This window comes from Drosophila nasuta, chromosome 3 (assembly GCF_023558535.2).
Source record: "Drosophila nasuta strain 15112-1781.00 chromosome 3, ASM2355853v1, whole genome shotgun sequence".
Classification (NCBI taxonomy): domain Eukaryota; kingdom Metazoa; phylum Arthropoda; class Insecta; order Diptera; family Drosophilidae; genus Drosophila; species Drosophila nasuta.
The window spans coordinates 2,002,055-2,074,143 of record NC_083457.1 but is presented as its reverse complement, the minus strand read 5'-3'; the positions used below and the strand labels follow the sequence as shown (position 1 = coordinate 2,074,143).

Genomic DNA, 72,089 nt, shown 5'->3' with positions numbered 1-72,089 from the left:
CATGCCCAGATATTGGCATACGAGTTAGCTATATGGAACAATGCCTAACTCTGATTACAATATGCACTTTGTGCACGCAAATATGTTAGCTAAGAGTTCTTAGGGAATCTCTGGTTTACACGAGGAAAGTATATTGAAATAAATTGTAACTTGTTCAGTTTATAATATATATAATATAACAAAGTTATATAATAATAGTATCTTAAGATTTTCAATAAGTAAAACATTTCAATTTGTAAAACTTATTTGACTAACTTTTTTCCAATCCCAGAATTTATCGAATTACTTAGATTTTTGCATTTATTTATAATTAATTTTCCTGTTAATATACTACAAATTTTGTATTTTTAGCATTTTATATTTTCATGTTTCTTTTATAATTTATTTTATTTTATAATATTCTGTAAATTTGTGTCATTTTTTAAATTGCAATCCATTAAACGGAGTTATGTTAGACGTGTAATCCGCTGGTTATATTTTCATATGTCCATATATTTATACAGCTCGTATTTGCCTTTTGACAAAGTGCCAATAATTTGTGGCTAAAATCGTCGGTGGTTGTCCCACAACCTGCTGCTAACGGAACAAAAGAATGAAGAGTAGAAAAACAACGAAATTTGCATGGCTGGGCCATAAGTTATGCCATGTTAGCAGTTGATTTTGAGGCGGACCATGAGAGGTGCACGACAGGCCCCATTTCATAGAGAGAGAGGGAGAGAGAGAGGGAGAGACAGAGAGAGAGCGAGAGGACCAGCGACGAAGTTGCCAAGTTGCGTGTCAAAAGCGTTCAGGGCAAGGAAAATGCGCTGCCTCAGGGCAGCACAACAAGGAGGTTGAGCAAATCCGAGGCATGAAAAGTTGTTGAAAGATTACACAAAAAAAAACGAAAAAAATAGAAGTAAAAAAGAAAACTTGCGACAGCTTGTTAAGTTGGTCATGTTGTCCCCAACTAACGGCATTATTGATATAAATTGTGAGCACTTCCTGTGGTCTCATAATTTCATAACTGCCATTCATATGACTTTCTAAAGGCCCGCTTCGAAAATGATATTTTCCACGCCGTGAGAGACCTTTTAGGCTCCATAAATATTAATGAGCTGAGGACAAATGGCCATCCAAGTGCACACTTTTATGGCGGCTTCCTTTTTGGGCAGCTGAGATTTGCATTTGAAAATTGGATTAGTTATCAACGTTTTATCAAAGAGGCCACCCGGACTTGAGACATTTCAAAGGAAGCCCCGTCTAGAGTTACCCCGACCGAAAACACACTGTGCTATCAACTTCCGATAGGCTTCTGGACATTTCATGGCTAGTTGAAGCGACCTACAAAGCATAACAAACAAAAATCAAATGCCTCAGTTGACTCAGTTTCCTCAGCTGCAAGGCAAGGCGGCTGCGATTTTCTGCATCATTTACAAAAAAAAGATGAACAGGTAATTGAGTGAAGTAGTCGACGAGGAAATACCCTGTTAGATGACTTGCAGCAAGAAAATTTACAAGAAATAAATAAGTATAAAAATATTTTAACATTTTAGCACTAAGAGTTAAAAAAAAATTTATTATTTAAATCTACGCAGAACATAATTGAGATATGATCGTTATGGAGAATACTTATATGGTTTATAAACAATCATAAAAATGGAATAAATTAACAGAACAGAAACAATCCTGTTTTTAATAAATTTGTTTATAATGAAATAATATATTGAAAGTCAAAAAGCTATTTATATTATCATAATGGTGGAAATTTATGTTTTCTTTCTCTCTAATTTCTTTGATTTGAATAGTTGAAAGATTAAGTATCGTTTTTTTATATCTTCGTTCTCTCTAATTTCATTGATTTGAATATTTGTACTCTCTTAAAACTTCAAAGATATGTGAACAAATGAAATTATATAAATTTATATACAAACTGCCAAGAAATGATTAAGATACATTAACAATTTTTTATTTATTTATTAGATTTATAAGTCGATCCGCATTATATTTTTATTACATTTTGTTTCTCTCACTTTTTTTATATTCGAATAGTTGTACTCACTTAACATCTAAGAGATAAAGATATAATAATGTTTGTATTAAACTAAACTTGAACAGAATAAAAATAAATGTTGGGTAATAATAATAATGTAAAGTAAATAAAATAGCACAACTTTTTTAAATGTACCTTATCTCCCATTTCTCTACTAGTTGTGCTCATCCAACACACTTTGCTACAGGGTATGCGAATCTCAAGTGCCCAACAGGATGCGCGTGTATTTGCTCTGACGGCGCCTGGCGAGAGATCTTAGCAACAGGCCGGATACACGTATGTATTGTATGTTGTGCTGTGTCCCAGGGAAATTCAAACAAGTGCAGCTGCAACAACTGAAGTGGCGTCTCGGTTGCCGCTGCTGCACCACTCAAGTGGCAACGATAGACGCGACAAATTAAGATATCAGCAACGCTTTACGTTCGCTAGTAAGTAGTAGAAGAAAAAGAACCCATTCAATATTGCTCATTCATTTCTATTCGGAAAACCCTGCACAGTGGCACCTTTTGTCGGCAAAGGCACAAGAAAAAAAAAAGAGAGAAGAGAAGGAAAAAAACAACTGAATAAAAAATATATATAAAAGGGAAAAGCAATTCTCCAGCAGCCAACATAAAAGGCATCATCTAATCGCTACTTTCTGTCACATTGATGATAAAATTTGGGTCAACTTTTTAGTGGTAGCACCTTCCCTTGGCTTCCCTATCCCAGTGGCTGCCTCTGTCTGTGTCTTTTATCCTTGGCATGCCAAGATAGTCGATTGCACTTACCGTCCCCGTCTTGTCTAATGGCCTAGGCCAGCAGTTTGCTATATTCGTATGTATTCTACATAAGCGTATTCCCATTGTTGTTGTTGCTGTTGGCTTCTTCTTGTCGGTTTTATGTGCCGTCCCTTAAGTTGAGCGCCTCGCCGACTTAGCTGGCGATAATAAAAACGGGGCGTGGAATAGAACTACAAAGTTTTAAAGCAGAAGGCAACGGTAGCCACGGCATATCCTTTTTTATGTTGTGGTTATTGTAATGGCCACCAATGCTACACTGCACACAAAATGGTCTGAAGCCTAGAAACAAACACACTCACTTACTCAATAAGCAAATGCATCTAAATTCAGATATGCAAATTATACTCAGAGTGCACTTTAATGCCTCAAATGCACAGCTAATGAGTTAAATTGTGTGCATTTTGCTTATCAACGAGCTCCCTTTTACTTCCAAGTAAATTAACATTATTTACAAGTTATTATTAGATTCGCTAGATTACTTTAATTAAATTAAATTATTAAATAAAATATATTATAAATTAAGTACTTAATTTAAAGAAACAACAATCATTTTTTATTTGTAATAATATTTTTAAATTGTACCCAAATATAACGAGATGTGGGTTATAGAAGCAAATCTATTTAAGACTGCAAATTAATATATTTAAAAGCATAAAGGTCTTAGTCGATCTCATTGTAATAAGAAATGGTATTCGTTATTTTACTAAAATAATAATATTAATATAATTCATTAACTAAAATCTATTTTTTTATTTCATATTTAGTAATTCAATATCTTATTATTTATTGTTGTTATTTATAATAGAAATTATATTTACTACTCTAAGTTTAAATCCTCTGTAAAATTATTATTTCTTCATTTTTGTGCTTAAATAAAACATTTGAGAAACTATCATATATCTATTAATGAACATTACTTTTCAATGCTTCATTTTATGTCTATGACAAATTTTACTTTTATTTCAATGACATCTAAATTTTATTTTCAATTATTTGATAGTAAAATGTTTAATATTTTAAATGTCTTCATTTGGAGTCTAAGTATTTAAAATGTTATTTCAAGAAATAAAATTCAAAATGGTATTTTAATTGTTTGACTTCATAATTATTACACTTCATAATAAATACAGTTATTCAACATATTTTATATTTACCATATAAAAAGAAAATTAAAAACTAGAAACTTGTGATTTGAGTGTCTCTGTGTCTTAAAAGTTTTCCATCAAAGCCGTATTAAAAATTGTATTTGAAATTATTTTTTTGCTCTGCAATAATTGTATGTTATATGAAAAGCAAGTCGAAAATTATAAATTCTTTGTTACTAAAGTGCCGCCCTTTAACCAATAAAATGTGCATCAAAGTGAAATGAGTTAATGAAACTTATCATGAGAATAATAATTGACTCAACCCATGAACTCATTATAAGTATCATAGATAGTTGTTGTCCCTCATCCTTTATCTATGTAAAGTAGCCTATAATTTTCTTACAGTGCTCGCCGGCTGTCTCCAGCATATCCTCGAGTAGTCGACGGTTTGTGTAACAGATAAATGCTACACTTTCTGCTCGACGATGCATAAAAAAGGTCCAACAACAACAACAACAACAACAGCAACAACAAGAGTAACAGCAACAATATCAAACCACACAAAACTCTTTCACAAAGTGTTTTTTATGACAATAGCCAATTGCATTTGGCCTCAGCTGTAGCTGTGGCAACTCCAACTGCAGCAAGCTGCAAGAAGAGGGGAGAAGAAGAGGCGTTGACGCAGCGCCGTGGCAAGTAAATGGTTAAACTCACACGCGAGTTGCAGCTGTAAAATAAAATTTCATATCAATTGACATTTGTTGGATCGTAAAAGGCCAAAATTAAGCACTCCGCTGCCGCTGCTCATTTTTACGGCTTTCCAATGGCTACTAGAACCCATTGATAAACCCCAAAGAACCAAAAATACAGCCACCAAATTCGGCACTTTGAAGTGGAACTTTTTTTTCTTAGTTTTCAGATAGTCGCAACTGAAGAAAGGCTTCTCTAACGACACAAATTAGGCGCATGGCGATAAAACGAAGAATATGTAAATTTCAATTTCCTTCAACTTGTTATCAACAAGTTCGGGAGAAAAGAGTATTTCTAAAATAGGAGATCTATTTATAACCCGAGTATCATTTATTTGCGTCGTGAATTGTTTTGCCTTGCCCATGAAGTACACTTGAAAATAGCAAAAGCAAACTCGTGATTGGCATCATTTTAAGTGGTTTCAAGTTGAGGTGTGAAAATATGAGACGAGCCAGCGAAATGATTGCTGAAACTCAAGGCTAAGTTTAATGAAACACCTACAGGCTAAACAAAAAACATAAAAAAACTACGAATCGGGGTACAAAAAAAAAGAGTTTATTATGCCTCGTCCGGCAACTGTTGAAATTAATTGCAATTTATGATGACGTTTCAACAAGCAACGAAACAAAAAGTGTAAGTTCAACAAAAACAAAAGCTAAAAGTTGTAAAAACAGTCCACAACAGAAAAAAACAAAATCCAATGAAAAACAAAACTACGCAGGTAAGCACAATAAACGTGCGTCTCTTAATTAAGTCATGGCCTGGTCCGCTGAATTTCTGTAGTGGGCTTCAAGTGTCTACAGTGGCTCCATTGGCCACCATCAACACAGTCGCAATCATCATCGCCATCATCGTGATGATCATCATCAGCCCAGTTAACGAAAAATAATAAATAAATAAGAAACAAAAAATTCGTTGAGGAATAATATTTATTATACAATATATGAAGTGCTGAGGATGCTTCCAAGCGGTAGCAATTGCTGATGATGCCGATGATGATGCTGCCTCCAATGATGTCGACCTCAAGTGTAACGAAAATATTGAAACGAATTTGTCAAGTGAGTAAAAGAGTTGAGAGGGCGCAACGGGAGAAAGCCCTGTGTGGGATGAACAACAAAGTTGTGACAATTCATCAGCCTAGAAATAAACGTAAAATAGTATTTATGTGAGCTCTAAAGCAAATAGATTGAGATATGAATATCTGAAGTGAAATCAATTACTATATTTTAGTAAGAACCGAATTGCAAAATAATTTGTTATATTAATATAATTCCACATTCTTAAATTAAATGATTATTATCGTCACAGAACATTATTACCCAAAGTAAAGGAAAAACCTAACAAGTAAGAGAGCTACAGTCGAGTGTGCTTTATTTTTAAAATATACCTAATTAATGCACCACAATTATACTAAAAATATATCAAACGCTCAATATATACCATAGAGTGCAAAAAATATAAGAAAAAAACAATCATTTGTAATCAAATTTAATAAAAATATAAAAATGAATAATAAATAATGATCTACTCCATTAACAATATTAATTTTTATATAGAACATTTCTACCTAAAGTAAAAAAACTTTCTAAACATTCAATAATTGATTTGCTTGCAAATAAGCGGAAAATAGTATTTCTAATAGTAAGCACTAGAACACTTTGTGAAGTGAAATCGAATTCAAAACTTTATTTCGAACTTAAATTAAGAACAAAACTGTAATATAAAAATATTTTCGAATAAATGTTTTTAAATAATATAATTTCCATTATCATATAACATTATTACTTCAAGTAAAGAAAATCATTAAAAAATCTTTTTAATATTTAATTTTAAAATACTTATTTACTGGTGAAGAACATTATTACTTCAAGTAAAGAAAATAATTAAAACTCATCAGATATTCAATCAATGCACGCAGAATACTTTTCATACTAAACTTTTAACATGTCGTAAAAAAACTCGAACTGACGAATTTCATTACTGGAGTTAATTTGCTGATTTCTTCAGCCCACATATGAAGTTGCCACCAAACACTTCTTTCCTGCCCCTGCCTCTTCTCTGCTCTCTTTGTCTACACATTAAAAAATCAATCAGCGTTGAAAAAGCTGCACGAAGTTGTTGTTGTTGTTGTTATTGTTGTTTTTGCAGTTTTGTGGCGTCTACGCTTTTGCAGACTTCCTCCAGACTTCCTCCTCATGCCTCATGCAAGTGTGAAATTTGCTGTAAACCACAAGAGGCATAAAAAATATGTATGTATAAGCAGCAACAACAACAGCAGCGACAGCAGAGAGAGCGAGAAAGAGAGAGGAACAAGAGCTTGAAGAAACGAAAATACCGCAAAGAGGTGCCGGCCATAACGGACAAACGACGCTTGGAACACAACTTGATTACTGGCTCATTTAGTTTCATTTAAGCCAGGCCAACAACGCCAGCCAACAACAACACCAACAAGTACATTGTAAAATGGCAAAAAAGCAACGCAGAGTTGGCCAAATGAGAGCATTTTGTGTGTGGTAAAACAAGTTAAGCAGAACGGCGACAAAAGGCGACAAAGGTAACAAAATTCGCTATGACGCCAAGCTAAAAGCCAGGGATAGAGTCGAGGAGGGGGGCGTGATTGGGGACCTGGAGTTGGTGTCCGACCTCAGCGTGTCCATTCAGCGATCGAATTTCACATGCGTCGATTTTTTACGATATTGTCTCAATCAGCTACGGGATTTTGAACACAACACAAAAAAGGTTAAAGCATTTTTTTGTTATTTTGATTTTGTTTTTTTTTTGCTTTTTTCTGTTTTGGTCTTTTGAATACATTTTGTGAATATTTTCGCTTTTATTCGGGGATTGTGTTTCGGGTATTCATTGAATATGCGCAGGCGCAACTGTGAAAACAAATGCGAAAATGCTGTGAAAAATAAAATTGCAAGTGATAGCGTAAAATGTCAGGCATTTGAAGCTGGCCACAGTTTCAGTCTCAGTCTCAGTTCCAGCTACAGATTCAGATACACAGAGATACCTCAACAGATACATTTGCCGTAGCGCGTTACAGATACAAGATACATAATTGCCTGGCAGCGCTGCCAACAAACCTGCTGCTGAGCGTGTCAATGACAGCGGAAAGAGCGAGCAGCCAAACGAGTTGAGAGAGCGTCGACTGCAGAGAGAGCAACCACTTTGGCTTTCAATGTGTGCGTGAGAGCGACACCAACACAAGCAAAGCAACGATCGCAGCAGAAATCGTGCAAGCGGGAAGCAAGATACGAAAACCGGTAGCAAGACAAGTTAAGCAACACATTCAGAGAGCGGGAGAGTGGCGTTTGTGAGTGTATTAGTGAGAGAGCGGAGCTGCACTTGTGTGCGTAAGACATTTCCCCTCCAAGAGAGAGGAAACGAGAGAGAGCGAGCAGCCGAGAGATCTCAGCTACCTGCAAAATGTATTAGACACAGGCCTCCTCAGAAATTTGTGGGCTTAGACAGGGCAGGGACAGGCAGGGACTTAAACTGTTTACTGAAATAACAAGACGAGCAGACGACGAAGAAGAAGTAAAGAAGTAAAAATATTATTTATTATTTTTCCGATTTACTGCAAGTAATTTTCACTCATTTTTGGCAATTAGTTGGCGGCTGCAAAAATATTCGTCTGGTGGCTTTGGTTTTGGTGGCACTTTTTAGGGCTAACTGAGGCTGTACAAATAGGGCCTTTGGCCAAAAAGAAAATACGATCGACAATAATAATAATAATAATAAATGTACGTAGAGTTAAGCTGTATAAATATAAATTATAGACCAATTTATAAACATGAGTCGTCGGTTCTTCAGCTCGTTTTCATTTCGCTCCGTTTCGTTTCGTTTCGTTTCGTGTGTTTAATGAAGGGTTCCAATAAATATGCCGTCTTTGAATATCTGTAGTTTTTTTTTGCTCCAAAGTCGACTCTTCGCTTTTGCCCAAGTGGGTATTAGCAAAATGCTGAAAAATTGCGATCGAATAAACTAAACTGAAATGAAATCGTCGACGCGTCGAGTTGCCGGCAAAAAAAAATGCGAGCTGACAATTAGAATTGTCTGGTTGGGTTTTTGTGCTTAGCCATGATTATGGGTTATGCTCAGCATTTTATTCCTCTTCGACTTGCATTTTTTTTGGGTTGCCAAATATTTAAACAATTATGAAAATATGTAAATTATAGGAAATGAATTATTATAAACGAAGAAGCCAGCACATGCAAATCGCTGGCTGCTTGATTTTTTTGGTGTATTTAATAGATAGAGTTCAGTGAGCAGCAATAAGAAATAGTTGGAATAGTTGAAAGATCGCTCAGCGGGTTCTAAAGTTTTATTCGCACTTGTATCGCCCGCTGAGTTAATGTCTCGAGCAATCAAGTACAATCCTTGTTGGAAGCTAAACATCAAAGAACTAATCAATTTTAATAGCGTACAAAACATTTGAATGAATTCCAATAATTGCTAATAGAAATTTATATAGGAATACATGCTGAGGAAGAAATACATTTTTAATTCTTAAATTAAATATCTAATACATAAATTCACATACAAAATTCTCAAGATGAGCTTGCAGTAAGTACTCTGAATAAAACAGACATTAAGTAACTTTTAGGTTTATATCGCGACTCATGTCACACTAAAAATATATGAAATATAATTATTAATTTAATTTTTCCCACTAAAATTAAGAAAATTTCTTCATTTTAACTGCTTTGATCTTGTGAAAAATTGTTAATGTATTCCTTTAATTTTATTTTTACTTATACCTACTAAGAAAAAACAAATAAGAAAGCTGCAGTCGAGTGTGATCGACTCTTAGATACTCACTACTCAAGTTCAATAAAAGCAAAACAATGCGGTATTATCCTTTAAATATGTAAATTAATATGAAAATATACCAACGATTATATTTGGTATATCAATATACTATTATTTTCAAAATATACCTTATAGTGCAGATTGTCAACTTCTACAATTTTTATCTCATCACAACAAAATGTTCAAGAACTTTTATGATGCACAAAAAATATTCATCACTATAATTCTAGCAAAATATTGTTCAACTCCATTTGATTTGCTCATCTTAAAGAAATGGTAATAATTAAGTGGTTATCAAGTGGGGCTTTTAGAGCTTATAATCATTAACTACCGATGGCTAGCATTCAGAAAATGATGCATTGCATTCCAGGGGGAAAAGAAAGAAAGTATCTCTTGGTCTACTCTGATATTGGTTAGTCACAGTCGCCACTAATCTGAGTGTGCTTGCCACACATGTTCCGCTCTTTAGTCACAGCAGGTAGCCCAAAAGGCTATTCGAAGATAAGTTTTTGGCCACTAGATTGAGAGAGAGAGAGAGAGAGAGAGAGAGAGAGACCAAAATGGGTGGGGGCATGAAGTACATAAATCAGAAAGCGGCCAATAAATATTTTTGCGGCTGCTTGTCTGCTTCTCTGTCTGGCCAAGATGCTCGGAGAGCGGCATAAACGCGTAATTAACCTCATTCTGCGACGAGGCAAAGCTGGTTAGAGCTGGATAGACCAAATTGGTTGGTTAGTTGCTTGGTTCGCCACGTCGATGTGGCACAAGAGTTAATGCACATTAAAGCTCATATATCAACCCCTATATATATGCCATGTAGGAGTTATGCTCCTCCGACATCGCACAATAGGCAACCACTTTCGATGCACTCCACGCTGCCACACACTCAACTTGCAGCTAAGCAGCAACAGCAGCAGCAACAGCAACAGCAGCCGCAACCCACCGAACAATGCCGCAAACGAAAAAAAAAATGAGCGAAAAGTATCTTTAAGATGCACTTGAACGGTCGATGGCATCGCTCTCGCGCTCGTTACTCACTCAATATGCATGTTTCATCATGTCGCATAGCCGCATAGTTCCTCCTCCTATATATACTAACATATAGAAAATAAAGGGAATATACGTACATATAAGTATGTATTTATATAAAAAATGCCTCGCATTGTTTCAGCGTCTTCGTGTGGGCGCATTGCTGAGCCCGCATATCAAATGAGCCTGATATAACCACAGCAATAACAACAGCAACAGCAACAGCTACAGCGACAGCGACAACAGCAATGCAGCTCAATATCAATATACACTGAGCTGCAAAAGGATTTGCCCGATAAGAATTGAGAAAGGATGAACAAAATAAGGAAATTTAAGATTTTTCATGAATTTGGAAAAATATATATATTAAATGTGAGATGAGCACATATTGTCAAAAAAACAAACTATATATAACAATATTAGAAACATTTTATAAAACAATAAGAATCTTAGAACTTTAAGAACATTAAAGAACGAATGTTATGCGAAAAATCTTAAGATAACAACACAAAAATTAAATATAATACTTTTGTTTGTTATTAGTTTGTTTTAATATCTCCAAATGGGGGAATTAGGACATAACAAAGAAAGAGAACAAAACAAAACTATAGTTTTACTAGATAAAGCAATTTTACTAATTGTGAAATAAATAATTCAAAAAATGTTTACATTTTTAAAAGTATTTTTAAACTACAAGTTAATATTTGAAATTAATTTTTGTTTGTTTGGAATGTGTCAAAATACGGAGAAATAATGAAATAGCAGTTATTTCTAGAATATCTGAAAGTAACTCACCTAGAGAAATAATTTTCAAATATAAATTGATAATAGTGTTTATTTACAATTATTCCGTTAACATTAAAAGAAAGTCAAATAATTTGAGCATGTTAGAAGTGCCATTTTATTTTGGGCATATTTTGAAATCAATATTTTATAAACATTTCTTTATATATCCATAAATGTATCTATGTAAAATTGATTATTTAATATACGAATAATATGTGTAAAACTGTTTGATTATCTTAAATAATACAACTTATTGTTGGCTTCTGATTTCTTCACGACTGACGACTGATGCTGCTTCTGTTCAACTTCTGACGATTGTCGACTGATGATATCGATAGCTTCGTGTCTATAGACTAGGCAAATGCCAACCTTTACCGAAAGGATCTATCTTATTAATATAATAAAATAAATGCTAAGCCTTGTAGGACAGTGTAGATAGCAAGTAATGCAAGTCCTCGTGCGTTTGACAGCTGCCAGGGACTTGCCAAGGAGTTGCTCCTGTCACACGCACTTCGGCTGCTGCTTCTTTCCATTTTTGCATGTCGAGCGAATAAAACTACAGCAACAGCAACAGCAGCAGTAACAACAACAACGGCGACAGCAACAACAACAACAACAATGCAAACAATTCCCATATTAATTTGGATAGGCCACGCTCATATTCCATATCCATAAACCAAATCAAATGTGAATTGTCCTCGATGCTGTTGCTGTTGCTGTTGCTGTTGATGTTGATGTTGCTGTTGTCTCTGGCATTGGCAGCATTTTCACTAGCTGCGGCCTCATTCATTAAAATCCATGCAATGATATTCATAATTTGTGCACGCCGTCAATGCAATTCTCCAGATTGCCAAAAGATTATGAAAATTTTGGCCTCGAAATTTTTTTTCGGAGGACAAAAATGACAAAAAGAAAAACGATGAAAACTTTTGTTGTTGTTGTTGTTGTTGCTGGAGTTGAAATCAGTTTTTAGTCTGAGATGGCAAGAAAGAAAAACTTGAACTCGACATAGACTAAGAGTTAGACATCGGCAGATACAAATTCAAATAAATTATGCATTACAAACGTGCTTCTGACCCGTTGCCATTTTCTAATTCAATTAAAAAATGTTTGTTTTGCGCATTTGAATACAATTTCCCAAGCAGCAAAACGAAATGAAACCAAACGAAACCAAACGAAACGAAGTGGGAAAGTTTTGGACGCGACTGTAGCCTAAATACACCACTGGGAAAGCGCAACAGTGCCACAGTGCCACACTCTGTTGCATGCCACCAGTGCCAGTGCCACTAGCTCATCCATTTTGGAGGCAGTTGCAGCTTGCAGCGCATCCGCGCTCACAGAGTCAGACACTAATTTGACATAGTTATGCGCAACGAAACGAAAGCTGTGACTTGTGACTTGCAACTTGCAACAAAGTAGCCTCCAACTGGGATTGTGGCCGTGGAAAACGCGGCGTATGAATAATATTTAAGCTTTTGCCTCGTTTCTGTTATCTGCAGCAAAACACATTTTTCCCCCACATTTTTCGCTGTCGTCTTCGCTGCATTTGTTTTTGTTTTTCTTGCCTTGAATCCCTCCAATGGGGCGAAAACTGCCAACTTCAGCTTCAACCTGATTTGTGTTTGAATTGTGTGTGAAAGCTCTAAGGAAATGAGTAGCTTTTGCATATATTTCAGTGATAACGTTTCCCTTATATATTTATAGAGATGATCTAATGGAGCATAAACATAACAAAATGATAAGAAGTATCTAAGATTTTAAATAAGTTTATTTTTTAAGAGAATAGTATATCACAAATATAAAAATGCTGACAGGGATAAGTTAAAGTTCTTAAAACATCCTTTAATTCTGATATGATCTTTAAGTTTGCACTCAATGACTGACCGACACAATTTAAGCCGTAAGAGCGATGATGCTGAAATTTGTTAGAAATTAAATAAATTTAAAATTAATACAATTTGTCTACATTTTCTCACTCCAAAAATCTCCTACAACTTTGCTGACTCTACAACCAAGTTTTCGACACTTGATTTACTGTCAATCACGCATAGTATAAAAAGCAAAGAATATAAACCAAGAATATTATACAATTGAAGTATGTAAAATTATAATTATATTCGATTATTCTACATATATATAAGGTCACTATTCCTTACTGAATGATTGAATGAATGAGTACACAGAGAGAAAAAAATTAAGATTGAAAAGTGCAAAGTATACCACCAAGCAACCATGGCGGTAAAAGCTAGGAGGCTCCCATTTTTTACAGACAATAACCAAGCTTTGTTATTATACCCGCTACCCATAGGGTAGAAGAGTATTATAACTTTGTGCCGGCAGGAAATGTATGTAACAGGTAGAACGAGGCATCTCCGACCCTATAAAGTATATATATTCTTCATCAGCGTCAACAGCCGAGACGATATAGCCATGTCCGTCTGTCCGTCTGTGTGTCTGTGTGTCTGTCCGTCTGTCCGTATGAACACCTAGATCTCCGAGACTATAAGGGATAGAGCTATAATTTTTTTCGACAGCATTTATTATGTTTGCACGCAAATCAAGATTGTTTCAAATTTTTACCACGCCCACTTCCGCCCCCGCAAATCAAAAAAAATCGAGTAACAAGCGTAATTTTAAAGCTAGAGTTACGAATTCTGGTGTGTACTAATATTGCTATAGTAGTTATGATTCCTGACAATTTGGTTGCGATCAGATAAAAATGCATGAATAAAATGAAGTTATTAAAGAAATAGTTTTGTATGGGCAAAAACGCCCACTTACTAAGGCTCTTAGTACTAGCTTTGGCCGACAATCTGGTACGTTTTCCCGTCTATGGTATTTTTTGAATGGTGTACTATATCGATATAGCAAACATACATTTTGGTATATTTTTAGTATTTTTTAGTATTTTTGGTATATTTTGAAAATAATACCGCAATATTTTGCCTTTATTGAAAATGGGTAGCGGGTATCTCACAGTCGAGCACACTCGACTGTAACTTTCTTACTTGTTTTATTAATATATATATGATATAACATAATTTTTCAAAGAATTCACAACAATAAAGATGTATTAAAATTCAAAAATATTGAAATGTTTTGGATTAATCTATATATGATATTCCCAAACTATCTAAAATTTTTCATAAAAAGTAATAAGAAAAGAACAAAATATCAAGTAAATGTACAAATATTAAATCATATTTAAATTTAAATAAAATTTGAATTATATTCTGTTAATAATGATATGTAATCAAGCAACTTAACCAAAATAATATCTGCAAATATCGCTATGAAAATGAATGATTGAATCTGCAATCTTCGTGATTTCATATATTAAATATTTAATATAATTATATGGTGAACTCATTTAACTTCGTTTAACAATTGAAGCTTGCAACTTGCAATTTCATGCTTTATTTTTTTTTTTTTTTTGCATTTTCGTCAGCGCCGCAATTTTGTGCCTCGAACTTTAGCTCGAGTGCAGAATTTTAGATTTCTTGAGCCAAGTGTTGTGTTTGTAAAGTGTGTATGTGTGTGTGTGTGTGTGTGTGTGTTTGTTGTGTGCTTTGTTCGTAATAGTCAAACAGCTTGACTGCAGGGGGGTCGACGACTTCCAACAACAACAACAACAACGACAGCAACGACAGCAATTGCAGTGGCAACAGTGACAATATTGTCGGCATACTCGTATGCCACAATAATGAAATTTAAAAATTCATAAAATATTCGCACCACTAAACAAACAACAAGTAACAACAACAACAACAACAGCAACTGCAGCGCAAGTGTAACTCAATTAATTAATAACAATATAGTAGGAACAACAGAAGCAACAGCAGTAGCACAAACAACAACAACAACTCCAACAACATTAACAAGAACAACAAACAAAATAATTAAGTAACAAAAGTTTCATATTTGCAACACCGCAAAACAAAACGACGGAAATACGAAAAAAAGTGGAATTAAACAACAACAATGAAGGAAGAAGAAGAGGAAGAGTAAGTTCCAACGGGCCAACAGAGTTGGCAGGGTGTCAGAGGCAGCGCCAAAGTCCCAAAAGCTGTGCAAAGTTTACACTAACAGTGAGCAGGGCAACACTGGCAAAAAGTGTGACAGAGAGAGAGAGAGAGAGCAGCAAGGAGAAGGAGTGGGAGAGCAAAGAGCAAAGAGCGTGTGGGCGATGGGCGTGCAGTTGTTGTTGCTGTAACTGTAACTGTCGCTGTTGCTGTTGTTGTTGTTGTTGCTATAGCTGTTGCTGTTCGCCTAGCAGAGTACTGAAGTTTTTTAATGTAATTTTAAGTGGCATAAGTCGACAGCCAAAAAATATAAGCACACATAGTACATATGTTTGTGTGCCTGTGTGTACGTATGTGTGACAGGTGGGCGAATTGGGGCGTGGCACAGGCAGCAGCAACAACATCGCAATGTGCCAAATGAAGTTTGATATTTTACTATGCAACATGTTTAATACTGTACGGTATTTAGTATGTGTGCAAATTTTCCTACTTCTCGCTGTTATTGTTGTTAAAAGCTGCTTACAAATACCACGATGTGAAGGGAGCAAATTAGTGCAGATAATGTAACTGGAATTGACATTAAATAGTTACTAAATAAATTTGAACAAAATTTGAAACTGAAAACTGCTCGACTAGCAGATACTCTGTATATAATATTTACTATTAATAATTTACAATTTTCACATGCCACTACATAAACATTAACTAAATAGAAGATAATTTTAAATAAAACCTTTATTTGGGGAAATCAAATTTCCTTTTCAGATAATAACCAAGTAAGTAAGATTGTTAAATAATATGTTATTTGATACAATAATATCAGTATTTTTATTTTAAGTTTAGGCAACTTATTTTTTGTAAACTTTTATAGATTGTAGAATGTTTTCTTTTTATGGTTAAACTTTTGCTTAATATTAAATTTTTCGTTTTCGGACATTTTCAAATAATCTCATGTTTCATTTTAAGATATTAAATAATGCATTTCACAAATTATTTTTTTATTAAGTTCAAGTTTAACTTTTTTACCAAAATATGAAAATAATATAATAATTACGTAAGAATATAATTATTTGGTATGCGTGAAATTGTTTACTTTGTCTATTGTAAAACATTTGAAGTTTATATATTTTTACAATTTTTCTTAAATTTTAAAAATAGGAACTCAAATTTTAAATTTGATAGCAATTTACATGGATTATACATGGTTATATGGATAATAGTAAAACGTAAATGATTTTGTTTAAAATAATTATATCAAGATATAATTAAATTATAGAATTTTCATATTCAAAACTTTTTATATTTGAACTTTTATTATTTACTACAAAATTACTTAAATTTTACATACCCTCTACTTTTACTAAGTTGGAGGGTATCCAAAAATATTTGCTAAGCGAAGCAGAGCATAAAAACGTGGCACACGAAGCAGAGTTGCAGCAGAGACGCCGCGCCGTGCAGCATGGCGACGACGACGACGACGGCGACGTCAACGTCAACGCTTGCCGCTTGTTGCGCGTGAATGTAAAAGGCATTAAAAATGGCATAATAATAGCATTCAAACTGTAATGTTGCCGGCGACGATGTTGCTGCTGCCTGCTGCTGCTGCAGTTGCTGCTGTTGCTGTGGCTCGTTAATGTTTGTTGCTGGCGTCGCATGCAACATTCATATGCAATATTTTAAGCTTTGCAGTTATGGTAAGAGTGGAGAATCAAATGAGAGTAAGCGGGGACGAAACGTGTATCTAAGAGATGCTTGTTGTTGTTGTTTTAGTTGTTGCTGCTGTTGGGGCACGCGGTAGTTGCAAGTTTGACATAAATGGGCACGGTAGCAACTCGTAAATTTTCTGACTACCACAAAGTGAACATATTTCTATAATTCTCGCGCTTGCTCTAACACCACAAATGATGGCCACATTGCTAATGCCTAATGCTACATGAATATTAGCCGATAGCTGTTGCCCGACTACCAAATATGAAAGTAACCACGAGAGCCAACAAATATTGTAAACTTGCAGATTAAAGAGAAGTGCTAAAGAATTCCGTTGCAATTTGTAATCGCATTAAGCTGAGTTAAGGGCAAGGAAAGTTAAGATATCTCTATAAATAGTGTACTTGAGTTCTTAAAGTTTCTTAAGGTTAAGCTGGTGAACTTTGCTAATAACTAAATTAAACTCACTTAAATATGTTGCACTTTAAATATATCAATTCTTAAGTTGAAATTGGGAGCATAATCTTCGATGGATTTTAAAAAGATTCTTTGAGAATTCATACAATACTTTAATCTATTATTACCATCTATTATAAGTATATTTAGAAATATATTTAATTAAATATTATAAAGTAACCACAAGAGCCAACAAATATTGTAAACTTGCAGATTAAAGAGAAGTGCTAGAGAATTCCGTTGCAATTTGTAATCGCATTAAGCTGAGTTAAGGGCAACGAAAGTTAAGATATCTCTATAAATAGTGTACTTGAATTCTTAAGGTTAAGCTGGTGAACTTTGCTAATAACTAAATTATAGTACAACTCACTTAAATATGTTGCATTCTTAATAAATCAATTTCTAAGATGAAATTGGGTGACTTGGGTGAGAAATCATACAATACATTAATCAATTATTATCATCTATTATAAGAATATTTAACTCTTTTAATATTTCAATTTCAAAGATGAAATTTGGAGACATAATCTTCAATGGAATCTAAATTCATTTTTTGAGAACCCATATTATTAATAGATAATATATATATTATAAGTATCTTTTTAAATATATTTATTTAAATATTACAATGCAATGAAAATATATCTTGACCCCAATTGAAATTTATATCTGAAGCTGTGAATACTTTGTATTTAACAGTATTAATCAATAAATATCTGCACATCATATTATTATATTTATTTCAAATTATCGAATTACTTTTTCTGATTTATTATACACTTTTACATTCGTATTTCTAAGCTCTTTGATCCTTTTTTCCCGCTACCCCTTTCGCATTATACTTCTTATCAAAGCATATCCGCTTTCAATTACCCTGTGCAATTTGCCAAATTGCTGTTAAAGTATACAATATATATATGTATATAGTATACAGATGGTCTTATGTAGAGTATAGAGCGTTGCTTGGCTGCCACAAAGAGAAGCAAAAAGAAAAGACGAAGTTTGGGGCACAAAGTATATAAGAATATTTGACATACGACAATAGATTTCGAATTTTATGACTCGAACTCCTGCACAACTCCACTCGAGTGCTGCGAAAAGTGCCGTGTGGCATGCAACATGGCAATAGCAACATACTCATTGTGGCACACACAGTTCGTATGCAACACGAAGTGCAACGAGCTATTGCCAAAAGGATGTGCGTCCAACTAACATACGAAATGTTGCAAGACAGCCTGTTGACTGCCACCAGTTAGTGTGTGTTGCAAGTATAACTCTGTGTGTACGTGTGTGTGTGTGTGCAGCTTAACCCTTGATAGAATGAAAGGGGTGAGTTGTCAAGTGTTTTGTTGCAGTTGAATAATTTTGTAAGTAGTTATCATCCAATTTCGCGTCAATAAGTTTTGAAGTGCAACATTTTTGAGGGCAAACATGCATTCATTAAAATATTTCATATTTAGAAAATAAAATTATTTGCTATGCAAGGTCATTAAGGGCGATTGATATAAAAGACCAAATCTACTTTGATAATATACATAAATTTTCTCATTTATGTATATATGTATAAATGGCTTTAAATATTTGATCTTTTTACGTCTCCAGATATAGTAAACATTCGCATATAACTCCTTTGTTTTTATTTTATTTCGATCTTTTTTCTACACAATTTTAGTTTTTATATGCGTTTACTTTAAAACATAAAAATGAAAAAAATAAATATTACTTCAATACTATTCACTATTTAATGATAAAAAAGAACTTTACATTAAAAACTTTATAAGATTTCTTATACAACCAAAATCAAGAATTAAATGGGTTAAGCTCATAAAAATAATATAATAATAAAAAACGACCGCACTGTTATCGCACTTCTGTTAATTTGTAATACGTAAAGTATAATTTTTTATAATTCTTTTAACGAGTTGTTAAAGTTTGACACATTTGGCGCCCTCATTAACAATTCGTTTAAAGATTAGCGATCTATAAAAATATAAATATTCGTCTCATACTTTAAAGTAACAACAATTTCCAAGAGACAGATAAGAACAGAGTATCAACTATGAAGAAGAAAACATCTCGCTAATCTCAGCTTAATACTTTTTATAGCTCAACTAATTAATGTCAATCGCTTCGAAAAGAGCAGCAAAAAAATAAATTTGTTTTCGTGACGATCGTTTTGCAGTTGAATCTCATCGAGCAGCACAAACAGTATGAAAGAAAAAATACACTGTGAACAGAGATTGAGGGTTAAGCAACAAGAGCAGTGTATGTGAGAGTCTAAGCATGTGTGCAACATTTCCCCTACTTTTTTGGTGAGAGCGAGAGCCAGTTTGCTCTCAGCTGTGCAGCGTGTGTGTGACTAAAATGCATGTGTGTGTGCGAGTATGTGTGATAGAGAGAAAGAGAGTGAGAGAGCGCACATGCATGTTGCTGAACTGCATATGCTTTGCCTATGCGGACAACATGCAGGAAATGCACTCCGACGACAATGTCGCGACGTCGACGCTAGCTGCGGCAGTGCAGTGGCGTCGCTGCCTGTGTGTGGGAGCGCAAAGAGCGCGAGTATGTAAGAGAGCGAATGCATGTGCATGTGAGTGCTGTGTGAGTGCAATAGCGAGCACGAACTGACACGCACACACACAAGCATATTGTCTGTCTGCTAGCCGTGTCGATGTCTGTGTCTGTGCCTGTGTCGCTGTTTGTGTCGGTGTCGGTGTCGGTGTCTGTGTCTATGAGAGTGTCGGTGTGCGGCGTCGTTGCTGTGCTGCCGTCGTCGGTCGTAAAAACATTTTCAACGAGCCAACGGAGTCGCCTGCGTGCAACTTCAGCAATCAGTTTGAGTTGAAACGCGAGGCGGTTAACATGTTTTAAGAAAACGAGCTCCGGCAAAAAACAAGAAACGCAAATCGCAACGCAAACGATTTTAAAGTGCCAACGAAAAATAGTATAAGCAAAAAGCAAAGAAATTACTACCAAGTGCTTGACCATTTAAATCGCTGAGTGCACGCAACAAAATACACGCAACAATTACAACACAACTACAACTTTAAGGATTACGGTTTACGCGACAAAGCAAAAGCAAAAAAGCGATCAAATATGAAAACCAGAAAGTGAAATACGTTTGAACAAAACAAAAATTCCCCCTCTCTTCAAAAAAGTCCTCCACATAGCAGTGTAAACGCTAGCAAAAAAAAAGTCCAAGCAAAAGTTCCACTTTCGCGACTTGACGAAACAAAACGAAACATGTCGACGACAACAACAAGAACAACAACAACAACTACAGTTACAAAAGCACGCCTGTTGCTGCTGCTGCTACTGCTGGCAGCAACGGCGACAGCGACGCATGCGCAGCAGTGCGCCTGGGAATTTGTGCGCACCACAATGGACATCAAGTGCAATGTGCGAGCCTTGGACATGGGCGCTGCGCTCGATCTCCAAAAGTGGCGGAGACAGCGAATCGCTTCGAGCTGCAGTGCAGCGCCGATTTGCTGCACGCCAGCGAACTGAGCAACGGTCTGTTCAAGAAGCTGCAGAAGCTCGCCGAGCTGCGTGTGGATGCCTGCAAGTTGCAACGCGTGCCCCCAAATGCCTTCGAGGGTCTCATGTCGCTCAAGAAGCTGCAGCTGGAGACGCACAATGCGCTCTGGGGACCCGGCAAGACGCTCGAGCTGCACGCTCAATCATTCCACGGTCTGCGCGATCTGAGTGAACTGCATTTGGCCGACAACAATTTGCGGCAACTGCCCGAGGGCGTGTGGTGCAACATGCCCGGCCTGCAGCTGCTCAATCTCACCCAGAATCGCATTCGCGCCGCGGAGTATTTGGGTTTCTCCGAGAAACTGTGCCTCGGCTCGCCCAATGGCGCTGTGAGTGGCGGCTCCGAGTTGCAACTGCTCGATTTGTCGCACAACGAGCTGCGTTCGCTGCCCGATGCGTGGGGCGCCTCTCGGCTGCGTCGCCTGCAGACTCTGAGCTTGCAACACAACAATATTAGCACGATCTCGGCCAATTCTTTGGCTGGTCTCAGTTCGCTGCGTGTGCTCAACTTGTCGCACAATCATCTCGAGTCGTTGCCCGCGGATTCGTTTGCCGGCAACAAGGAGTTGCGCGAGTTGCATCTGCACCACAACGATCTCTACGATCTGCCTAAGGGTCTGCTCCATCGTCTCGATCAGCTGCTCGTGCTCGATCTCTCTGCCAATCAGCTGACCAGTCATCATGTGGATAACAACACCTTCGCTGGCCTGATTCGCCTGATTGTCTTGAATCTTTCGAATAACGCGCTGACTCGTATTGGTGCCAAGACTTTTAAGGAGTTGTACTTCCTGCAGATTCTCGACATGCGCAACAATTCCATTGGCCACATCGAGGAGGGCGCCTTCTTGCCCCTCTACAATCTGCACACCTTAAACCTGGCCGAGAACCGACTGCACACTTTGGACAATCGCATCTTCAACGGTTTGTTTGTGCTCACCAAACTGACGCTGAACAACAATCTGATCAGCATCGTCGAGTCTCAGGCCTTCCGCAATTGCTCCGATCTTAAGGAGTTGGATCTGAGCTCCAATCAGCTGCTCGAGGTGCCCGAAGCAGTGCAGGACTTGAGCATGCTGAAGACACTCGATTTGGGAGAGAATCAGATCTCGGACTTTAAGAACGGCACCTTCAACAATCTGAATCAGCTGACGGGTCTGCGATTGATCGACAACCGCATTGGCAACATCACCGTGGGCATGTTCCAGCAGCTGCCCCGTTTGAGTGTCTTGAATCTGGCCAAGAATCGCATTCAGAGCATCGAGCGTGGCGCCTTCGATCGCAACACGGAAATCGAAGCGATTCGTTTGGATAAGAACTTCCTCACCGACATCAATGGAATCTTTGCCACACTCGCTTCGCTGCTTTGGTTGAATCTGTCCGAGAATCATTTGGTGTGGTTCGATTACGCCTTCATCCCGTCCAACCTCAAGTGGCTGGACATCCACGGCAACTACATTGAAGCCCTGGGCAACTACTACAAACTGCAGGAGGAACTCCGAGTCAGCACCTTAGACGCCAGTCACAATCGCATTACGGAAATCTCCCCGAACTCGGTTCCCAACTCGATTGAGCTGCTGTTCATCAACAACAACATCATCAGCCAGATTCAGCCAAACAGCTTTGTGGACAAGACACGGCTGGCTCGTGTCGATCTCTACGCCAACGTGCTGTCCAAGCTCAACCTGAACGCGCTGCGTGTGGCACCTGTGGCACAGGACAAACCCCTGCCCGAATTCTACCTTGGTGGAAATCCCTTTGAGTGCGACTGTTCGATGGAGTGGCTGCAACGCATCAACAACCTAACCACACAGCAGCATCCGCGAGTCGTCGATCTGGGCAACATTGAGTGCCTCATGCCACACAGTCGCCAGGCGCCAGTGCGTCAACTGTCGCATCTCACAGCCGCTGACTTCGTGTGCAAATACGATTCGCATTGCCCTGCCACATGCCACTGCTGCGAGTACGAGAGTTGCGACTGCGAGATGATTTGCCCTAACAACTGCAGCTGCTTCCACGACGCCAACTGGTCGAGCAACATTGTTGACTGCGGCAAAATGGATCTGATCAACCTGCCACCGCGTCTGCCACAGGATGTCAACGTCTTGTTCTTGGATGGCAACAACTTGCCACTGCTGCAGGCTTCGCATCTGAGCGGACAACGCAATCTGCACACGCTCTATCTCAACGACTCGAACGTGCAACAACTCGAGCCGGGCAGCCTCGCCCAGTTGCCCAATCTCCGCGTCCTGCACCTGGAACACAACAAGCTCACCACCCTGGATGCGGATACATTCCGTTCTTTGACTTTGCTGCGTGAGTTGCATCTGCAGGGCAATCAGCTGGCGCTCATTGGCAATGCCACATTCGAGCCGCTGGTGTCGCTTCAATTGCTGCGACTGGACAACAATCGGTTGAGCGTGCTGCCACTGCAACAGCTCTCGAATCTGCAGTACCGCAACAATCTCCAGGGACTCACTCTCGGTCGCAATGCGTGGAGCTGTCGTTGCCAGCAGTTGCGCGAACTCGTCCAGTTTGTGGCAGACAACGCTCTGGTGGTGCGCGATGTGGCAGACATCTATTGTGTGGATGCGGGCATCAAGCGGGAGCTCGAGCTGCTCGGCTTGGGACAGGAGAAACTCCCCAGCAACGATTGCTCGGAGCTGCTCGATGCGAGTGCCAGCAACATTAGCTCCGCTCAGGATCTGACCAATGGCTATCGCTTGCCCCTGCTCGCCGCTGTGCTCGTGCTCATCTTCCTCGTCGTGGTGCTCATCATCGTCTTTGTCTTCCGCGAGAGCGTGCGCATGTGGCTCTTTGCCCACTACGGCGTTCGGGTGTGTGAACCTCGCTTCGAGGATGCCGGCAAGCTGTACGACGCCATCATCCTGCACTCGGAGAAGGATTACGAGTTTGTGTGCCGCAACATTGCCGCCGAGCTGGAGCACGGTCGTCCACCCTTCCGTCTCTGCATCCAGCAACGCGATCTGCCACCTCAGGCCAGTCATCTGCAGCTGGTCGAGGGAGCACGCGCTTCCAGGAAGATTATCCTAGTGCTCACACGTCATCTGCTGGCCACCGAGTGGCAGCGCGTCGAGTTCCGCAATGCATTCCACGAGGCGCTGCGCGGTCTCGCCCAGAAACTGGTCATCATCGAGGAGACGAGCGTGTCCAGCGAGGCCGAAGATGTCGCCGAGTTGGCGCCCTACCTGAAGTCGGTGCCATCGAATCGCCTGCTCACCTGCGATCGCTACTTCTGGGAGAAGCTGCGCTATGCCATCCCCATTGAGCTCTCCCCCCGAGGCAACAACTACACCCTGGATCACCACGAACGCTTCAAGCAGCCCGTCTCGCCCGGTCTGATCTTCCGCCAGGCCCCGCCACCTCCTGCCTACTACTGCACCGAGGACATGGAGGCCAACTACTCGTCGGCAACCACTGCGACACCCTCGCCACGCCCCATGCGACCTGTTGTCGAGTCGATGGCCATGCGCCCGCCCTCGGAGCACATCTATCACAGCATCGAGTCGGAGTACAGCGCCTATGATCAGCACGAGGCGTTGTCCATGATGCCCAGTGGAATGTTGCATCATGCGCATCCGCATTCGCAGCAGATGCAGGCTCATCAGCTGCAGCAGTTGGCACGCCAGCAGCAGCAACAGCGTCTGTTGCAGCCACAGTTCCGTGCCCCAGCAGCGGCTGCCTCAGCGCCTGCAACATCCACAGCGCCTGTGCATTTGCGCAGTGGAAGCGGACTCAGCCAGGCTAGCACCAGCACACAGTCAACAGCTCAGGCTTCCACTTCCGCAGCTGCAGCACAACAACAACAACAACAACAACAGCAGCAGCAACAGGCAGCTGCTGGCGGCGAAGTTGGCAGCACCAATAAGAACAGTGGACAAGCTTTCCTGGTGTAAGCTATCTCGCTGTCTCGCTCTCCCCCTCTCACTTACTCGCTCAACGGTTCCTGCGCAAGGGCGGCCATCTTGAAGCTGCTCACAACACAAACACACACACACACAAACATACTATGTGTGTGTGTGTGAGACAACAACAGAAAAAGACTTTTTCGTAGGCATTTCTTTTCACATGCGCCTTCGGTGTTCAAGTGTCGTTTGTTGTGTACACAGACACACACGCATTTACACACACACACACTTACATACATACAGAACATATTTATAGGCTTATTATTAAATCATTATTATTATTATTATTACTATTACCATATAACAATTACTAGAAATGTTGCAAAAAACACTTTCAAATTCAATGTGATATATTAATTAAAAAAATATTAAATATATACAATATATATATACATATAAATGAAGGTCACGCCCCTCCCCCTAAATGTAATTGTAGCTATTAGTTTCTAGCCAGGCAAAAGATACACCTAAATTTAAATTTAAAACGAATTCAACACCATAGCAAACTAAATAGGATGGAGAAAACATTCGTACATTCATTCATCAAGCTAATAACTAAATAATTAATATATATGTGTATATAGAGGGATCCGAATATATAGAAATTGACAAATTATTTAGCACACTTAATGTATTTATGTAAAACTACGATAAACTAAATTAATTAAATTAACTTAAAGAAATGTATTATTAAATTAATTACTACAATTACAAACACACACACAACAAAAACTATATACGACAAAAATAAAAAAAAACAAAAAAAAAACATTATAAAATATAAACGAAAACATTTCAAAAAACAAATCAACCATTGTGTTCTCAATTTTCTGCGTTTATGCGAGCGAAGTTTTCAGGAACGATTTTCAGATACAATTAAATTATTAATTTATGGACGTGCCTCAAAAATGCAATTATTTTTAACAAGCTAAACAAACAGCTTCACTCAACGCTTTGTCAGTTTTGTTTGTCGCGTATAAACCTCAACATTTAACTAAAACCTAAATGTGGAACTAACTAAATAACGATATGAAAACTATGCACAAAGTTAATTGCATGTAAATAATTATTTATAAATAAATTAATGGCAAATGCACTCAAACAAATGCATCTGCACAATTCACATGTAAATTAATATTTTTGCCAAAAATGAAAATGGGAAAATTGTGTGCGTTTATTTAATTCGCAATTTGCTGGCACATGAATTTTATTTTTATGCCCCAACAAACCGCAAAACTCAAAAAGCTTCTGCTAACTGCATCAACTCAACTGACCATGCGAAAAGTACGAAAATATACTATATAGTATATATATATAGTATGGTATATATGACAGTAGATGGGGGAATGCAAACTAAAAACTAAATCCATTATTTAGCCGCATGAATAATTTTATAAATTAATTACCAGCATTGCCGCCAATTGTTCCAATGTTGCGTAACTTTTCGAATGTAATTAGCTGGATTTTTGGGCAACAGCCACACGCGAAATAATTGTAATTATAAACAGCGCAGAGAAATATATTTTTAATATTTCTACAGACTGGAAATATATAGGAGTATAATCGGTCCTTAACATCACTTCTTAGTAACTCTTGTGCCAAGTGGAATTTAAAACTTTAAAGCGACTTTTAATATTGACCACTTTGAGTCGAGAACCCTCGACGATGTCTTTTGACTTTTGGCTTGTTTATGGCTCCAACATATTGGCATGTGTCTATTTCTGGTCTAACCCTGACACTTTTTTTGGCAACGCTTTTTGGCCGATGGCAAAGTCTTGCCAAAGTCGAGCAGCAATCGTTGGATGCAAACAGCAAATTGCATATTTTATGAGTACAAAAAACTTCTTCTTCGCTGGTAATTCACTCGCGTTCGTCGCAAATGGATAGGGAACACACACTAACACTCACACTCACACTCACACTCACATTGTGGCATCGATGGCAAATTAAGTATGTCAATTTGTTGGGGAAAATGCGAGAGAAAAAGACAAACAGCAAACGAATCGAAATTGGCACTGCAAAAGCCAGAAACGAGTACAACTTAGAACCAGAACCAGAAACAGAAACAGAAGCGAACCTAAAGCCAAAGCCAAAGCCAAACTCGGGAAACAAACTAATTGAAAATCAATAAATAGCCGGGGAAAAAAAACTACAACAGCAGAAACAGCAGCAACAACAAATAAAAGAAACAATCAACAAAAACAAAGTAAGTAGCGAATTTAATAGCAAAATGAAAAGCAGCTGAAAATTCAACAACAACAAAATGAATGATATGTGGTTGTGTCTAAACGGGCATTACATCAGGTCAATGGCTCTTGTTTTGGTTCCATATCTGGTTACTCAGATAGAGCTCAGCGTATCTTGACCTTCAGTCATTAACGAGAATCAAAACAATGCGAGCAAACTTCTTGCGGACTTTTTATTAGAATATAGAGTCTATAATATGAACACTTAATAATACAATATTTAGTTTTTTCACAAGTTTTCTTTAAAACACAACTTTTCTTTAAAAGTTTGCTGCTTAAAATAGCCAATTCTAATTAAATGTTGAATAAATTAAGATTTACAAATTTAAAAGTATATTTTAATATTTAAAAATCAACTAAAACATTTCTATACTAAATAATGATTTAAAGGATAAAATACTAATACCTTTTAATAAACAGAAATAAAATATATTTATTATTAACTATACGTTAATAAAATAAGATTCTTATCATATAAAAGTTTGCTGCTTTGAGCAACAAGAAAACGAAAGAATTTTGGATAAATGTCGAATTACGATTTAAGCGATCAAAGCACATTTAAAAGTTTTTTAAAAAAAAGAATTTTTTAGTATATTACAAACAGCTTTCGGGGTTTTGTTGCTTTGATTAAGAATTTGGTATATTTTGTACTCTATGGTATATTTTAAACGCAATAGTATATACAAATACCAAAATACTGCTATTAGTATACTTTTGTATTTTTTTCGGTAACTAACATGTTTTATATTTTAATATAATACCGCGCTGTTCTGTACGTAAGAGGTATTTCATAATCAAAACCACTCGACTGCAGCTGCCTTAATCATTTTGTTATAAATTTGTAAATAATTAAAAAAAAAGGAATATAATTTATATATATATGTAAGAATGATGTAATATTGTTTTATAATTATTAATAGTTTTATTTAATATAGGTACGCGGGTGGGAGTTTTGTAATATAAAATACACGTTTTAGATTAAATGTATCGAATTGTTCAACTTAAATCTCAGACGACCGTTCTGCTTGCGACTTTTCTCTCTTCGCGTTCTTTCTCGACTCTGTTCTTCTCTTCGTCCTGTGTGACCGTCTTTTTCGTAGCCTTTAATACCACCTTGCTGCTGCGGTCTGGCAACACGTCTACATACTACTTTACACTCGGCCCTCCTGATCCTCATCATCCGTCTCGGATGATAACAGCTCTTCGTTCTCTGCCACGAACTTCCACAGCTTCATGTTGTCGCAGCTTGTCGTTGTGATGTTTGGTCCTTCGACGTTAGTTGCTGCTTTCTTTACATCATATCGACCGTTGCGTTTCACATTAACGATCTTGTATGGACCCAGGAATTCGCTCGCCAATTTACGCCCTGCTACGAATTGTGTTCTTTTGATGGCAACGAGGTCACCAAGCTTGTAAATACTTTCCGAACGACGTTTCTTATCGTAGTTGGCCTTGTAACTTGCTTGAGCTTTCTCAATGTTGCGTTTGGCTTCGGCACGCAGATATTGACGTTCTTCGTTAAATTGTTCGACTAACTCTCGATTCAGCAGCTCCAGTAATTTATCGTCGACCTTATTACGAATCTTAGTACCAAACATTATCTCAAATGGGGATGCGTGTGTAGACGAATTCACGTGCGAATTTATAGCCCTTTGCACACTGGATACGTGTTTAAACCATTTGGACGGCTCTTCTGCAGAAACTTTTGCGATAATCGAAAGAATGGTGCGATTGACCCTCTCGATTTGACCATTGCCTCTAGCCACTCCTGTCGTTGACCAAACGTGCTCCACCATATTAGCACTTGCAAACTCCGCAAATCCATTTGACGTGAAAGCGACACCTCTGTCGCTAACGATGCGCATTGGGAAACCGAAAATGCTTGCCCATTCGGTTAGCTTCTTGACAACTTCTTCGTATCCTGTTGACTTAACTGGGAAAAGCCATACGAACTTGGAGAATGCATCGACTACTGCCAGTATATACTTGTAGGCCTTTGAAGTCGCATCCATGGGGCCTAGATGGTCGATATGCAAAGTATGAAGAGGTACATCTCCCTTGTCAATACAGTGCAAAAAACCCTCTTGCTTGCCTAACTTCTTGCTATGGATGATACAACGGATACAATTAGAAATGTATTTTGACACCTTACCCTCCAAGTGTGGTATAAAATACTGCTGCTTAATGCTATGCATTGTCTTTTGTACAGCAAAATGGCCATCTTCGTGGGCGTTGGCTATCACCTCACGCTCCATCATCTTTGGGACCACCAAAAGCTCGTTTCCCGCGACTTGTTTAAAGAGTAGACCTCCTTTCATCTTGTAGTCTTCGTACGGACCTGCTTGAAGGCTTTGAACTACTGCCTTAACATGTTCATCCTCTTGCTGAGCCTTCACCAAGCGAGCATTAAGTTCCGTTGACACCATAAGGACATTCTGTGGGTAGCGACTTAGATGATCTACGTGTTTCATCTTTTCTCCAGCACGGTGTTCTATATCGGGAGTAAAGCCTTGTATGTAAAGCACCCATTGCTGCACATCTCTTGGAACATCTTCTTTGGTCGTTGCTTGTTTAAAAGCTGCACAGTCGGTTACTAGCTTGAATCGGATTCCTAGCAGATAATGACGGAATTTCTTTAATGCTAAATATGCGGCTTTAATTTCCAAACAGTAGCTATGCTTCTTAGATTCAGCTTCGGACGCCTTTTGCTCCAGAAGTGGACAGGATGAAGCTTTCCATCGAACCACTGCATCAGCATTGCTCCGAACCCTTCTTTGGATGCGTCAGTATGTAACTCAGTAGCAGCATCTCTGGCGTATATGTGCAAGATCGGTTCACAAGTTAACAGCATTTTTAACGATTTTATTGACTCCATCTGTGCAGGACCAATCTTAAACTCGGCGTCTTTCTTCAATAAGTTGGTTAGTGGTCGAGCGACTTCAGCGTATCGGGGAATAAACTTTCTGAAAAAACCTGTCAGGCCAAGAAACGACTGAATATGTTTGATGTTTTTGGGAGTTGCGAAATGTCTAACAGCTGTTGTCTTCTCGGATCCAGGCCAGATCCTTCCATTTTCTACCATATGCCCCAAAAAACATATGCGCTGCTCCAGGAAACTGCATTTCTTCCATTTTATTTTTAAGTCGAACTCGGCTGCTGTTTCCAGTACTCTTTTCGTTTTTTCCATACATTCGTTCACGGTTTCGGAATATACGACAATGTCGTCCATATATAACTGCATCACGTCTTCGTTTATAAGTTTTGAAATATATGGTTCACGAACCGTATAAAGGCTGCTGGTGAGTTCCTGAACCCGAATGGCGCTTTATTAAATTCAAATAAGCCTTCTCGTGTTACAAAAGCGGTGAACGGTTTGCTGGCCTCTTCAACTGGCACGTGGAAAACCCATTTTCCAGATCCATGATTGTGAAATACTTAGCGGCTTGCAGCTTTTCTAGAACGTCTTCAATAAGTGGCACCGGAATTGATCTTGCAACACCATACTGTTCAATTTGCGATAATCGACGCAGACCCTTAGCGTTTGATCTTTTTTTTTAACAACGACGATTCTACTAGCTACGTGTGAAGACGATTCACGCACAATACCTTTTTCCAGCCATTCGCTTACTTGATTCTTAACTGCTTCTGCTTCACCTGCGGATAAGCGACTTGGCGACTGACGAAATGGTTTTATAACTCCATCTGGCGTGATGCTCAACTCGATTGGGCACTGCTTTCGTGCGCCAACTCTTTGAAAACTTGTATCGATTAATTCCATTACCTTTTCTTTGTATTGAGGCGCTACTGCAATGTCATTGTGCTCCTCGAATACGCTGAGAACATCACCTGAATATTCCATTAAGCACTTCTGCTCAGAATCAAGGCTTTCGAATATGAATCCATTGGCATCAGCTGAGAGCTTGAATTTCTTGATAAAGTCATATCCCAACAGCGCACTATACTCCATCGCACTATTTGGCACCACCAAGAATTTGTGCTCTGTGTGCAACTGGTCGATCTTTACACGCGCATTGAAAAGCCTATTGGTGTCGTGCACTTATTGCCTAAGCCACGCAAGGTAGATGCACTTTTAAACATGTCAACATTGTTCATCTTTTCCATCACATTTTCATTTACAATAGTGACGTCAGAGCCAGTGTCAACCAGACAGTCAACACGCACATCATTTATAAGGATTGCTTTTAGACGACGCTGATCTGCAACAATGTGTACTTTGTTGTTACCTTGAGTACAATTGCGGGATATATGCCCGTTCTCATTGCAACGGAAACACTTAACTTCGGCTTTGCATTCGTTTCGTTTGTGATCTGGTGAACCGCAATTATAACAATGTTCTTTACGTGATTTGTTTGCCGCATCTTTGCTAGTATAGCCCACTGTACTTGAGTCACTGTTCTTCTTCTCGTTACTTTTCTTTTCAGGTTCTTGTGTCAGTTCATAGATTTCGTACTCTGCCTTAAGTGCCTTATATGTCATGCACCGGTACATAGCACATTTGTACTCGCTTTTTATCTGTAGGCCATTGACAATATGACGTATCACTGCTGCCTCTTCGACATCGCCTGTACTTGCCAGCTTTTTCATTTGGAGAATATATTCATGGAACGATTCAGACTTTTTCTTTTACGATCGCGCAACAATTGATGAATATCGGCACTGTTCCAAGTGCACTTGAACTCTTCAATTAGCTTCTCTTTCAAGTTTTTAAAGTCACACACCGATTCCGATTCCAAATACAATTTAGCCGCACCAGTCATCTTAGCCCTAGCTTGGACATATTTTTGTTTTTCCGACAGTTCATATGCATCGGCATTGCATTCGAAATTTTCAAACCATTTCAGCACTGGCACCGTTGTACCGTCAAAATCGTTGATAATTTTCTCAAAACCATTGGCCGCAATCCTGACGCGATTCTCCCTTTGCTCATCTACTTCCACTTTCAGCGCCATTAGTTGGATTAGCTGCTCCAACTTGGTAGAAACGTTTATGTCACCTTGCAACGCCATATGAAAATCCAAACTTCCTTGTGAATTTGTTGTTATTTCATGATCCCCTTCCATCTTCTCTTTTTTTTAATACTTAAAATTGTGTTCTTTCCTTTTCTTTATCTTGTGTATGCTTGTGTTTCGTATTCTTCTGCAATACACACCAAACACCAACTGACAGACGAATACACACAATTGTAACGGCTTTTTCTTCTCTCTATACGCTTTGGTACGCCGTCTCTGTCGCTATTTCACCACTGCACGCAATCGAGACTTTAATGTTCTGCATATACACCGACGCGATCGTTTGACCTTGAACACTAAATTGTTTTTTCACTGTTCTATTTCAACTTTGGGCTGATTATTGTAATTTCTTAGTCTCACAACTTCACAACTTTACAACTTTACAACTTTTACTCCAAATTACCAATAATCAGCTTTTTCAACGTAGACAACTTTTCCAATCTGTTTTCAAGTCACCGATTTTTATTACACTCACGCACACCGGACCGGTTGAGCCCCCAAATGTAAGAATGATGTAATATTGTTTTATAATTATTAATAGTTTTATTTAATATAGGTACGCGGGTGGGAGTTTTGTAATATAAAATACACGTTTTAGATTAAATGTATCGAATTGTTCAACTTAAATCTCAGACGACCGTTCTGCTTGCGACTTTTCTCTCTTCGCGTTCTTTCTCGACTCTGTTCTTCTCTTCGTCCTGTGTGACCGTCTTTTTCGTAGCCTTTAATACCACCTTGCTGCTGCGGTCTGGCAACACGTCTACATACTACTTTACATATATATTTTAAGAGTAGCTTCAATATAATTTTGTGTAAAATAATCTAAAATAAATTCAATAAATGAACCAATCACAGCAAACACAAGGATGTTACAAAATATTTGAAATGTAATTAGAGACAAGTGCAACTGGTAATCAGTATGGGAATATAACATTTTAAATCGAGTTCCCTTGCGCGATGAACATCCGGCGCGATATAAAATGTAAGACAAATCAAAAGCAACTTACGGAAATTCCTTAATGACTAAATGGTTGAACCCTAAGTGGAAAATCAGGGAACAAAAATTGCAGATTATTAAAAATGCATTTATGCAAATTTAATTGACTGGGCCGAGCACTTGCATAAGCCACTGTACCAATATCTAGAGCGCTGACAGCTTGCTGCACGGGGAGCTGCCACAAACACAGCACAACAACAAAATGAATAAATGCCATTAAGCCGTCGCTGTCGCCGTCGCCGTTGCTCGACACGATGTGTTGGCAAATTGATTTGTTTAATAATTAAAACATGCAAACTGCATATGTACGGCAAATCGCAATGCCATAAAAGGTGGCTCCAATGCATTGGACAACGTCGACGTCGACGGCTTTATATGGAACTGGAATTTGCAATTAATATCGCTTGACAGAGTTAGATAAACGCCTCGTAAAACTGGTAATGCTCGTAATGAGACCCCGGGGGCTAACTACTCCACTTCTTCTCTTCAATATTGAATGCAACTCTCACTCTCTCATTAACGAAAGCTAATCACATATAACACACACACACACATGATTTGCCTCGGGACAATATGAAATTGGGTTGCTGTAACTTTTGATTTGGCTAAACTTCAATAAAAACAACGCCAGAGGGGCACAATTGAGTCCCCCGAGGGGGGATTCTAAAGCGCAAACACAAATATTTATGCTTTATTAAAAACCAAAATTAATACACTAAAACAACAGCGATTATGCGTGGCATATACACATGCAACATAAACAACACAACGGCAGCAAAGTGTGGCGGGTTTCAGTTTGAGTTCTTTGTGTATGGGTGTGTGTGTGTGTGGCTTAACCCTTTTGGCTTATCGCCGTGTTTTACGCTTGTAAAGCGACTCCGCCCCTTCGCCCTTGTCCACCTCCCCCCTTACGCAAAGGGTTTTTTCATTTATAGCAAATATTTTGCATAGCCCTTTTTTCCTTGCTGTTGTTATTACTGTTGTAGCTTTTGGTATTTTGGGCTGTTTGTTAATAAAAAATGCAAACAAGGGGTTGGCTCTCTGGGTCGATACCAGAAACTGGTTCACTATGGCAGTCCACAGTGGGCAGGAAGTGCTGCAGCTTACTATTTGCATACTCAAACTCAACTAAAGGGTGAAGGGGAGAGGAGAGAGAGAGGAGAGTCCACTAAGCGCATAAATAGACAACTGCAAAACAAGTTCGCCGGCCAGGGTTTGGTCTCTTGGTCAGCTACGAAAGTTTCATGTTGCCCAGTTGCACTTTGGTTTCAACTACTAATTTTTCGTCTGGCCCTGAAAAATAGTTACAAGCGGTTTTTTGTTTTCTACTACGTAAAACCCGTACACTTAATTCGTGGGCGATATTGTTGCATTCTGTTCACAAAGTAAACCAAAAGTCGAAAACTAAAAACCAGTTGGCATTCCAATCATAAAATATTTAAGTGTGTTTTTTTTCCAACGTATTTACTTAATGGTTCGCAAATAAATTTTAATATTTATTGAGTTTGAAATTCTAAAAAAATGCAAATCACATATTTTGTATTTTAAATAAAATAAGAAATATACCAGAATAGTTCGGATAGTAATAAAAGTAAAACCTTTATTTAAAGCAGAAAAATGTAAAAAACGTTGGCAGCTCATTTAAATGTAATATTCCATAAAAAATCAGAAATATTATTACATATTCAAAATAAACTAAAAATTGAGGATTATCAAAGTAATGAACGATAATATTTAATTTTATCATGTCAACTAAAATATTAAAATGTAAAAATCAATATTCTTAATGTAATCCAAAATAGATAACAAAATTTCGAATGAATAACGATTTATATACCATGAACTTTGCGACTACAAAAAATATATGTATGTAATAACCAGAAGGAGGCATCTCTGACCCCTTCAAGTATATATGATATTAACATATGTGTATATTTTTGATCAGCGTCAACAGCTCATTCCGTCTGAATGTCTCTATTAGTTTATCGATATACCAAATACAGAGTTCGGTATACTTTTGTTTTTTTTTAGTATATTGAATTGTTATGTTTATAGAATAATAATAACACCACAGGATAACTGTTATCTCACTGTCAAGAACACTAAACTGTAGCTTACTTACTTATTATAAATTAATACTGCATCCTAAAACAGTTCCAAATATCTTGAACAGCATCAATAATAATACCAAATACTGTGTTCCGTACATTGTAGTATATTTCGGTATATATTAAATTGGTATGTTTTTGGAATAATACCGTACCTATGCAGAAAAATACCCGTACAGTCTTTGGTATATTTCAGTATTTTAGTATATTAATTTGGTATATTTGGGTGTTGTTTTTCTTTTATTGAATATGGGTAGCTCAATCGTAGCTTTCTTACTTATTAATATTATCATGACAACTAAAATATGTTTTTAATAATACACATTTTATATTCAGTGTACTATATATTTATATTTAAAATAATATATTTGTATACAAAAAAACTAATATTGATTAATATCCAAAAATTTCGAAAACTTTTACTTCAAACTTATTTGATATTTTTCGAAAATAATACATTTGAATATATTAAGAATAACAAAAAGATTATTCATTCTAGATCTCAGTTGCAGTTGTCTTGCTATAGAAAATAAATAGATAATCTTAATAAATAGATAATCTTAAGCAGTTATCTTAAGTAGAATTGATTTGTTTATTTGCCAATTTAATCCCCGTTATGCGTTTTCATAAAAAGTTGGCAACCCCATTAGCTTTAAATTGTATTCGCAAAATGGCAGAGAAATAAAAAAAAAAAGAATGGCATCCACTTAAACTTAATAAACTTATTTATGTCATTTTGCACAATAAACTTGTAAACTTTTGCCAATATTCTTGCGCTCGAATTGCGAAATCGAAATAAGCTGCCTCCGTTTGATGACGCTGATTGTCAAAGGCAAGACGTCTTTGCAGTTCGAGGATATGGCAAAAATATCTCTGCACATTGCGTGTGCAAAGGTTTTCCTCTTATTTTTTTCATTTTCTCGCATTTTTATTTTTCTTAGCTTTGGCAATCTGCGTGAAATGATTTATTCATATTCATAGCTTTTTGTTGGTGCTGCTGCTGCTGCTGCTGCAAGAGTGACGCAGTTCCATTCACTCACTGACTGACTGACTGAATGACTGACTGCCTGACAGAATGAGAGTCGTAGTTGTTCTTCCTTGGCCCCTCCCTCTGCCCCAAACCAACGCCCAAGCAGTGTTGTTTCGTGTGGCGTTTTCGCAACACGGCATCAAGCATTTCCCACGGCATCAAATTGTTTTGCTTGCGTCGTCGTCGTCGTCGTCGTTGCTGCTGCTGCAACCTCACCTTGTTTTATGCAGCAAGTGAAAGATTGGGGGAGGGACATTGGCGGGGGGCGGGGTAGAAATGATGGCTGAAAAGATGCGCACTTCCTTCATTTGCATTACAATGATAAACTCCAAAGTGTGTGCCAGAGAATTTCTTAATTTTTTTTTTTTTTGCTTCAGATTCACCTTTTTCTGTCTCTTTGTTGTTCTTATTATTTTTGTGCAAAAGTCAGCAGCAATAGAAACTGGCTTTAGTTATTTATAAGGCAGCCCTCCTCACACACACACATGCCCCCCCTCTGAAATCAAAGACAGAAAGCATAGAACTTTTGTATTTCAACATCGGGGCAAAAACATCATGTGGAACAAATTTAGCCTCATTTTCAGATTCTAGACATAATGAGTTATCAAACTGAGCTCCACGCTCATTAAGCATAAATTTGCCATCGATACAGACACTTACAATGCTGGCTACCAAAAATGGATCTGCATATGTTTATATAGACTATACTGTGGAATAGAATAGCGTGTGTTTGTGTCATCAGCATACGCACACATAGTTTAGCTTAGTTCCAGTTTCCATTTCCACATATGGCACACAAGCAAAAGCCTAATGAAGCCATCGATTTGAATTTTCGTGAATTATTATTTGTGGCTCTTTTCGGTCAACAGTCGCACAATGAACGAGCAGCAATTTCTCAGCTAATTATTATGCAATGACTGTTGTGCCCATTCAGGCTTTTGCTAACGGAAATACCAAACACCAACAAAAACAACAACAACAACAGTCCATTGAACTTGCTGCGTCTCCACTTCGACACATTTTTTGGCAGCCAAACAGTCGACGCGTCAGACTGTCAGCAACCCATCAGCAAGACATCATAACTGTGTAGAAGAAGCTTGGGATTCTGAGTTATGATGTGACTGAAACTTCAAGTGCACAGAGTACAGTGAGCATCATGAAAGAAGACCAGAGTCGAGAAGAATTGTGAATGTAAAAATAATGAAAATGAGAGATGTATGTGTGGGGAAAATAAATTGTTGACGGTTTTATGTTAATTTAACATTTTTTTTAAATAAATTAGTTCATATTTAAATAAGCTGAAATTACAAAATTAAAAAATAAAACTATTTCGAATTAAAATAAGCTCCATTTTAATATTTCATATATAGTTATTTTCCAAATAATTTATAATCTTGATTATTCGCTTTTCTGTTATAGTCAATTATTAACAATTTACATGGAGGGAAAAAGTAGAAATAATTAACTTGGTTCCATTAAAATTCAAATAATAAAATCCATAGTGAACAAATATTGAGATAATCAAAAAAAACATGATTATACCGTAAATAATTTGAAGAAATAAGAAATCAAATTTTTGAATTGATTTTTTTTGAATTGTTGAAACTTAATAAACAAGTTTTATGTTTTATTATTTAAAAATCAATTAGATTTTAGTAACTACATAAGAAGTATTTATATTAATGGCAAAGTATTTCAGATTGTGTTAGTTTAAATTTCATGTTGAGAAGAAGAAAAGAATGTAATACTATGGTCCCTTTAAAAAAAACTTGTCAACATCTTAAATTAGACATCTATTATCGACATTTTTATAACTTACCAAATTTAAAGATCAGATAACAATGTTGAACCAAAACCTTTTTTGAGTTCAGTTAAATTCACATTTAAAATATATTTAGATATCGTCTATGAGTTTTCCTCATTCTTTGTCAAGTGTTCAGTTTTAGGACTCGTATCGCTTTAAACTGTTATCAATATGTAAACCAGATTTGTTAGTTGCACGCACTTGCAACACTTGACTTGCTGCTGTTGCTGCTGCTACTGAGCACTTACTGTACTGGAAGCGCAACAGTGTGGCAAGAGTGCATCACACACACACACACATACACAGAGATGTATCTACATACATATAGAATGAATGGTGAACAGCAGCCACTTGTGTTTATCATTTCTCTCGTCTCCTTTTTTGTTCAAATCATCAACTTAATTATGCTTATATTAAGGTTTTTATCTGCACGGCGCTGAGTTTTCACATGGCCTCAGTCCAGCATAAGGAGATGGCAAGGGGAGAGAGGGGAAAGGGGCTAGAGAGAGGCTAGAGGCAAGTGCCAGTAGCTCGAGTGCAACAACTTCACTTATTTGTAACCAGCAACTGGCACTGTGTATCTGTATCTATAACCCTTACCTTACTCTATCCGAGAGTGTGTTTGTGTATGGGTGTATGAGTGTGTGTGTGTGTGTGCGTTTGTCAAGTGCACTTGTGGCTTATTTGCATATAGTAGGCACTTTGGTAATTGAATTCAGTTAGCCGCCGTTTCGAACGCGAACGCGAACGCAAACGTAAACGCAAAAAGATGGAACGACTCACGCGCATGCTTGATTGGGTAGACTCCACAATCCCTTCCCCCTCGCTCTGTCTCGCCACGCGATCCCTTCCAGGGTCCGATCCGGTATGGGACTGTATGAGCAGTCTTATGATTAAGTTCAGTTGTGGCCACAATTAAGCAGAACCTTTCTAGGCACTCGAAAAAAATAAAGAATATACAGTTACGAAACAGAAAAGCAAACAGCCAAGTGCCTGGGACAACAGAGTAATATGCAAATGTCCATTGCATGAATTCCAATTAGGCAAAAACGAATGAAATAACAACAACAACAACAACAACAACAACAACCACATCAACAAAATAAGAATCAGCACTTAAGTGTGTGTGCGTGTGTTTGCATTTACAAATAGTCCAGAGTCATAAATAATTTTTCCCAATCAAAAATTACTAACGAACCATCGTGCACTTTGGGCAATCAATGACTAAAATCGTAAGCAGTTGCAAAAGACAAAATGTGTACAATTAAAATACAAAGCATTACATAAAAAACGACTATTGAATACGCTTAAGAATCTTGTGTATTATTTAAGTTGTTTTTAATTTAAATTAAAAATAAAACTAATATAAAAATGAATATTCAGAAATTATGCGATATTCTTATTCGATATTTTCACGTTTTCATAGTTATTTTCAATTATTTGATTTATTTATTATATTTTTGCTCAATAAATCCAAGCGTCTCTAAATTTTATATCTGGCATTGCAAAAATTTTATTTAGTTAACTACAGTAATATTAATTATTAAGTAATTACTTTCGATCTTTCAATATTTCTTATTTATTTATTATTTTTAGTTATTATGAATTGATTTTATGTTAGCTTTTCTAAGCTAGTCTAAAATATTTGATATTTAGTAGAAAAACTTGATACTTTCTATTATCGGTTTAAAAAATAGATAATAGATGGTTTAATGTAATATGAATATAAAATTAATATGGAAAAATGTTCATTTTGTAGAAAAAATAATTTCAAATTCAAATTTGACAATATTCTTTGTGCTATACTAAATATTTACATACTTCATATTATCTTATGAATATGAAATATTGCAATAAAAATTTTGTTTCCATTATTAAAATTAATTTATAGAACTTAAATTGAATCCTTAATTTTAATAGTTTGTCTTAACTATTCCACAAAATTGAAAATTTTTATTAAAATAAATTTAAGCTCCAATTTTCACCATATTTTTTTGTATAGTACTAAGTTCCTTTATTCGTTGTATTATAAGACTAGTTGATTTTCAAATATTTTCCAAAAGAATATGTCTAATTAAAAGTGGTCAACTCTGTTCAATTGATTTCCTCTGTTGGCTTATCTGGTTTCTCCATTGTCACTTGTGGACAAAAGAAAATGCATATGAATATGAAGCACGTTTCACATTGCATAACAAAGTCATTCTATCCAGTTGCATGCCACAGAAATATGACATAAATTATGCATGTAAAATGTGCAGTATGCAGTGTTGTTGCAGGTGCCTCATTGTATAAGAGGCAGAGTCTCCAGGCACTAATTGTCCAAAAAGGACCACCAACACGTCTTTATGTCATTAGGAATGCCCCTTTCAGTTTCCCTCTTCTCTTCATCCACTAGCTCTGTGATTGTGTGTGTGTGTATCAGTGCTTGTGGCATGTACAAAAGGATGACAAAAGTGCAACGTGACTGCTGCAGTTGCCTTCTCCGCACGTGGGCGTCTTTTGTGTGCATCATGGGGCAGTTGCACAGACAGATACAGTGGCAGAGACAGAGACAGAGACCAACTTTGCATTGGCTTTACAATTATTTGATAATATTTGACATGGCAATTGTGTCGTGCGCATAATTACACTTGTCAATATAAAATGGGTTAGGATTTTATAAGATCTGAATGAGTCTCTTGGCTTTTGTCTCTTTCTCTTCTTGCTGCCACTCACAGATAAATGTTGCATAGCTGCAATCACTTCCTTCTACATGACAAGCTAATTGAAATTTCATTAGCGTTGTGTATTCAGTGTCTTTTTCGTCGTTCTCTCTCTCACTCAAACTCTTCGTTGCCCCCCGCAAAAAAATGTTGTAATTTATTATTAATAATTCATAACACTCGAAGTCATTATTTTTTTTTTTTGTTGGGGGGTTTTCATTGTTGATAAGATTGTTGCTGCTGCTCAGAAATGCACGAGAGCTGCTCAATATTTACTGTATGTTTGCTTTGTTTTTCATTGGAAAAATTATCTGCTCGTCTGATCAGTAAAAGTTCTCATATTTATTAGAGGTGCATGCTCAAAGTACATGCTGGAAAATTAGATGATTGACAGGATAGGAAGCAAAATTGTTGAGCTGAGGAAATAAGTAAGATTGCCTCATTCCAGATGAGGGTAGCGCAACTAAAGATCCAGCTGCGATTATCAGTATTCACTAGCTACGGATAGGGGCCACTTTTAAATTATTCATTATTTGCATAATGATTTATAGCAATTAAATATGATAAGTATCGAGAATGGTCTTTGCATTTCCTATTTATATAATGGTATATGTATATTATTGTATTCATATTTTGGGTTATTTAATAAAATGAATGAATGAATACTATTTTATTATTCTTTCAATTTGTGATTTATTCTTATAAATTTATATGGTTGAATTTAGAATAACTTTTCCGGGTAATTTCTTAATTATTAACTATATTATTAACTAGTAATTAAATAAAATATTTTGAGAAAAACAAATTAAGAGTATGTTTTACATTATAACTAATATAATATTCTTTGAACTTGTGATTTTTTGATTTATCAAAATTAAATATGATACGTTTTTTACATTTTATTCGAATTTCTTAATTATATATTGGTAATGGAAGCAGCATTATTGTAATCATATTTTGGATTTTTTATTAAATTCTTCTTCTACTTAAAAAAATATATTCTTAAAAGAATAAGATTATATTTTTCATTATTAATAACTTAATATTCATTCGACTTGGGATTTATTAAATTATCGCAATTAAATACAATTGTAATAATATTTAAGATTATTTATAGCTTACATTGCAAAAAAATATTTTAAGCATAACTGTATATCTAAAATAAAACATTCCTGAAGCTAGATTTTAATCTTAAAATAATATGTTTTTAACCTCAAAATCAAAATTTTGCATTCAAATCTTGATTTAAGATTTTTGCAAGCTATACATTTTTTTCCAGGTTTGTTTTTTAAGATCGAACATATCTCAAATTCAGATTTAGAATCTACTTTTCAATCTAGATTTTTTTTTGGGTAAATATACGAAAATATTTTTCTTGATTATTATATTTGTAGCCATTTAAGTTAACTAATAAAATATTAAACTATCACAATTTCTATAATAATAATGCAGATTTTATTTAATTTCATAATTATTCTTGGTGTCCAAGTTGAATGAACTCTTACAAAATGCAACTGCAAAATAAGCTTGAAATTGAAATAGAATTTTAGCATAATCGGTAGCCTGTCATTAAGAGGATAATGAAATTAAACTCTTGCAAATTAGTAAGACAAGCGAGGGCTGCCGGGGCGCAAGGTTAGTGTCATGAATCGTCGTTGCAACATGCAACATGCAAACAGAAAGGTGCTTAGGTCACATAGAGAGGGAAGGGAAAGGGACAAAGTCAAATTCAAACCAAAAGCCAAAACCAAACCCAGTCATAATGAAAGCCAAAGCAAACACCCGCAATCTCACACACGCCGCAGAGCTATTCAATTATGGGTGCGCCCAGGGCGCACACACACACACAGATACACAGCAGGGCGAGGAGGGGAAAGAGGGGAGATAGGGAGGCAGGACCGACGGAAACGACAGATGTCATTTGGCTTTTGTGGCACAGTATTACGATTATTATTGTTGTTGTTCTTGATGGGGTTTTGTGTGCATTATATGAAAATGCATTCTAAATTATCAATGCAGGTAATTGCAGCTTATCAGTTATGCTTATGGCTTAGCAACACACAAACACACAAACATACACACACACACACACACACACACGCACTTTAGCAGAGTGTAAGTGCTGTGCGTATCTTTCTTGGCTGCCACACGCCCTTTTTATCAATAACAATAACAACAATTGTTATTATAATGTACTTAGGTGCTCGGTATATGCATTGCATCATAAACGAGCTAAAGTCAAGTCTCCCCTCTCTTCCCTCCCCCTTCTCTGGCTGTCTGGCAATGCATTTTCAGTAATTGCATTTCATTGATTTTTATGCTAAGCTTCCTCTGCCTCCGCCTGGCATTCTGGCCAACAAACTTGATAGCCATTTCGCAGAATTTTCATTTTGCTTTTCATTTTGTGTAAATAAATACGTAGAGTGAAAGAGTGTCAAATATGTCATAATACTTATCTAAATTGCACACAGACTCCTTGCTATCAGACAACGCCCACGGCTCGACTTTTGCTTGGATTGTCTCGGCAGCTCTTTAAATATTTTATCGTTTAAGATTTTTAGCCAGCGATTGCAGCTCAACGCCCACCAACTATCGACCACCCATCGAGAGAGAAAGAGAAAACTTATTCAAATGGCAAATTTCATATCGTTGCCACAGACAACATTTAAGTCATTGATTTTGCCATGCAGCTGGCTTTTTAGTTAACTGTTTGGTCTCTTATTACTGGCAAGCTGCAATATGTAATTGCATAACTAGCCATTGCATCTACAATTGCTATAGATTTGCATTCGACTCTCAGCAGCTTATAATTGACTTTGGATTATTATAGAGCATTTTGCGACAATTGTTGCTTGTAAACTCACAAATGATCTGCTTGAGCATAATTCTCATTAAAGACGCATATTTTATACTCTGTGAGTAGATCGAAATTTACTAATCAGCATTGCTTGAATTGGTCTTATTTGACAAATTTCTGTTATCATTTCTAATTCGAAGAAAGTATACCATATTTTGCATTGCAGTAAGTATTAGAGGTGGAGAACTATCGATAGTCTGCGCCATCGATAGTGATTGATAGTTTCCATAAACTATCAACTACGGACGATAGCAAGGAAAATCTCTCGTCGATAGCTGTCGATAGTGCAGTAAATGAAAATAATTTTATTAGTTTTTAAAATAATCCATATTTGTTTAAAGTATGAGAGTATGAAATTGTTTCTCCAATCTTTATCTAAAAATAATAAATAATTATTATTCAAATAATATGAATTTTTATTTTTTTACGTTTACCTTAACAGCTATTTATATATTTATTTCAACCAATAATTTTGTACGCCCATTTAAAATGATTTGTCCTGGTTTGCTGAAGACCCTCTCCGACTCTACGGAGGATGCGGGTATACAAAGAAATTTTGAAAAAATATCGATCACTATCGACGATAGCGATTGTCCACTACAGAGAGTGCGCGCGGCTATCGAGAGCGTGTCGATAGTGGCCAACCATCGATAGTCCCGATAGTGCCATCGATAGTTCTCCACCTCTAGTAAGTATGTAAAGGCGAATTTGATACATTCGCATTTGGCAACTTATTTATAATATATTTATATTTATCCTTTATCCAAATGCTTTGTTTGCCATCTGATATACTTCTTGTAATAAATATCATATTTAGTATTTTTATGTATTCCTTCGGTGATTGTATTTGGTATATTTTTGTTTTGATTTTATTATCAATCGAGCTTTCTCAATTTTCTTTCTACGAATTCTCTTCCCTACTAGCCATATATAATATTAATTTAGAATTACAGGATATTTCACATTCTTCATTTTTTTGTTTACTCCTTGACTTGCGCTGTAAATCTGAAAACTAATAGAATAACTCTCCGTACAGCAAGTGGAGGTGGAAATTATCGCTATGATCTGTGGCACGTTCTACATGATAAGTGGAAATTGATAACAAAGTAAATGCGATGATAATCTGGTAATAGTCGTAAAACAAATATGGGTCGAAATATTGATAAAGGCTTAACTAGATTAAGTCTCAGTTATTTATTATTTATACCATAATATTTATAATTGAGAGAGCAACTGCAATTTATTCCTACTAATAGTTCAAATGGATAAGGCAATTAAATTATTTGCAAATGTAAATAAAATTATTCTAGTCATTCGTCGCTCCAATTTTTGATTTATGTATAACACTTAGTTATTAATTTTATAAGTAACGCGAGAAAGATATTTCTTATATATTCTGACAGTACTTGTATATTATTTAAATTTTTTTATTGATTATAATATTAAGAAAACTTGACTATTTATGTTATGAATATTTTTGTTGTTTCTTTAGTATATATTGAATTATGAACTTTATATTGATTTCTCACACTATTGTCATAGGGTCTTTATTTTTCTTTGTGAAGATGAAAGATAAACATACATTATAGTTATAATATATAAAGGAGAGTTAATGCTTCATACTTTCACTATTAACGAAATATTATAATTTATTTGTTATTCGTATTTCTTGATTATCCATCGACATAATAATACAAGAGTTAACTTTTAATAATTGACTTTGATTTATACTCTAAAATATTATACATAATTAAGATTTCAATTCAAAGCTCTTTCATTATTTTTTAAAATAACAAATAACTCTTTAAGAAGTACGTAAGAAGTCAGTAGTACATAATAATAACATTAAATAACTTTCCCTAACCAAGTCAGAATTCTTTTCGAAAGAATATTCCTATTTTTATGTTGGCGACAATTTCCTGCCTTGACGTCTTCTTTCATATGTCTTCATGAGCTGCATTTAGTTTTACTCGTGGCATGTGCAACGCAATCAAAGTATTGTGTTTGTTTATTGAATGTGGCCCTTTCTGTTTGTTTATCTAATTTCGGTGTAAAATGGAGCTGTCGCAGTTGACAGTTCCATGCCTACGTAGTGCCAGACAGACCCAGACTCAGATCCAACAGAGAACCTCTAAACCAGCAAATTCCGAATGCCTGACTGTCTGCATAATTGTGTGCTTAACGCGTGAGCTTGTATTTGTATATGCCCGTGATAGTGTGTACGTGTGTGTGTGTGTGTTTGTTGTGTCTATGTAACAACAAATACAACTGCAATGGGAAATAATAACAACAAAAACAACGACGAAGCGCGAGCCGCAGAGTGCGCAGATTGTTGCGATGTCAATGGGACGCCTCATATCTCATTGAACACGAATCATATTATCAGCAACCAGAGGACAACAACAAGAACAACAAATCCCCAAATGCATCTGACAACCAGGGCAGAAGCATAAGCGAGAGAATAAAATATCAACGATGGTGACTTTTGAATACCCTTTCAAGTATTTATTCGAAATGTGCTACTTTCATAATTTTTGTGGTTTATAGAATTATATATTTATTATTACGTAAAAGAAAATAAATAAATATAATAAATAAATGTAAATATTTGTAATATATTTAATATTAAAAAAGAATACAAAAAATGAATTATGAACATATTTTTAGATTTATATTAACAAAATTAATAGGTATTCATAAAATAAATGTAAAAATTTGAAAACTATATAAAAAATCATTAAAGCGAGAAAACCATATTGTACTGAAAACATTGTATAAGAACAGATTAAAATTTAAATTATTAATATTAATAGGTACCCATAAAATAAATACTGCAAATACAAAAGTTTCGTTACAAGTTGGAAGCAAAGTCCACTGAAGTCATCGGCACTAACGTCTCCGTCTTTGCTATCATATCGCTTACTCTGTAATGAGTTATGTACGCGATCTTATCCACTGCACCGCAATGCAAGACAGAAAAATCAGTTATGGACACGGGAGTTTCTTTTTTTTTTTGATTTCTGTGTTAAGTATATAACCAGCAAAAGGGGTAGACGATAAGGGGACGGAGCGGAGAAGACGAAAACGGAGATGGAGACGGAGCAGACGCTGAAGTCACTGAGGCAGACATGAATGCGCCTGTAATCAATGCGTCGTCACATTGAACCGAAATGGGACAAATGGTTTGTTTAAGTTCAGTTCAGTGCTGTTTATTTATACATCAGATTGCTGTTGCAGTTGTTCTTGTTATTGTTGTTACACTGTCCATACTTACTCAAACACATCAGCGGAAGTGCATTTAAACAAAAATGTATACCACAATCGAAGCTGGTGGATGAACTCATGACTCGAGTAAGCGGAAAATACTTAATTGGCCTGATTTTCATTAAAAACAAATATTTTGGTTGCCATCCTTAAGCGCTGCTGATGTGATAGCAGAGATAAGAAGCCCACACGCTGAAAAGTTGATGAGTCTGAATTATCCGTGTGCAATCAATGCATGATGAAACAGATAATACTTTCGACAAAGTACTGACATAATACTGCATGTCAGTAGTATTTAAGAAGTAAATTTAATACAAATGAAATGGAATTGTACTGATTAAGAAAAAGAATGTATTTTCTTCATCAACAAAATATATATTATCTTTTTGCAATCAAACCATGATGAAGCAGATAATACTTTCGACAAAGTATGTTACTGATGTAATACTGCAGTCATCAAATGGAATATAACTGAGAAGAAGATTTTTACCAAGGTCTGAAGTTATATTAAAGACCAACCTCAATTTAAAGCACTTCTGATATCACATCAGAAGTAAGCAATTATTGGATGATGAAACAGATAATACTTTCGACAAAGTACTGACATAATACTGCATGTCAGTAGTATTTAAGAAGTAAATTTAATACAAATGAAATGGAATTGTACTGATTAAGAAAAAGAATGTATTTTCTTCAACAACAAAATATATATTATCTTTTTGCAATCAAACCATGATGAAGCAGATAATACTTTCGACAAAGTATGTTACTGAGAAGAAGATTGTTACCAAGGTCTGAAGTTATATTAAAGACCAACCTCAATTTAAAGCACTTCTGATATCACATCAGAAGTAAGCAATCATTGGATGATGAAACAGATAATACTTTCGACAAAGTACTGACATAATACTGCATGTCAGTAGTATTTAAGAAGTAAATTTAATACAAATTAAATGGAATTTAACGGAATAAGAAGAAGAATATATTTTCTTCAACAACTTAACTTAAAGCACTTTTAACATCACATCAGGAAACTTATTTTATCTGTAAGCAATCATTGGATGATAAAACAGATAATACTTTTAACAAAATACTGACATAATACTGCTGTCATCAGTAGAAAAGAAAATTTAATCACAACGAAGTGAAATTTAACTGGGAGTTTTTTATCGAATAAAAGAAGAACTTTTTACCAAGGGCTGAAGTTATATTGAAGTCCGCAACCTCAATTTAAAGCACTTTTGATATCACATCAGCGAAATTGAGAAATCTTTTAAATATATTATCGTATTTGTATTTAATGCTCCACATTTTTCGCATGCATTCTGCATGTTGCACATGGCCGTGTTTACTGTGCCAATTATTGACGTACGTACAATCGAAATGCAACCCAGGAGATTTAAGCAAAAAAAAAAAATACAATAAATGGAAAATGTAAATAATAAGAGTTGCAGCTGATATTGATGCTCAATGAACACAAAAAAGTGGGAGCATAACGTTGACTATTGGATGGGTCAATATGTCACAACTCACTATTTACCCGTGACATAAGAAAGGAAAAAAACACAAAACGAAAACACACAAAAATCAAATAAGAAGAGGTGAGGAGGAAATCAACTCAAATATCGCACTGTGAATTGCATTCCATTGAAACATAAATATTTAAAGCATAATTTTTTGTCGGTGTCCAACGATTTGTGACAGTATTTTTTCCATACTGTTTCGTGTATATTTTTGTAGCTGTGTTTATTCACAGTGATAACAGATTGGTTTGGGCTTGGCCTGGAACGTGTGCATGGAGCCATCAAACTAGGGTGAGAAAAAAGTCGTACAAACAAACAGACATACAGACATGCAAACGGATGGATAGATGGTGGTCGAAGGGAAGAGCTGGGGCGACCTGTCAATTATATAGACAGACAGTTGGCCTAACCGACTTTGTTGTGTTTTTTTTTCTGTGCTTGTAATCGTATAATAGGTGCACTGTTAAAGGCAAAATGCCGCTTTTCCCCACAAGTATTTCACATATCCAAAGTTGACACTTGTTGCATGTGGCACTGGAAGTGCTGTTGGGAGCGAGGAGGAATAGAGTTTTAGTAAACATGATTTGCAGTTTGAAGCAAAATAAACGACCGCGAATTGCGGAAATGAATAAACCATATTCAAATGAAGGAATGTTGTGGTGAAATGCTTAATTTTATTGTGACACACGCACACAAAACAAAACATCAAAAGAGCTGTAGAATCGCAAAGACAATAAAGATCAAAGTCGCTGCTTGTGGTTTGCAGAGACAGAAAGAGAGAGAGAGAGAGAGATAGAGGGACACAAACACTATGCGAATGAGTCAGATCAGGCGCAAAAGACAAATAAACACTCGTGGAGGAACTGACAAACTAGCAAACAAATACAAAGTGACAAAAAACAAGAAACAAAAATCAAGTCAACAACATTTGACTTAAGTGGAAATGCAGCCCAAAAGAGCCAAATGGAAATGTGCCATCATCATAAGTAAATATCTAAAATTGTGCATAATGACGCTAATTAGCTGGGAAGATGTCTCGGGCCATTGTTAGGACAGCAAATTGGTAATGAAGGGGGTACGGTCCAACAGGTTAAGCGGAAATAAACAATGAAAGCAAATTTGTGTGACAGAAATTATTTAATAGCTCAATTTTTATGACCAAACCTTAAAGCGCCACCTGCAGTGACGAAAACTCACATGCACTGAGAGAAATTAACGAATTGGAAAGAATTGACCACAACCGAAAGTTACAATCGAGTATGCTCGACTATGAAATACAGGCTAAATGTTTTTAAAATATGCCAAAAATCGTTCAAATATACCAAATTGTTATACTAAAAGTACCGAAATATACTAAAACTTTAATTACTACAGAGGTATATTTATACTTTTACTTTTAAGATATACCATATATACACAATATACCAGATTGTGAATTAAGATCCACGGTTGCATCCGGGTTTTTTTTGTATTATATAAAATAATTTCTTAAAGTCCATAAATAATTGAATTCGAATTTATACATATGTAGTAGTATTTATTACGAAAAAAAAAATAAAGAAAATTAAATAGACCTCGGACTTATAAATTTTCATATTTTTCAATTGATTGTTTTCATGCACACAATTTTAAAATATCTGTAACGTGTGTTAAACTTACGTTTAAATGAAACCAACCTTGGTGTCATAAAATCTTAACTATCTAAATTTTTTAAAATTATACAAATCATTAATTATTAGGATATCTTTAAAAAACAGTAAATTTGATAAGACTTGATAAAATACCTATAAATTTTTCTGAGTGTAACGCGTGTAATCGGACGTGCTGCGGTTGAAGCTGCTTGCAGGCAAGTGTATTTTATGTGTCTGTGTGCTTGGCAAAGGCATCGATTTGAAATCCGTTTGAAAGAAAATGAAAAATTAAAAATGTATGAGCTGTGTCGGGTCAGTTTGTGGCTAGCAAAGCTGCAGTTTCCGTTCTGAAAATGCTGTAGAGGCGGGAAAGCCGGAGAGCTTCGAGTACGGCTTACTTCCGCTTGTCATTTTGTGGGTTTCGTGGCTTTTGTGAGCTATCGTATAGCGTAAAGTAGACTTGACATTCATTTTCATAAAGACTCGCAATGCAGCAGGTCTTAAGAATTTCACTTTAAAATTAATTTCGTTAAGATTTTCTGTTTACAATTAACACTGCATGCGATGCGGGCGGCCAAGAGAGAAAGAAAAGAATTTCATTTTCCTTCAATTGTAATTTTTGTTTCTTTTTTTCATGGTCGCACCGGATGTATTCAATCGGATTTAATTGTTTATACATTAACACACACAGACTGCAGGGCGACCGAGTGCCAAAATGCGCTTTAAAGTACGTTTGTGGGGACCTTTAATATTCATATGCTGAAAATTATCTCCACAATTTGTAGATTGCATCTGCGAGATACACGTAAATGGAGCACAGATCATGTAACCAAGTGCTGCCACTTGAATAAAGCCATGAGATGTTGAAGAGTGGGTGCATTCTCGTTCTGTTTGCCTTTCAAGTTACATTTGGTTATCAGAATGTGCAGCAATGTAGCAGCTAATTAGCCATGTCTTATCGACAGTTGTATTTGTCTATTGCCTTACATTACTAATCAAGTGCATTGCTTACATTTCAAGCATTTCTTTCGACATCTTCTAATGAGTTTTTCCCCATGATACGAACGACAGCAGCAGCTACTGGTTGAATGAATGTGTGTCTCAATCTAATATTTGCTTGATGATTAAAGTGGAGCAAAATGAAACTAGGCAACAAACGAATGAAATATGATATTAAGAAAAGATATTTTAAATATTTGAGTACAAAATACAACCATAAAATAATTATATATGTTAAGCTGAGCATTGTAGAGAAAACTTTAATTAAATAAAAAATAAATTAATTTGAAACAAAATTTAAATTAAATTATACATAGTCTGCTTAGGCTTTAAAATTCCATTAACATTTGTTTTACTTTTGTTTTCAACTAAACTTATTTTTTTTTTAACAAAAACTAATTTAAAGTTGTAAATTGAATAATACAATTCCCATTGAATGAATTAAGAATTTTATTCAAATAATCTTTGATACAATTTGATTATTTTAATTATATTTATATTCGTCAAGCTAAGAAATGTAGGTAAAATTGGAAGTAAATTGTAAACAATTGAATTAAATAAGTCGATGGCTACTTATACATATGATGAATTTAGTTTTATTTGATTTATTTAACATTCAAACAAAAGGTAATTTTGATTTGTTGACTACTAGAACAATAATTGTACATTTAAAATTAAATTAAGTCGTATTCAGCTTATTCTCTGAAGTTTTAATTAAATTTATGTAGCTTTTAATTGGGGTTTTAATTATGTTGTAAATGTATCCAATGCAATTGAAATAAGTATCAATATCCAGATTTAAAACAACCTTTTTTTAAAGTAAGCTTGACTCAAGATCAAAGCTATCTGAAAAGCATAGTAAAGCATAAGTTTCTCCCTTAATATGATTTAAAAGATAATAAACAAACGAAAATAAGTAAATATGTATATAGCAACAATATTTATAAGTTAAGCATGCCATATTGCTGTATGTCGAGTCGAATATTTTTAATAACCACTTTCAGCAGTTCCTTTGTCTGCAGACACTAAAAACGCTTGTGGCAAAAGCATCTTGATGACTACTAAATTGCTCAATTGCTGATTCATATTTGCCATTAGAATTGAAAGGGTGAACAACAATAATAAAAGCGTGTTGATCTTGGCTACTGTTTGCCTCAGTCTCAGTTGCAGTTGAAGTCACATGCAAATATATATATAATCATAATGTATATACAAAGATACAAGCACAAGCAGCGATACAATGTAAATGTATCTATTGCAATGTATCTCATAGCATGCTGTGGCTTTGTTGTGGTTGCAGCTCTCTCGAACCGGCTGCCTAATTGCAGAGCAGACCGAAGCGGAGGCGTTTTCACTTGAGGCCTTTTTTATAATTATTATGACAATGTTTTCGGGTCTGCAGTTGGTTGCCTTTTTGGTATGCAAACAAAACACCCGATCGGAATGGAAATAATGGAAATACTCGAACACCAGCTGGCTACAAGTATAAGCAAAACAACAATCAAGTCTCTGAGTATATGTATACACATATCTGAAAGTGTATTTATATATGTATTTGTGTATGTGTGTGTGTGTTTGTGTGGTGGGCGTTGGGGCGGCCCCACCTCAATTACTGCAGCGCCGCTGACGCTGCCGATTGCCGTATGCCGCATGCCGCATGCAATCTGCATCTAAATTGATCGTAATAATTATTGTATCTGTCGGTTGTTGTCTTGTTGCTGCCGTTAAAAGTAGCTCAAGTGGTTTTCTATTTGGCTGCTGCATCAGCCACAGCCACAGCCAAAGCAACAGCAGCAACAGCAGCAGCAATAATAACGAGAACTGCCTGTTTGGCTTTTGGAAGAAGCAAAGAGAAAAGTGAAATTTTTCATTAACGCTTCAATTGAACACTGCAGACACGGTGGCACGTAAATACACATATGTGAGTATCTTACAGATACAAACATATTTTCGATTTGGTTTTTCGGTTTTTGATTTCAATTGAATTTGTAATCGTAATTGTTGCCTTTTTGCGTTCGTCTTTCATGATTGTTTATCTTATTTCCTTTTACCTTTTTGCTTTGCTCTTTTCTTTTTGATAATTGTTGTGCAAGTTATTTCAATCTCTTTCTTTTTTTCGTTGTTGTTTTTGTTTAGATGCCATTGCTTCTGTTCGTGCATGTTGTTATTCGTTTTATTATTTCTCACTGATGTGGAAAAATGAGGAAATTTATTTGCTGCTCGCCCTTCCATTGAAACTGAAATTTTTGAAGTGTGCTGTGCGCTTCCATTTAAGTAGACCATTTGCCTAGTGACCCAAATATGCGCTATCAGTTTAGTGATTTATGCCAATTATTTGCTTGGATACAATAAATTTCGATTCAAGTGCTGGCAAATGGTTTCCCCAGACTCAATTAGCTCTATGATAGATGATATCAGACTTAATACCCGAATATGAAACAGGATAAATTACGAATCAAATGCACTTCACATTATCAATTAGTCATTCAAAATTTCAATGGGTGCAGCAAAGATACTTTTCAAAAATAAATCGCATACTATTGGATTATAGTTTGTTAATATGAGATTACTATTCAGGCTTTAGGTTATGAATGATGAAAAATCTTTAAATAATTAGCAACTTTAATTACTTCGCAGATGTCAGCTTAGTCTTAGTTAAATTAAAACATACCAAATACTTGAAAATTAAGTTGGTGACAACGTAAGCAAAGTTGGCAATTACTATAATTAGAAATTTGGTGATGTAAGTTGTAAAAGTATTTCATTACGAACTAATATTATATCATTGTTAGTATTATGCAATTTCTAAAGTAAAGAAATTAATAGATTGTATATTTTGTAATTACTTTATTTTTAGATTTAGATCCTACAACTGCGAATAAATAAAAAACAAATAAGAAAGTTACAGTCGAGAGTACTTGACTGTGAGATACCCGCTACCCATTTAGAATAAAAACAAAATATTAATATACCGAAAATGTACTGAAACTATACCAACATCTATGTGTGGTATATTTATATAGTTCTACATTCTAAATATACCATAGAGTGCAAAGTATACCAGATTGTCAGCCAAAGCTGCTATGACCCGTATATAGGCGTAGTAATACAATTAAAAGGAAAGAGACTGAATGTATAATACTAGTATATTTATGTAGGATTACGAATAATAGAGAATTTTAAGGTAGCCTTGATTACCAATACACACCAATTATTGTATTAGCCGCTACACTTCTACATTCCTCTTCATTCCACAGTCGATAGTTTAGTGGCTTGAAGGGATATGATAATGACACGACATAAAGAATGTTAGTCGTCACATACTATATAGTCATAATAACAAAGTGGTCGCCAAACGATTCTCATCAAATATTGACTTTAATTGTGAAATCCATTCGTTCGCCAAAAAAAGTGTAACTTAACTAATATGAAATCATAAGATTCAAAAATTGTGAAATGAAAACTAAATAATATAATATGAATGTTAATTTCTCATTCTCACATATGTATGTATGTATTTTCTGATCACTTAAGCAAAGAACCTTTTCTTAGATTTTAGAAATATTTATAGAACAGATTACATTTCTATATGTATGATCTGCAAATAAATAAAAAAAAAGCACGTTCAACTGTCTGCGACTTTTATCACGAACACATTGGCATCTTTGGGGTCTCTCATAACTGCAGCATGAACGAAATAGATACACACGCAGATACATTTCAATCTTGTGACCAAGCCATATCTATCTCAATCTGCGGCCGGTTCGTTGGTTGTCTAATCAGTCGTTAATCGGCGGCATGTACGCGGCTATGGCAATCAAATGGCGATTTGGACATCAACAAGTCAGAGAGAGGGACTCAAACAGAGACTACAACGACTCGCTTCTAATAACGTGCAACATGCTGCATAATTGCACGTACTGCGTTTCCTTTGAAGTGCCACAGCATCTCCCAGTTGCACTAAAGACATCTTTTCAGTTTTAGATACATTTCAACTACACCACAGTCTGACTAATGCAAGTCAATGCAATCTTTCCCTTCATCTCGTTTGATTGTCAATTCGCATTATCGAGGCTCTACCGTAGTCTACTTGTACTTGGCAGTAGCAAAAGTTGCTGGTTTTTAGGGCTGGTCCAGCACGGGTCCAATACGCAATACACAAACAATCCCACAACTGGCTCTCTCAATGAGATCAATGTTCGATACGTGTGGAAATGGCTATATAATTGTTGGTGCCACAGCACGAGGAAACGAAAGGAAAGGAAAGGAAAGGAAAGGAAACTCGAATTGTATGTCAGTAGTAGTTGCGTTTTTCGCGCTGAGTGAAAAGACACCGACAACGAGAAGGTATCACTGCAATTTGCAATTGCACAGGTGGAAATTTATTTTGATGCCAAGTGCGATAATACCAAACCATTTATTTTCACGAGGCCTTCAGGCTCTCGGGCCTGCCACACGCCACGCCTCCTTGCCCCTTTTGCCTTGGCTTGAATTTATAGCTCAACTTTTCCCATATGTCGACATGGCATTGGCATTGATGTTGGTCGAGCCGCGCCGAGTCGATGACATTGCCGACTCATTTTAAAGCACTGTCGAAAAGTTTAAAGTTCATTTCTCTGAGCATGCGACAAGAGAACAGGCAAAAGGCACAGAGGCCAGTGGACTGTGAACAGCGAACAGTGGACAGTGGACAGCGGACAGTGGACAGCGGACTGCGCACAGTGGATAAAGGACTATGGACAAGCTGTGTGAGCTGGACTGGGCTTTAAGCTCCATGCTCGCCGTTCTGTCTACACGCTGTCAATGCGCTTGGGTTTGATTAATTACAAAAGCGCCGCACAACAACAAAAATGCTGCGAAAATATGCAGCCAACGAGGGGAGTAACTGCAATTTTGATAAGAACAGCTATAGCGTTAATATTTTAATAAAAAATTAATAATGAAAATAACATACTTTAAAGTCGAGCTAGTTCATTGTTATTTTGTATTTTAAATAACATGTATTTTAAATAATATAACAAAAGAATTAAATTTCTGATGGTATAACCGTCTCTTGCTCTTGCAATATTTTATTATGTTTTGTAGTATTTCTGAAATTTTGAATAAGAAATATCGACGGTTCATTCGATAGTTTGTTTGAGTTGGCAGCACTGTACAATAAGAAGAGGTTGGCAGCCCGACGATAATCGAGCGATAACAATCGATCGAATGATCGAAAAGAAATTAATTAAAAATTAATTGTTTTTTTAGGTAATTTATATAAATTTGTATCTTATTAAATGAATAAATTACAATCTTTATTATTCAGAATTTTATTTTCTCTAAGTTAGTGTTAATTGTTAATAAGATTAGCTAACAAAAATTGAATTATGATCCGAAGAATATTTGTATAAAGTATGTATGCATTTTGTATTGTAAAGTACAATTTTAAAATTATAATCGTTTTTCCAGAAATAAATGAAGGACGTAGTCGAACTTGTTGGATTTTGCTGAAAGAATTGCAGCTTATCTTTGAACTTGTTCGCTCTCTATATAATAAAACATATCTTGTCTCTACTTTTATTTTCCACAAACATTTGTGGCATCTTAACATGTAACTGGCCATGTCTTGGGGGAGTAATCTTACAGCCCTGGCACGTTGCATGTTACATGCTCCTTCTGCAGCTGGCGACGTCGCTGCTGTTGGCATCCGATTCATGTTGTTTACGCCATTTTACACAGCTTGACAAATAAACTAAGCCAACTAAGACAACGTCAAAGACAACGACGTTGCCGTCGATGCTGTTGGCTTCAAGGTAACTTGCATTGACATAATTAAATTAATTTACGTGGCAGCGGCAGCAACTGGCGATGTCTAATTGGCAGCGCCAACATATGGCTAACACGGCGGCAGCAGGCTGTGTTGCATGTGATGGGAATGGTTCAGACTAGCTCAGACTTATAAACTATACTAAGCTAAACTCAAAGCACAGCCAAATGCTGCTCATATATCATGCGGGCAACCGCAATTAAAATGTCAATCTCTTGGCAAACAATGCGCTACGTTGTGGCGTCTCTCGGACTTGTGCAACATATTTGAAGTTTTTAGTTTTGCTTTTGTTTTTAATTCAATTTTCCTTTCTGCATAATTGTCACATTGTACAGTGTCTCTAGATATAAATCATACGCACTGTTGTGCACGCTGCTGCGCTTGTCAGCGTTGCACATCACAAATAGCGATGCAGTTGTTAGAGTCTAGTTGTTGTTTTGTTGCGTGGGGCATCAAACAGCTGCAAAATGTCAAAGTTATCGTACACCTTGCCAAACTGTCAACAGCCGTCGGTTGTTTGTTTTTGTTGCTCACGGGTTGCATGACCTAATTAATCCTCAAGCCAGTCTCCCCGCCTCTGCCCATCATCGCCTCCATTCATGCCACACTCGCCAACAAATTGTTCGGTGTAACTCTTCAGTTGCGCCTAGAAAACTTTTTCTTTTCTCTCAGCTCTCCCGATGCTCGACTTTGACATGTGGCCAACATCGCTGCCCGTCGCCCGTCGACCGTTGCCCGCTGTTTGCTGTCGCGCTGCCTGTCAGCCAAATTCCGGTTGCAGATGAGTCACACGCTTGAGAAGTGCTCAAGGGGTAATGGGGCAAACGGGCGAAAGCCGCGCAAATTTAATTTAAGCTGTGTAAACGTGTAAAATGAAGTTAAAGTGCGACCTACGAGCAGCTAGCAGCTAGCACTGAAGGTTAACATGCCCTTTGGCTAATTTTAAGTGGAATTTAGTAAACACATTTTGTTGAAGCACCTAAAACGAACTCACTGAAAAGCGAGTCAATTTGATGGCGAAAGTGGGCGACAGAGTTTGCGTGTGGAAATATCTAATGTGAAGCACACTTTGAGAATGAATTCTTTAATCAAATAAATGACCTAATGACTGAAACTTTTGAACATTATGTATCTTTTAATATACATATATGTGTATATTTTTGGCAATTCAAATATTTCAATACCTGCAATCTTAGATTTGTACTGAAAAATATATATTTGTTTAATAAAATATTAATTTTAAATTTAAATAAAGAATTTTTTGTAATGATATTTTATATATTAGGTAACAATACTAATAATAATAATATGCGAAATATAATATGATTAAATTATTTCCGTGAGTACAGTCATCGATTTTTGCAACAAAATAATTTATTTTTAGTAATTAACCAAAGTTTGTTTTTTTTATACTCGCTACCCATAGGGTAGAAGGGTATTATAACTTTGTGCCGGCAGGAAATGTATGTAACAGGTAGAAGGAGACATCTCCAACCCTATAAAGTATATATATTCTTGATCAGCGTCAACAGCCAAGACGATCTAGCCATGTCCGTCCGTCCGTCCGTCCGTATGAACACCTAGATCTCAGAGACTATAAGAGATAGAGCTATAATTTTTTTTCGACAGCATTTGTTATGTTTGCACGCAGATCAAGTTTGTTTCAAATTTTTGCCACGCCCACTTCCGCCCCCGAAAATCAAAAAAATATATAAATAACAAGCGTAATTTTAAAGCTAGAGTTGCGAATTTTGGTATATACAATAACAACTATAGTAGTTGTGATTCCTGAAAATTTGATCAGATCAGATCAGATCAGATAAAAATTGTGGAAGGTATTAAATAAATACTTTTGTATGGGCAAAAACGCCTTCTTGCTGGCGGTCTGAGTTGCTTTATCCGACAATCTGGTATATTGTGCCGTCTATGGTATATTTTGAATGTGGTACCATATCGATATACCAAATATACCGCTCGGTATATTTTTAGTATTTTTGTAGTATTTTCGATATATTTTAAAAATAATACCGCAATATTTTTCTTTTATTCAAAATGGGTAGCTGGTATCTCACAGTCGAGCACACTCGACTGTAACTTTCTTACTTGTTTTTTTTATAAAGAAAATTACAACTTTTTTAAGTTAGTATATTTATTAAGAAACCGACCAAATTTAGATAAATTTATAAAAATAAATCTAAAATATTTTGCCTTAATATTGCATTTTTATTATTCAGGATTTCGAGTATAACCTGGAAGACACACACCCCGAAAAATGCGTTGAAGCTATATTAAAATGCGAGTGAGTCACATTCGTTTGTGCCACGAGCGAAGAATGTTTTGAATTGTGTGTGCAACTCGTTCATTTGGTCGTAAATAGCATGCACGAGAAGTGCGACAAACGACTGTCAGTCAATTGTAGCATTAAAGTTCACATTGCGCATTGCTCAAAGCAATTTTGGCCAAGCCCCAGCAGAACGCTGAGTGTTGGCTATTTTGGCCAAAAAACTGAGGCACCAACCTGAGGTACCATCAGGTTGCCACCTGGTGCACTAACCGTGAGTAATGCGCAGCGACTTTCATTGAGAAAGTGCCCAGTTAAAAATCAGCAAAGCAACAAAATAAAATGAAAAGTGTTTTGGGTCAAATTGGAATTGCAGTTGCTGTTGTTGGATTGCGAGGTGATTAATTCAGTTTAGAAGTTCAATGGTGTGTTGACCCAGTTTAGATACTTGACACCTGGCCAAGACACAAATTCAAATTAGTCGCAACTAGTTGCCATAACCTTGTGCAGTTCAGTTCAGTTCAGTTTAATTGAAAAGTGCATTGAGTAACTGATTTGATAGTTTATTGCATTTCAACCGAGACACGCACACTGCATGCAATCTGCCATCGCCACAGACATGCAACGTGCGGCTTTTTGTATCTGCGAGATACACATATTTCAAGTGTCTCGTCGACAGCTGCTTATTATAGATGCTGCTGCCGATTATTGCTTGGCCCCAAAAACGAATAAAAAACGAAAAAAAAAACAAGTTGCAACCAACAACTGTGGCAACTTCATAAATCTACACGGCAATTTTGACACATGCCGCAGCAACAGCAGCTCTTGACTGCTGGCGACGACTTCTGGCTGATGATCAACTTTATGGATTCGACATGTGGTGGGTGGCTTTTTGACAGGCATTTTGACACTTGTGGCTGAGCTGTCAGCGCGTATTTATGGTCTCCTGATAACAGCAGTAGTCAACTGGCTAAGAACGTACTTTAATTACAACAAGTTTGCGGCACTCTGTTAACTGCAACTTTAAGTGCCTCTTGATCGACAATCGTTTGGCAAAATGACTACTGCACGTTTAGCACATCAGCATCAGCTAAACTTGCAACTGGCAACTGGCAACTGGCAACTGGCAACTTACAACTCGCAACTGCAACTGAAAGTTGAAAGGATCGTGATTTAGCAAGCGGGCCAGGTCGCCAAATACTGTTTGCCAGTTCAGTTCAGTTCTCTCTCTAGTTGGTTGCATGATGAACACGCATGATACAAACGCCTGCAACAGACACCGCTCAAAAGTAATTAAAAAACTCCGTTCAACGACGTGGAAAGCTTTTCCCAGATAATGGCCGCAATAATAGAAATGGTAATAGCACTAACCAAAGCCATTCAAAGAAAGCAAGGCACCAAAAATGAATAAAAAAACAGCCAGATAAAAGAAGAAAAATGATACACAAGCGAAAAGCACAAAACGAACTAATTTTACACTATTCAAGTAACACAAATTTCCACAGTTCTAAAACACATTCGAGATGTATTCATATTCATTCCGTTTCGATGCCTCTTATATACAGAGATAAAGGATTATAATAGAAGTATTAAAGTAATCTACTAAAAATTTGCTTTGGCCTAGTTTCTTTTTTTAATTATTTATTAACGCAATTTTAAGAATAATATAGCTACAAACATTTTGGGGATATTCTTTGTTGGAAAAATTCTAAATAGTTATTTTCAAAGAAATAGGTCTATGTTAAGATGATAAATTTCGGATCTGTTTCATTTCGATGTAAAATAAGGAAACAAATAAATAATTAAATACTTTTCCAAAAATAATAAAACTAATCAGCTTATTTGAATTTTAAGTTTATGATAGTATAAAACGCCAACAAACTTGTTCAGAGAGCTAAGGGACCCTCGAAATGCATAGTTATGGAGAAAAATTACAATATTAGCCACAGTTGGTTTGCTGCAGCTAGTAAAACTACTTGAAATTGGCGAATAGGCTAGCGAAATAATAAAAAAGAAAACACGAAAGAGAGATAAGGAGAGGGAGAAAGAGATAGAGAGGGAAAGAAAAAGAGCAAAGCAAAGATTCCAGAGGAGGCAAGGCTGCAACACTGCAACTCTGGGCAGTCTCTCATGCAACTGGCCAGGCTGGAAGCCAAATGGCAATGGCATTGCCGGCAGCTTGTTGTTGCCGCCATTCTGCCACACACACACACCCCTCCCCTCGAGCCGCTTTGATGCAAGTTTGGCTGATGGACAACTCCGTTTGAGTTACGCGCACAGTTTGAAATTCATTTATCATTTTATTGTGGGGCAAATAGATGCAGTCATTCTGTGATACTTACCTTTACTCGACACACACACACACACAAACGCACACACCTGGCATATGTAAATGGTAGCAGATACGAGGAGGAGAATATCCACTGAGTGGTCCCTGCTGGATATTACCTCTAACGATTTTTAACAGTTTGCTGCCATAAGTTGGAGTTGCATTTAATTTGTCATATTAATTTTGCCACTGCAGCGAGCGAGTGAGTTGCATATTCTGCTGCTGCTTTGCCAAGTCGTTTTTGTAATGTGAAAGAATTATAACGAAACGGGAGTAAATATCTTTCTTACTTTGCGGAAATTAAAACGATAATAAATAAGTTGAAGCTATTTACAAATTATTTGAAATTTAGTATTGCATTCTACATTTTTGAGTATGAATCCAATTTATATTCTTATGTATCTTATGAAAATGCCCTGAACCTAAGAAGCTAGACAATTTTAATCAACTTCTACGTCTTAAAAGATTTTACTCTCTCGACTTTGGATTTCACACTCAGTTACGCAAATCAAAACGAAACAAAACAAATCAAATTTAAAATATACCAAAATAATAGACACCAAAAATAGTAAAAAATACATACAATGCTATTTCTGATATATTGATATAGTAGTACATTCAAATACAAAATATACCAGATTGTCGCCCAAAGCAACTAAGATAATATATGCCAAATTTATATAGCATAAAATACTAAAAATATATCAAAGGTTAGATCTGGTATATTTATATAGTACTACATTCAAAATATGCCATAGAACACAAAATATACCAGATTGTCACCCAAAGCAACTAACACCAAGCAACTATTGATAAATTGGTTAGAATTATCAAGATTCTATTAAAATTTCATATTTTTGGGTTATTTACAATTAGTTTGATACTTAGTTTTGTGTTTTCCAATATATATCAACTATTTTCTAACTCAACTCATTCTTTTCTTTACTATTATGTTCTATTTATATAAATTATTTTTAATATAGTTTTTAAACAAAACAAACAAAGAGACTTCAACAAATTTTGAGAATTTTTAATATTCAACATATACTATTTATACCCTTGACCTAATTTTTTTAAATTCATCTTCTTTTATTTGTGTTTTCTTTTTGCAAAGCAGTGAATGAATTTGGATATTGAAATCAACACATGCTACTCAACATTTATATTCAGCAAAATCACAACTTCCTCAGAAGTTTGCGGAACACTGAACTTCTAGTTGTGAGAGCTACACCACATGGGGCCCACCCACGTGAATGCAAATGTCTGACCTTTATATATTTTTCTTTCATTTCATTTTCTGGGCATAGTCTGAGTTCAAGGTTTCCAGACAAACTGCAAACTGAATCGTAACTCACAGGCTTGCAGAGTTGAAAGATGAACAAAAACTTCTGCTGTAGGATTCGTTCGAATTCAAGTTGTTTGCTCTTTTGTTAAGGTTTTTTTCAGTTTTACTTTTTTTTCGGGTGGCCGCCGCTCTTAAGTAATTTATTGTGTATCGGAAATTTTGAATTTGCATGCCAAAGCCATAATTCTTAATTTACTCATTCTTCAGCTTTTATTATAAACGTTGTTGCTGTTGTTGCTGAGGCTGCTCCGACGGCTGCGTGTGACCACAAGACAGCCCCCAATTAACTGCCCCAACCGCAGCTCGGAACCTCTAGCTTGCGGCCTGCCCGTGGCCAAGCGACGTCATGCAGCTGCAACTGCAACATTTCAAAAATGTCGGCAGCTTTTAGCTACGCTCAGTCGGTCTTCAGTTTCAGCTTCAGCTTCAACTTTAACTTCCACTTCAGCTTGAGAACACTTTCAGTTTTTTTTTAGGCACAACGAAGAAAATCAAACTCACACTAATTGCTATGATCAGGGACCACAGTTATAAATTTTTGAGTTGTTATTTTGCGTTTTCAATTTCTTACACACAGCTGCTGGCTTCTGCTCTGCATATCATATCAATGCGATCTTCCATATTTCTTATAAATTTGTTTAACTGCCTTAAGTTGTGCGTAACACTGAATGAGTATTCCGAGTGGTCGTAAGCTACAAATTGTTCTCTTTCTTTATTGTCTTTTTCAAAAGCCCACTTGAGTCACTGTAATTATGGACAATTTAAATAAATTAAACGCACTTTTTTACGATTTCTAAAATGCACTGAAGAATGCTTTTAGTGATGCGATTTTAACGGATGAGTAAGTAAAAAAATTAAAAATGAATTCCATACAGTTTAAAACTATTAATAAAAGGAAATTTAAAGTCAGTCTAAAGAAGACTTAGCATTCCAAAACTAATTTTATGACCCGCTATTAGAATATTATACCTTTAACCCCATAAAGTATTTGAATACATGATCATCATCAACTGCCGAGAATGTAACGCCATGTTCGTCTGCGTGTAATATAACCTTTGGTATATTTTATAACCTTTGGTATATTTTAGTATGTTTCCTAAAATATACTCAAATACATCAAATACCACATGCGTATGAGTAGCGGATATCTCACAGTCGAGAACACTCGAATTTAGCCTTCTTAACATAAATAAATACTGCATCCTAAAACAATTGCAATAAATTAAATATTTTAGATAACATGCTGTCTCAGTAAATACATATCTAGCTTAAATCAATTTCAATAAGAGCTGCAAATTGACTTCAAATTGCAAATTAAACTTTAATGCGGACTGAACGACACATGCAATATGCAAATATCGAGGTACAAATCAAAGGGGCACCCACAATAAATCAACTTAATTAAACTACGTATTTAACATTTAAATGAAATGCTGTTAGCAGCAAGCAGCAAGCAAAATTCGCATAAATAAAATAATTTGCAATACACGACGCCGACAAGCAAACTGTGTGCGAAATCGAAGTCAATGCAAATAGACAAAAGTGTCAAATAAATATCGAGTATTATGCTATATTGATCAGCAGTATAAGATAAACACAAAACATTGCCAGACAGTTGTCGACTGACCAACGTGCGGCAAGTTTTGTTTGACATTAGAGACTGTCATTTGTTTGCTTGTGTTCAACACTGCAGTGAAGGGCATATTATATGTACATAGGATATAAACAGCTCAAGGCAGATTCGATGATGTCTGATGCTAATATTAATATTTGCATCTTCTCCCAATCATTACTTTCTACAGGGCATCCAGCTAGTTGTATTATTTTCCTCTTCTCAGTCATGTTTTGGGAAATCAAAAGTAAAATTTACGACTATGCATTGTCGAAAACTTGTTGAACTCGGGAAACTATAATTAGCTCAAGGCATATTCGATGATATATTTGCATCTTCTCCCAATCATTACTTTCTACAGGGTATCCAGCTAGTTGTACCACTTTCCTCTTCTCAGCCATGTTTTGGGAAATCAAAAGTAAAATTTACGACTATGCATTGTCGAAAACTTGTTGAACTCGGAAGGGGGGCGATGCTTTATCGCGGTTATTTAAATAAAAATCTATTTGAAATATATATTTGTTATTTGTTGTTCAGCCAAAGCAATAACATGATAAATGCTTGTACGCAATTTGTTACCTCATCGCCACTGCGAAGAGGCAGCCACAAATTTTATGCTAATTTGGACAAAACTAGATGTCGATATTGTTTAATTGAGCCAAAGCCAAAGCGGCGCTCGTCAGTCACTTGAACGGCATCCCAAATAGCACACAAATTTTAATTAGCATATTTTGAGAATCAACACAAATGCTCAGGTTGACGAAGATCTTGGACCAAAGATAAAACTGCAAATTTATGGGACTTTGAACGGACGGGGCGACACACGAAATGGCAAAGTCGACACACAATTAAATCAGCAAAAAGTATCGATTAATTTCTGAAACATGCCGAATATTGTTTACCCTTTATCAATGAAATGTATACAATTTATTTTTTAAGATCATTTTAATATATTATCAGACAACTTAAACGAACTTGTTTTAAATACAAATATATTTGAATGTAAAATCAGCAACTAATTATTTACAAAACCAAAAATAGTATTGTACTGCTTTACTACTACTACTTCTACTTCTCATAGTATAACACTCTCTGTCTTCAATAAGTTCAAGCAAAGTTATAGCCGCCTTCATTTACCCTATTTAAGATACTTTTTCGGCAAGGTTAGCAAGTGGAGTAGATAGACATAAATTACGCAAAGCAAGTTAATGAAATGGACATAAAAATGTGTTCGCTGTCGCGTATACATTGTTTTTTGGCATTGCTGCCAAGCGACTACAAATTGTTTTATCAAAATTATGGGAATATGCTAATTAGGCAAATAAATTGGGCATCAAAATTAATAAACAATTTCGATTCGAGATAATATCGATACAAACAAAAAAAACCACAGAATAAATTCAAATGAATCGGGTCGCACACTGATTAAATTTCACACTCAGATGATGTATAAACATAACAAAACAAATTTCCGAAGTTGTCCAAACAAATAGCTGCTGTATTAATTAGCCGCCCTTTGATTAGCCGCAAAACCGAGTGGCATAGACTTTGCACTTGCCACATCGCCACAATTCTTTGCAAAATCTCGACAATTCGTTGCTAATTGAGTAATTAAAAGATGCGTTCTATAGATGCTTTATAAGGTAACTTTTGTGCTTACAAAAGGCGGCACCCAGAGGCACAAATAAAAACGCTTATGCGGCTGGTAAATGTTTTGCCACTGCCACTGACAGCACCAAAAGGCAGCAAACAACAATACAACGAATCCATCAAAATAGCACGTTTTCTATGTCCAAAATGAATACAATGGCCAGTTAACAGTAGTTTTCAGTTAATTAATTTGAAAATAAAAGTCGAAAAAGAGAGGAAATTTAAATTTTAAGCACAACAAATCATGTTTTAATTTTTAAACAGAGACACGACGTCGACGACGACGACGACGAAGCAACAGACCAACAGAGCAGCCGCAACAACATAATCAACAATAAAATAAACTGAACTTTAACTGGCAGAAACGCTAAACAAACAGCTATAATTAAAGTGTCAGCTGCAAACACGCAAATATTTTGAGGAAATAAATGCCATAATACATATTCAATCTACATATAAACTGTATATTATATGTATGTATGTAACCATCAATCGAATCATGATTAAGAGCTGACTTGGACAATCGTGAGGTGAAATTGTGACCCAATTTAACATGCAGCTTATCACTATGTTATGACTATTAAATAGAAAATCAAGTGCATCAATAACTCATTTGAAAACATCTATGCTAAAAACATATAGAGGAGCACGTCTATAAGATTAAAGACAAGTACTTTAAAAACAAATCCTCATATATAATTCTAAAATATGTTAAAACCAATTAAAACATAATAAAATCTTATTTCAAATTTTATCAACTGATTAAGTCTAAATTGGAAATACTAAATTTTGGTATAAACGAATGTACTGCTTGAACTTTGGTACAACACTTAAGAAATCAATAAAAAATAAAATAATGTTGTTTAACTATCCACATTATTGGCAGCTTATTATCTTGTTTGTTGGAGCACACATTGTATTCATGTGGCCAATTAACTGCCATCGAAATTAGCTAATTCTTAAAGCCGTAATGGATTGTGCCAAGTCGAGAACAAGCCATCGACACGAATCATCATGAGTGTGTGTGTGTGTGTGAGTGTTCACACATGTGTGTAGTAATACAAGTTTTATTGGCTGACAGACAGAGGCGAATACTGACTATAGCTGTGACTGTAGATATGGATATGGATATGGATGTGAATGGCGATGGCGATGTCGATCTCTGGCCATGCTTTAGCCATTTGTTTTTATTGCTTATCAGCAATTGCCGGCTGCCTGCGCCGAGGCTAAAGCTAAGACTGAAGCGGCTTCCTCTCTGCCGTCGAAGCGTAACAATGTCGTTGTTGCGGCTTGTAGCGCCGCTCGCGATGCGTCAGTTCGTTAGCTGCTCAGCCAACAACAACATGAAGTCCTCACACATGTGCATGAATCAAACATCGAGTAATGGCGTAAGAGATAGAAACTGAAAGAGCGAAAGAGATTGCGAGAACAATATAAGCAGATCAGTGGGGAGGCAGACGAATCAAGAGAGTACCTTACTCTGGGCAAAACTATCGAAACTTGATATATAATTTACAAGAAATTATTCCTTAAAATTTCGATGGTTTTATAAATAATTAATTTAAAAATTATAAATAAGACTTTAGCTTAATATAACATGATTGATTTAGTTAGTTTGGTAATTATTTTATGTATGCGGAATTGATTGTTTGAATATCTTTATTAATATTTCATATAGATTAATTTATAGATTTTCTTGTCACTCAGTGCTCTTGTATCTCTCCTCACTACCGATACTCTTAACTCTAATCGATAGGATACTCGCTACCGTAATCGATAGAACTATCGCTCCCACAAGTATTCTGAATTTGAGTACGATTATGGAACACCTAAAATATGATATCTGTTACTTAAGGAAGAACTTTAAGTGAATTACTAATTTATATCATTATAATTTTTTTTCATATGTTTTTTGAGTCATTAAATTTTTTTGAAAAAATCTGTAAATTACATTTATAAACATTTCATAAGACAATACATTACATATAATGTAATTATATCATCATATTCTTTATTTTTGCTTAAGTACTAAATATTTTTGAAAAAATCTGTAAATTCCATTTATAAACATTGCATAACACAACACAGATTTTATACACAGTTTTAAATACATAAACAGCCTTAGCTTAAATTTTAAATGATATTATAGCTTAACTTACCCACTGTGCACTAGCTACAGCATTGACTTCAACTTGAAGTTGATGTCGGAGTTGGAGTTGGAGAAACGAGACGTCAACGTCATGTTTGGTATGATTATGCCCGGAAGCACTAATTACCTTATTTACACTTTTATAACTTGGCAGCAGCGTTGCGCATGCGCAGATCGCATATCACATATCGCAAATCTCTAACAGTTGTTTATGACTTGTGGAAGCTGCGGTTGCACGTCACTCAGCTAGTCTGTCAGTCAGCAGAAACCGCATTTGACGGATGTTAGCTGTTGTTTTACTGCGGTCAAAACAAAAGTGAAAATTTGCCAAAATATAGTATTATCCGACTACCAGAGTAGTGTAGTATGGTTGGGCAAAAGAGAATCCAGTCTTAATCAAGTCCTGCAGTTATGGAGCAAACAATCAATTGCCATGCCACGTACAGAGCAGCACATCAAGAGTAACCAAGTGGTTCGTTTGCTGTCTCAGTGCCTCCAGCCACAAGCCACTCACTCGACTTTGTTGTTGACTTGACTCCACTGTCTGTGTTCCATTTGGCTGGTCTGATAAAGCCGTTTTTTTCTATCGTTTTTTTCTGCTTTTTTTTTTTGGGTGCAGCCAGTGAGTTGTCTTGGCTTTAAGACGCTGCTACCGATTGCCAGTGATTAAGTCATGAATCAGTTGGAGCTACACGAGTAACGGTTATTCGCGGCTGTAGCTATGAATTTTGGTGGGCGTGTGCCTTGCAGCGTAAGGCCCAAAAACCGAACCAGGCGAACCACCAAGCATCGAAGTAGTCGTCGAGTGATTGTCATGCTTTAGCGAAATCAATTTTCCACCAATTTTTCCACTTTTCAATTTTTTCGCATTGTGTGTGCGATCCTGAAATACAAATTTCATTTCATTTTGCCAATTGCAATGTCAAGTAAATTTTCTATAAATTGCCGGCAAATCAGCAGCGAAAGCTGACAGTGAAAATGAACATGTCCAGACAGCTGCACACTGGTTTGAAGCTGGTTGAATAACTAATTAATATTTCACTTTTAGCTTAATATTCATATTGATATTGAATAAATACTTCACTTTGTATTACAATCTCCTATTAAAACTAACGAACATACTATTAAATTTCTTTAAATAAACCTTTAAAATTATATTCCAAATAATAAATATACGGTTAAAACTTTCTGGATAAAGCTCTTGGGCTCTAAGGTCCTCTTAATAGACGAACGGATTTCGTAATCATACTGATTGAAAGAAACCTTATTGTGGGATTTTTCAACGCTCTACGCAATCTTCAGTGGATTACAAATTATTTTAACATTAAAAATAAAAAATATAACATTTTTTAAATTTTTGAATGTCAAAATTTTATTTAATTTAATAAGGATATAATTCGAAATAATAATAATCAAAATATAAACTGCATTTTTATGGTTAAAATTTCTAAGCATTATAAAAGAATTTTGTTTTTTTCAAATTTTATAGTTATTAATTAAATAAATCATAAATAAATCAATATTGTTATGTTAGATTAAATTATTTCCTAGTACTTATAATAAAATGATTCATCTCACAGTTCAATAAAACTTAACATATATTTTTCGAAATAATGTAATTAATTATTTATATTAAAATATTGTTGATATATTTGTAAGCCTACACTAAATAATAATAAAATGGCTACTCCATTTCAAAGAAAGGGAAATGATTCATCTGATAATCTTGCCGAATATAGCTCAGCACATGGACCACTGTGTGGCGAAGTTGCCGACAAAAATCTCGAAGCTTGTGCCGCCTCCTCTGGGCACATGCAGGTGCCCAGTCCGAGATCTGATGCTGCATTCCACTGCGTCGCCAGCAGCCAACAGCCAACAACCAACAACCAACAACCAACAGCAGCGGCAGCGGCAGCGACAACAACAGCAGCATCCGCAACAGTTCACCCAGCGTGTGCAGTTACTTTTGCGGTCTGATTGAGAATTTGGATTTTTTTCCGGGGGCTTTTCAATTATTAGCAACGCCTAACGAATGCCAATTCCGCAGTTGTGTTTGCATAAAAATATACCACAAAGCACGAAAGTGTGTGCGGTTTTTGGCTGCGCTTTGGCCTGTGAGGGATCCGACAAAGTGGCATTTGTTGTTGCACGAAATCCGTTCTAGATTTTTTGGTAAGCCTTTTGAATTGTTTGCACTGGACAGGGTCAACAAGTTAATCACATTGTGTGGCATGGATTATAATAGAATTCTTATTTAGCTGCTGCCTAATGTGGTTCTTGTTGTGGCTCCATTCGAACACGCGTTGGGTTTGGGGGCCTTAATAAGACAACGGTCAGGCACTGTCTGTTTGCCATTCGTTTCCAGTTTGCAGTTGGCACGGAAATTGACGTTTAAAGCGTTCGCTGGAACTGACCAGCTGTCTGGCCTTTTTTGGCCAAGAAGCAAGTACGCTTTAGCCTTTGGCGTTCAAATTGGCAAATTAAGTCATACGCCTGCAACAGCGTTGTAATTTATCTTTTTTTGATTCTGTTTTTTTTTTATTTTGTTTTATACTCTTTACTGGAACTTATTTTGCAATAATTATTGATTTATTGTCTTGTTGGCTGTCAGGCACATACGAACTGTAATACTTGAAAAAAAAAAATAAAAAGAAAATATATGTAAATAAATATGTTCAGCTGAAATCAAAGCACCGCCGAATCCATTACCACATAATGTGTATGCGAAATATTTTCGGGTTCAAAACAAGAAAGAAAAAAACAAATGAAATGAAGGTAGAGTAAAGTTCTCAGCGCCCCGAGTTTCCCGAGTTGTAGTGCAAAACAATCATTAGTAAAGCTAATGATGGGCTGGACTCAGACCTCGACTTTGACTCCGATTTTGAGTTCGTAATTGGAAAGGCACGCACATTAGGGCGTAGACATTTTGATAGCTAGAAAGTAAAGAGTAGGGAGCGCGGCAACCAATTAATTTGAAGAGCAGTTGGATCCGAGACCTTTCCCTTTTATTTTTTTGTTGTTTTGGTTTTTTGGTCGTCGAGCCTAACGGGCTACCAGGCGTGTTTAGGGCATTAATATTTCACGCCTATTAATCGAAAGGTAAACTAGTGCAGAAAATTGCTTAAAGCCATTTCCATGGCTAGATAATGACTAAAGTGGAATTGGGTTGAACGATAATAGGCCAATAGAGTTGAATATTTAATATAGTAATAGAGCAACTTGGGCTATGATAAAAAATTCAAAAAGCTTTGGCATTCTATTTGAGTGAATGCCAAACACGTTTGTGACGAATTCTGAATAATGAATGACATGAAAGGGCGGAAAAATAAAGTAGTCCAAATTAGTTAAAACAAAATTATCATTTTATTGTACCAACCAATAAATTTTTTTTTACTTGGCAGTTAATGAAGTAATAAATCGAATTTTCATGTAAAAGACAATTCGATTTAAAAGAGTTGTATATAAGAAAAACAGCTGATAAATTTTACACCTGACTTTCCAATATTAAAATCAAGCTTGCAAATTTCCACTTAAGAATTTCTTCAGACCAGAGAGAGAGAGAGAGAGAGAGAATATAACCAGTTCAGCAAGTTTTCCCGGCTTGCAATATATACACGGAGTAGATATGGTAATTTAGCCAAGAGTGCGCAGAACCCAACGAAATAAATTAAATTGCAAAATATTTTTAACGCCTGATTATAGAAAATGTGCTACACATTTGTTAGCCCGTTGTATGTTCTTCGATGTTCGCCGTTCTCCGTTCGCCGTTCAATGGAAAAACAATTTCCATTTCCTGACA

The 72,089-nt window shown here is 36.2% G+C and overlaps 1 protein-coding gene across 1 annotated transcript; it reads left to right on the top strand.

Moving 5' to 3' along the window:
- Positions 1 to 20,305: 20,305 nt before the first annotated feature.
- LOC132790079 (toll-like receptor 7) lies at positions 20,306 to 25,696 on the top strand. Its single transcript, XM_060798512.1, is given in 2 exon segments — positions 20,306 to 20,899; positions 20,902 to 25,696. Coding segments are annotated over 2 exon segments (4,206 nt in total). The 5' UTR covers positions 20,306 to 20,704; the 3' UTR covers positions 24,913 to 25,696.
- Positions 25,697 to 72,089: the final 46,393 nt, after the last annotated feature.